Source organism: Saccostrea echinata, unplaced genomic scaffold, assembly GCF_033153115.1.
Source record: "Saccostrea echinata isolate AGI-Se365-2 ecotype Australia unplaced genomic scaffold, CSIRO_AGI_Sech_v1 ptg000028l, whole genome shotgun sequence".
NCBI lineage: Eukaryota > Metazoa > Mollusca > Bivalvia > Ostreida > Ostreidae > Saccostrea > Saccostrea echinata.
The window spans coordinates 9,828,800-9,894,325 of NW_026889777.1; the positions used below are offsets into that span (position 1 = coordinate 9,828,800).

Sequence of the window (65,526 nt, forward strand, 5' to 3'; positions counted from 1 at the left end):
ATGCCCAAACTGTTACTTCCAAACTTTTCATTTACAAACAAACCTTACAGTGCCTACCGGTAGATATTGAACATCTAAAACAAAATCCTCTTAGTGTTCTTGCTCTTCCTCTTCTTTCAATTATAGTCCCGCTGTACATGTCATTACTGGTGATGTTAATATAGTTGAAAATTCCGACCTAAAAACAATCATTTTAAAAGGTCCTAAATACAAATCGCCCCGATCTTTGAATTGGCGATAGAATTTCATTTCTTTTATAAATTCGTTCGAGCATTTTTCAGACGTTTTGGGAAATGTGAAGGGGGAGACCTGAACACTTTGTCAGACTGGATGAAGAGAGGGTTTTTTTTTTTTTTTTTTTTTTTTTGTTTTTTGTTTTTTTTTTTAACTAAAAACGTATTTATAAGTTAAAAGACAAAATGAGAACCATCCATCCTTTTTTTCAGCAATCAGAGGTGATAAAAATTAGAAATACTGCATTAATAATATGCTATGGTCTCAGCAGACAAGGCTTGCAACAATATCGCCTTTGTTTGTAATGCTCATTGTTATAGCTGAATTTTAGAAGATGGTTTTAATTCTACATGTGGAAATCCAGCTTATACTCACAGTTCACTTTCTAAGGACGAATGTTTTCAAAATAACATTTCAGTCTTTAATACTTTTAACATTCCAGTCAACCAATGTGAGTTCGATCTACCCTACTTCTAATGGATTCTTAACCTTCATAAAAATCCGTACAAAGATACATTGCTGTGTCCAGCAAATGCTCTACCGAGCCAATATTTTTACTCCTTATAAAAATATTAGCTGCTGCAAAGGAGAAACTTCAGACTTACTGTCATACAGCATATTCTAGAAGTGGTGTAAATCAAATGTGGACTCTTCAAAATTCCAAAGAACTTTCAAAAAAATTAAAAGCACATAATTTTCCAAAGTCAGTAAAATCAAAAACCTTCATTTTTTGACACTTTACGAAACTATACAACTATCCCTAATGACAATTTAAGATTAGTCTTTTTTGGTATTAAAGACAACTGCTTCTTCAATAAAAATGGATCTCGGGAATTTTCATATCTTGTGATAGGTCTTCTACAGACTTACTTTGTTAAATATCATTTTGTTTCTACATGCAAGTAGTCTGAGGTTGATATTAAAAGCTGGAGTTCCTCATTGACAATATCTATGTAGTATTCCAAAACAAGGTCTTCCAACAATCTGTTAGAATTTCATGTGCACTTAATGTGCTCATTTATTACACGACCTGTTTTTATATTCCTATGAAGCAGAATTTATTCAAAAACTTCTACAAGACGAAAGCTCTTGCTGTGTTTGTCAATTTGACATTTAGATATATCAATGAATTTTTGTCAATTTACAAAAGTCATTTCCATTCAAATGTCGACTCAATGTATCTAAGTGAACATGGCGAATTCAAAAAAAAAAATTAAAAAGACCACAGAGTCTGCCACATCTGTTTCATATTTGGATGTTTTACTGACAATAGAAGATAATGGCCAACTATCAACTAAGCTGTTTGACAAACGAGATGACTTAAACATTTCAAATGAAACGCTGAGGAGTATTCTTACTGGCTGCTTAATCTAGGACAATTCTGACTGTTTTACTTCGCACATTTAAACGTTAACCTTAAATGTACAATTCCATGTTTGTAGAATTGGAGAAACATGTTCCATAACCAGTGCAAGGAAGTAAGCCTTGTGTCTCCTGGAAATTAAAACAAATTAAGAAGCTTGAATTTGAGAAAAAAAAAACTTACGTGCACTGGTTATGGAAGATATATTTTGCAGTATTGCAACAGTTATATTCTGTACACAGTAATACATTAAACACTGCATTATATTTTTGGAAAAAAAAAACGTGTATTTCCAAATTAAACGAATGAATATTAAGAAGTTTAAGAAATGTAAAATACAATTTTTTTTACTGAAGTTGAATATGACAGTCCTTGGGTTCTTCAGCATTTTAGTCACAAAAACTTTATTTTAAAAACTCTGCTAATTAAAGATTTGTCTATTCATGCTATTTCAAGTAGATTTATATCTTTCAGCATGAAGGTCATGGGACATTCATTTGAACAATCTACTCAAGGCTATAAGTACATAGTTCGATATTACAGATTCTCTTCTACTGTCTAAAGCTATAAAGAATTTAAACCTTATCATGGAATAAGCTTTCGACTGTGATCTGAAATAATAATTATTTTTACTGATCTATATTCAGATAATTTAAAAGTGATAAGGTCCGTAATATTTGTAACTATGTGATAAATTGAAAATACATGTATAGTTAATGGGTTTTTTTTTTAAAAGAATAGCTATCAAGACAACTTTTATTAATTTCAGAAAATACAACATGAGTTAAACGAGCATCATCTCATGAATATTCATCACAATAACCATAATTAAAAGCTGAAACTTCCTGATGCATGAAACGTGTTTACTATTCTATTCATAGCCGAATTCATCTATGTAAAGCTCCTTCTGCTCACGCACCTGCTATGTTTTGGTCCGAGTTTTTTTTTTTTTTTTTTTTTGCTAAACTTAATTTGACGAGGTTAAACATAATTTTTATTGATTTATTCCCTTTACCTCCCTAGAGATCTGCGATATCAAATTTTGTTAGTATTGACAGAATTACCATAATTTTGGCAAACAAGAAAAAAACACCTCTTTTGTGTCTCGCTTTTTTTAAAAGTACTAGCATTGCATAAAATTAAACGGACCGTTTCGCTTAAATTACCCAGGGAAATATTTAACTTATTTAAATATATAGCTGGAAATTATGATTATTGCATAACAAATTTTTATCTTGGATTTATCAAGATAACTTGAATATATTTTGGCACTAGCAGTATGGCTTTAATAAATGTTCAATATTATTTTATATTAAAAAATTCAAACATTTTAAATAAGCAATAATAGGTTCATTTCTAGAATATTGTATATCTTATATTCAATAATTTCGAAAAATGGCTGAAGTGATCTTCTGTAATCACAACCTTCTCCTGGCAAATATCCAATATCTCAAATGATGTCCCCCAAAGACGTTGCCATATCGCTTTTATTTTCTTTTGTCAAAATATGTAAGAAAATGAAGATCTTTTCGACGATTCCTGTACCTTTACATCATCGATCATACTGTCATAAAAACTCGAGATTCTGTATCACCGTATGTGGTATTCTTAAGTTTAGTATTACTATACAAGTAACCTTTAATGGACACAACTGTTCAAACATGATTTCAGTTATGTATTAATACCTCCACATCTCCAGCTTCTTTGTTACAGGGTCATTCCAATACAGATTCAGTAATTCAGGTGATGTTTTTTCTATCAAGATAACGATTTTGACCGACATGTGGCCATCCATTTGTTATACATGTATATGATTTTATGTTCATACTGTCATACGGGTATATCTGGACCTTAACATATTTCAAGTTATGATGTCAACGATTATGACTTTGAAGTCACATAATATTATGTTAAGAACATTTCATTTGTCATTTACTGGAGATTTCCATATAAGAAGGGTATATCACTCTAAATGCATAAAATTACCTTGGAATTAGAGCTCTTTAGTGGGTAGTGTTTAAAGCTTCCTTAAACTAGTTTTCAGAGTTTGCTATTGAAATTTTCTTGATAAAACATGAAAAAGAGCTTCCGATGAACGGCAATGATCTTTTTAAAGGTACTATTCAGGGTTTTAGAAAAGAAATATTCTATGCGCTTTTTAATAAGAATGTGAAGGTTCAGCCGAAATTCACTTTATCGCTCTTTTCGTGAGAAAATCAAGTTAAAGAGTTATGGTGAACCTCACCATGTTATTTCTATATGAAATTCATGTGATTTTCTGGTTAGGCACCTTTATCTTAAACCCACAATTGTATATTCATATCACTTCATACGTCATCTGATTATGTAAAGTTACACATGTATCTATTATACACAACCCAAAATACTACAAAAAGGGGGATATACAAATGTATGACAAACAAAAATCAAAGTTGGCAAATATTAGAAAAGCGGGTAAAAGTTTGATATACTAAGTAATAACTGCAAAGCGTACCACTTTTCTGGTAAACACAGAGAACAGTCAGTAGGACCCCCTCCCCATCAACCTTTTTAAAAGAATATTTTTATGTAGTTTTATGTAAAATTTCAGTTGGAAGCTGCTGCTGTAAATACAATATTTGACTGACATGTTTCATACCAATTGATAAGCAATTGTTTAAGACGAGTTTTGACAACTGATTACTCTGTTTAATTGATAAGACAGAGCTCATGGCAGATGTGACTCGTCATCAAGGGGATGCTTACTTCCCCCAGGCACCTGATCCCACCTCTGGTATTTCTATGCAGAGGTCCATGTTTTCCCCTGTTTACGTGTGGTGCACATGATATCTTAGTATGAGATTGATATCTTCACCATCTCCAATTAAACAAAGTGAAATGTCACTCGATGTTTTTTCTCTTTCTCTATTGAATGTCATTATACTTCTCGGCAGAATTTTTCAATATAAAGGATTCCAAAGACCGATTGAAAGTAAATGACTAAACCTATGAGAAATATCATGTATTGATATAATTGTCTCCTTTTGTGAAGGAAGTATCCCGATATCTCTTTGAATTAAGGTAATATGAGCTGCAATGTTTATATCAGAGTTTTTGTTGTAAAAATGATATTTCCTTTTTTCAATGGCAGAAAAAAAAAATTAAGAGAGGGACAGGGTAACATAAAATTGATCTTTATACATCTATATGTTATAAATATTAAGCTATTGTCCGAAAATATGGTATAGTAAGATAGTACCAAGAAATGCAAAAATTGATTTTCAGATATTATTATATTTGAGGGCGCTCTTGTCCCGTAAAATATATTACAATCATCTGATATGGTACCAAGAATTGCAATAAAAGAATTTTTTCAGAATTCTAGAATATTCTTTCAAAAAAGTCATAAAAATTCAACTTTGGATCTAATCACATTGAAAGTCAACATTTCGCAAATTCTATGGTCGATACAAGGACCTTGTCAGCAGAAAAAAAAATCTAGTATCATGTTTACTTAAAAATTGTTAAACCATTATTTTCACACTGATTTGTTTACGGATTTTTCCGTTTGCCCGATCATTACAAGGAGCATACGGCGGGCGTGTCCGGTCGATAGGGGGTGCTTACTCCTGCATGGCACCTGATTCCACCTCTGAAGTTTTTAAGAGGTTAAGATGATTGCTCGGCTTCATATTTGTATTGTTTCATTGGACTTTGAACTTGATTACTGTTCGTTATCTTTATATCTAACGTTCACAGCTCTTAACAAAGTTTTGTACTGTCATTTTTATGCCCCCTATACTTGAAAACTAGGGGGTAAATAGTGATGGAGGGTGTCCGTCCGTCTTTTCGTCTGTATGTCTGTAACACTAGGGGGTAGCCATCCCATATCCGAAACTCCTCTTACATCACTGAATGCAATTTAATGAAACTTTCAGCAATTCTTATTACATAGTGCCATTGTGCACCTTTTATTTTACGTTTCGATAGGACAGATATATCTCAGCTCTTTCATAAAACATGGACACTGTCACTCTTTCTCTAATATTTGGGGTACCTATATTTCATATCCGCAACCCTATCTATACTACTGAATATAATTCAATGAGACTTTCATAGAATCTTTAATACATAATGCCATTGTGTTCCTCCTGTTTTATGTTCTGATTGGATAGATATTTGGGGTTTTCCCATAGCAGAACTTGTACTTAACCTTTATGCTCATGTAGTAGCGACCGGGGTATTTTATGAGTCTTAGTGTTCACAGACCTAGTACCTCTAGTTTATACATATTTATAGCCCCGCTTGAAAAGAATAGTGATGGGGGTGGCCGTCTGTTACGCTTTGGGGTACACATCTCCTATCCGCAACTCCTCATATACCACTGAATAATATTTATTGAGACTTTCACAGAATCTTTGTTATAAAGTGCCATTGTGCACCTCCTATTTTCCTTTTTGATCGGACATACAATTTGGGTTTCCAATAACAACACATAGATACATGTACTGCCATTATTCAATAATATTGAGGGGTACCCATCTCTTATCCGCAACTCCTATACCACTTAATAAAATTTTATGATATTTTCACAGAATCTTTGTTACATAGTGTCATTGTGCACTTCCTATTTTACTTTTTGATCGGACACATATTTCGGGTTTCCAATAGCACAACATGGAACACTGCCATTCTTTCTATAATATTAAGGGCTATCCATCTTTTATATGTATCCGCAACTCCTCCGATACCACTGAATAAGATTTAATGATACTTTACACAAAATCTTTATTACAAAGTGCCATTGTGACTTCCTATTTTACTCTTTGATCGGACACTTATTTCAGATCTCCCATTGCAAAAAAAATGGACCTGCCATTATAAACATATGGGAGTTTATAAGGTATCGGGAGGCGGGGGTATCATTTTGTGTTCCTCTAGTTTCTATTTGGTTTTATATATGGTAATTACAATTGCATGCAAAAGCAACTAACAACCCAAGGAAGGAAAGCCATGTTTGCATTAAAATCAAAAGTAAAAAGTATCTGTCTAAATACAAAAACCCTTTTGTCACTTTTGGACACCTGTGTATCAATTATTGTAAACTATACTTTAGTTGTGAAGTTTGGAGTAGACATAACGCTAGTGACTTTGAAAAGGTACAGTTGGAGTTTATAAAATCTGTTTTAGGCGTAAGGAAAAACACATACTCTGTTCAGTGTATTTAGAAACTGGAAGGCTACCTATGAAAATTACTCGATTGTTTAGAATGTTCAAATTCTGGTTTAAGGTATTATGTCGTGAAAAATGTATAATAAAAAATGTTATGGTGAATTGTGTAGCTGCAACAGAATGAAAAACAGTAAGAAATATTAGGCCTTTTGTATTTAAGGGAAATTGTATGATATTGGGTTAGGACATAATTGGTGTGAACAAGATAGAGCTAGTTGTAAATTTTTTCCCCATTTATAAAACAAAGATTGACTGAAATTTGTAAAATCTAATGGTAGAAATCAATGGTTCATCAAAATGTTTTATTTACAAACATGTTATAGATCATTTTTCTTTACAATATTATCTTTGTAAGCCCATACCTTTTATGTGCATAAAGCATATTAGTCGAATTAGGCTGTCCTCTCATAATCTGGAAATTGAGACAGGATGACATAATAAAATACTTAAGGAAAATAGAATATGTAGAATATGTAAAAGTGAAATAGAAAATGAATATCATTTTGTTTTAATTTGCCCTCGTTTTGAAAAGCTTCTTAAAAACATATTAAGAAGTATTAATGGCAGAAGCCATCTGTTTTCAGATTTGTACAATTATTAAGTTCTCACAACATCCAGGATCTCTGTTATTATGGGATTTTTTTCATTATGCTTTTGATTTGTGAGAAAATTTTCTCTTATATGGTAATTCTCCATGAAATCATTATTATTATATTGTATTATATATATTTTTTATCTATAAAAACCGCCATACAATGCCATTATGTAATATTCTGTATTATATGCAAATTTTGCTGAAATGCGATAAGATGCATGTCTTAAGCAATAATTAAATGATAATAATATTTATAAATAAACATGTGCATTATGAAAAGTATATAGCCATGCATAACGTAGACTTTTATTGATAGATAGAAAATGTCAAAAGGACAGTACGTGCATTATTTATGTTAGTACCAAACATTTACTATTAATTAATTTTGAAAAATATTTCTTGATTTAATTTTCGTATTGTCTTTATAATTCACCCCTCAAACAGACAGCTATACTAACTGTAACACAATAACATGTTTTAAAGTTTAAAAAAAAACTATTATATACGAATATTATACATTCGATCGGGATGTATCCCACGCTATAGAAATTACAGTAGAATAAAGTGATCTCTTAAGAGGCGGAAAAAAATCGAAATATATTTTTGGGATTATTGTGACGCAGGTGGCGTTTGTGGCGTTTTCAGAATTTCCAGCAATTCTTGAGATAAAAATATGCAATTAGTAAGAGAAAAACTGAACTTATTATAAGTGCACATATAAGATAATACGCATTTGTTCAATTAGCGATATAAATATAATATCCGTTATCAAGAATAAATGTTAGAATTTTTTTTTTTTTTTTTTTTTTTTTTTTTTTTTTTGGTAATGGTGGAGTTGAAGAGTATATTATTTTTCTGTAAATACAAGCATCATAATAATGAGTTTAAAATCCCAATTAAAGTAATAGCATGCATGGTTTTGCTTGTCATACATGTAGATACAGAATGCACACTTATTTCTCTAAAATCGATTTACGAAGTATAACATCGCTCGATACCGACATATAATCATTAATGTTGTATTGTGTAATTTGTGTAATCACTCTAGATTAAAGATCTTTGTAATTACCATTAGAACACGGACAATCAAATAAGATGCGCCATTCAATTACTTTAAGGCATTTTCATGTAAACCATCTCCTTGAGCAATGGAAGGATTTAATCAAAGGATCTTAAATGTTTAGATAAAAGTAATCGATGTCATTTTGTGCGTCTGGATTTCTCTTCTTTAAACCCAAAATCAATACACAATTCCTTGCAAAATTGCAGACGATGACAAGGGTTGATTGAGTGCTATTTCTGAAAATCCTCTGTAACTATGAATAGTTTATGCTACATTTAACTTCTATAAAGAGGTTGAATATTATTTCAGAATTGGATCATCAAATCTGCGCACTTTAGGATCTTTTAAAAAGAGATATTATCGATAATATGTTGTAAGAATATTATGTATATGTAAATTTTTACAGCGGAAAAATTACTCATGCTTGAAATTAATTTTGACCAAAGTTATCCTTTTAAAAAGGTTAAATCTATGACCTTTTTGAAATGTTGGGAAATTAGGAAAAAATACCTAAGTTGCAATTGCTGTTTAATCCAGTAGGTTGGTCTAAAAATATCATTTGAAATACAATCGCTTTTTCAGTTAGGAGTCCACAAAATAAAAATTTAATCCATGAATTGAAGCGAATAAAATATCGCAGTACGTAAATACGTTGTATACTAGTGTAGAAAAAATGACAGTCGTGTCTTTATTTCCTTTAATAAACACGGAAAAGCAAAAAAAAAAAAAAAAAAAAAAGTTGAAAGAGAAAGAGAGAGGGGTAACATTTGTGAAATCATTACCGTCTTTGCCAGCGGTTTCTAATCAGCTCCACTGTTTGTACGGAATGGAGCGGATCAGAAACACTCAACTGGCTAGAGAAGATAAAGTATTACTGGGAAAAAAATTACTAAACATGCAGTTGTATTCAACATCTGTTAATAACAACGAATGCTGTATATCAAAGTGATAATAACAGGTGTTCGTTTAGATCTTTCAGTAACTAAAAGTCTAAAATTGCGGGAGACGATAAGAACCTTTTTTTATTATAACTATAACTTCTGACAATTTAAATTTTACCCTGCAGTTCATAATTTCAAATAATTAATAATTCATTGAAATATTTAAACAAATCCTCTTTATAAAAAAAAAAAACGCCAATTTCTCTCATTACATAGTATTTAATGAAGCGGCACAACAAAATTAGAAAGTTCCACTCGAAATATTTTTATCACCATTTTTTTTTATTTGTAATTATTGCAAAAAATTGTACTGATCTTGCACCTAGTGCTTATTCCCCTTTGACCATTCACCTCTCATATCGCGCTTCGCAAGTTTTGCCTTTCATCTCAGGACTGTTTTATCTTGAAAAGTTACTTTATATTCAAAATCTTTATAGTATCTTATGATTCAAGGTTGGAAAAAAAAGTTATATTTAACTCTTACATTAAAACTTATTATCATTGTTTTATAACACTTGAACAAATGTTATAAATCTGATATACAGTAAAACACACTTATTACGAAGCGCAAGGGATGTTTTAATGAATAATTTAATTTTGATTGTTGGATTTTGATTCTCCCATTAACAAGGTGGGATTATTTTCTGCAGGGATTTAAATTGACAGTAAATTATGCATAAAACAATTGTGGTGTATACCACTTTTAATTTGAATCCACTTTATAACAGGTCCGGATTCCAGATCCAAGAGACGTTTTAACACTCAGATCTATTTCCCTGCCCATATCTTATCACTTGTTACGAGTCCCACCTTTGGTAAATATGTCTATAAAAATCACGTAACTTTTTTTTTTGTTATCCTGCTAACTAACGATCAAAAATAAACATTCAAGATAAAATTCTTGATGGATAAAATCACAGGTAAAATATGAAATTGAATTGATTTGCATGGCATTCAAGTTCCCCCTTTTAAACCAAAGTTGGCGCGATTCTGAAAATTGTAACAAAATATCAGTGTTCCAAAAAACAAACAAACAAACAAACAAAAAAAAAAACGAAAAAAAAGAAATCAAGTAAATTAAAATAACGATTGGTGACCTTGTCACTTATTGAGCATGCATATTGTAGGGTTACTAGATAAGAGAACTCCTTAGCTTGTTCTCCATTACTTTCATGTATTATCTATATATTTATACAATAAAATATTTTCAAACCAATTATTCAATATAAGTGCAAACACAATAATGTTTAAGCATTGAATTGTTGTTTTTTGAAAGACATATAGTTTCAGAACTACAGAATAAGCACTTTAAACTAAAAAGATTCTTGTAAAAGGGTCCAAAATTCAGTTAACAAAATAAAAAAAAAATCATGCGATATCAAATCATTAAGACAAAATAAAAACATATTTGGAAGAAATGATAAGTCTTATTATATGATTGAATAATTCCCAGCTTTCTGATTGGCTGAGATCCAACATTGTACAAAAAACAAAAAAAATACTACTTTATATTTACTTGCAAGTGGCCTTCCAGGTAAATATAAGATTTTTTTTATCTATATTAATTGAAATCATGTGCATGTGTACGATTTTAATATCAATTCATTACGAAAATGTATAAAAATCCACCATCTTACTTTTCTTCTGGGAAACATTCATACTAAGCTAAGATATTACTGTGCACGTGCAGTGAACTATGATTTATATAAATGCAATGTTATAAATTAAGTCCTTTGTGTTCATGTGGAAAACACGGAAATGTGTTCCATTTCTTTTAATTTGCATGCAAAAATCATTCTATAATTATATAGCTAGAACTTAATTAGCTTTTCAGTAGCTTGTTTATGCTGGAATTGGTCACTATTGAGGTAAGTCTATTATTACGGGTGATATGAATTTGCGTTCACAGATAAATAACAATATCTTTGCTGCTGTTCATAGATTTATTTATGAAACCCAGATTCTCTTTGTTGGTGTTATATAACCCGGTTTTAACATATCATGTGTATCATTTTCTTTTAATTGCATCACAGGCCCGTAGAACGCGGGGGCACTTTTTTCTGAGTATAGTATTTTGCTATAATAAATTTTCTTCTAGATGATTGTTGCCCCCCCCCCCCCCCCCCACACACACACTTTTGAAAACTGCTGCTACGGGCCTGTATCAGGAGAGGAACTAGTAAGTTATAGAACTTGTTTCCAATCGAAACAAAAATAATGCAACAGTATGTGTAAACAAACTGAGTAACGTGACTTATGTGTGATGTGTAGATCTATCTCTTAAAATTATCTAAATTTTCTTTTTATTTTTCCTTTTCTTATGAAAGTAAAAAAGTAAAAGTAAATATATTCATTTCTACTTAACCACACAGTCAACAACATGTGTCGTAGTGTGAAAAAGTATTCAAAATATTTTAGATATTATATACACTCACAGGTGCTTGGGGACTTCCCCCTCCGTGTTCCGTACCCCAAGGGTTCTCCGATTTTTTTTATATAAAATATTTTTCTATGACACTTTCACAAAGTATTACAGTTGAAAAATCCAAAATATAACCTAAAACTAATCTTTTATAAAAATTCACACTCTCTGGGTGGACGCTGGCTAAATGAACCAAGAGAAACTAGATTACGTAAGAAATGTCATTTGAATGAAATAGGCGCTGAATTCCATTACATATTAAACTGTACGTCAGTGATACACGAAAGAAATAAATGTTTATCGCAAAAACAATTACGGTTTAAAAATACAATTACATTCAGAAAAATAATGAAATCAGAAAAACATTTTTTTAAGTAAACTGTACATTAATTAGAAAAATTACTAAAACGTGCTCCCCGAATTAGTAAAGATCTATATCTATAATTGTACTATTTGTCTATCCTCATACTCACGCATGCTAAAATTTGTTTTTATTTGTCACCATACATTGTTTATACATTTATATCTCTGTATACAGTTGTAAAATTGTGAAGAGATTAATAAATTCAGTTCAGTTCAGATATACTAAAAGTTCTCCCTTTAAAATATTTTATATAAAAAAGTCGGAGAACCCTTGGGGTACGGAACGCAAGGGGGGGGGGGGTTCCCGTCCCCAAGTACCTGTGTATACACTGTACATGTAACACGAAAACTTAGCATAAGTTTGCGTCAAAAAAATTTCAATCGAGATTAACAGAAACTGACAAAATGTAGAATGAAAATTCAAATAATCTACTCATTTGTATGGTCTACCAATTATAGATACTTTCTTTAAATGACCTGATACAGCCGTTTTAAAATTCCTTTAAAACCTGTGTGTGCAGTAAAACACGAACATGTCTGGGTGAGTGGGATGGGTCATGCCCAGTCTGATTTATATATTTGAGGAACATTTTCTTTTATATGTATCTGCATAAATCCACAAAGAGAAACAAAAATTACATCACTTGTAATAAAGTTTTATTAAAAGACATTACAGTGAAAACTGTCTAATCCGACACACTGTGAATTCCGACGTTAAAATTTGTTCCCATTTAACTATATTCCATGTATTTTTACACTGTGCAATCCAATACCCCGTCTAATCCGACACAAAATCGGTCTCCCAGTGCATGTCGTATTAGACAGGTTTCACTGTATTTCCTATCAATTTTCAACAAATTATAGACACTATAGATGCTATAATAGTGTAAAACCAAATGTGAATTTGTTTATGATTACTTGCGAGACTGCATTAAGTCAATAGCTAAATAATTTGTAGTGACGTGAATCAAGGACAACCTGTGTCCTTCTTGCATGTTCTATTGATCTAGATGAAATATATAACAACATTAGAATTAAGTAATTATATTGACATTTCATTTAACTATTTACATAACAGAGTGGGATATCTATTCGATCTAGCCTGATTTAAAACATTTCATAAAACGTGAATTGAATGGAATGGGTAAAACTCTTTTTTCTAGCATACAGATCATTTTATGTGTTAGAAATTTTGTTAAAATAAACTACTGTGTTACAGCGCCTTTCAAGTTTTGTAATTTGTTGCTATCATTAAACTGCTAGTCTTGGGCGCAAAGGAAATTATGACGTTTGACGTTCGTCGATCTCTGCAAAATCACGCGTGACAACGGATAATTATTGCATTTTGAATCGTTATCCTTGCAATTGTTTCATTGGGGCCCATGAAAAAATTCGTGTCTACCAGGATATCGTTGTGTTTATGTGAAAATTTGGATTGTTGATAAACTATTTTTTTATTTAGATTATTTTACTTTAACCTTTCAAAATTCTAAATATACCGTATTCAAAATATAAGTATATATTTTATAATCCAGTACAGTTACAGGTTAGTTAAAAGCAAAATCAAGTGGCAGTTGCTTTATTTCTTTGATTTGTTGATAAGTATTGTTTGATTTAGTTTATTTTATTTAACCTTTCAAAATTCTTAATAAACGTATACAAAATATAAGTATATTTGATAGTCAAGTTTTCGCCTTATTCGTAAAGTTATACAAGTTACTTAAAGGTAAAATCACGTGGCAGTTGTTTTATCACTTTGTAGTTAAGAAATTAATGCACATAGATTAAAGTGAGGAAAAAACTAATCATTTATCGTATTTTATTTCACATTATTATCTGGGAGTTTCTGGAAAGGTATACATAACAAATATCATAGGGGCTTCAACTTAGTCAATTCATTACGTAATTGAAGCATGAAGAAATCCGATTTATGATAGAAACATTATGCTTTTAACACTTAAATTTAATAACATAACTACTGCAAAATCAAATCATAAAAAAGTTAGAAGAATTGACTAAGTCTAAACACAAAGAACATTGACCTTTGACTATGATTGCTTTCATCTATTAACCTATTTTTCATCTGTTCCATTTTACTTTCACCCTGTAAATGTCATGTTTGTTCCCTGTTTGATTATTTTTTCTCTGTTTCTAGACAACACAGGCATTTTTGGTGAATGATGTGGCTTTTGTGAATGTTATAAGACCCATGCAGACGTGAGATTCAAGCAATAGACGTGAATGAATATACAGATTTGGCTTAGATGTTAAAATCAGACAGACCTAGAAATTTAGTTACCTTCCCCCCTCCCTCCCTCCCTCTCCGACACACTGTCATGAACTCGGATTTCGACTTGGGGTTGGAGATGTAATATTTCTTAAGTTGTCAAGGTATTTAATTAATCCCCCCTCTCTCTCGACACACCCTTCTAATCCCATCTTTGTGCCTCCTTAATTCTCTAATGTTAAAATGCTTTCAATACCTGTTTGGATTATCGTTGGTTTTATAAGATACCATGTTCACGAAAAACCCTATACGCTAAACTGTAAAACTAAATGTACGAGTTTTGTAATATGACGTCTATAATGTTAAAATCCCACATTTTCTCTGATTGCTAAACATAGCTCTGTCAAATATACTCGGTAATAATTTAAATTCTTTTACTAAGATTAGGCATGCATTGCTATTGCAACAGATTTCTTTTTCTCGATTTTTGCTTTCATTTATTATAGTACAATAATTGATATATTGTCAAACTTGTATTCTATTTTTTTCTTTCTTTTTTTTTAAACATTTGAATTCACTGATCGTGGTTAGAGATAAATTCAGAATTGAATTGCTATTTTTTTTATCCCTCGAGTGTCGTAAATTTTGTTTTTACTCCACCATATAAGTTCAAAATTCACAACAGGATAATATCGTATATTGTCACTATCTTTATATTATCATGCCGATTCATTCTTTATTTATGATAAAGTAAAATATTGTTACTATCTCTTTTATTATCCTGCAGATTCATTTTTTTTTATTATTTGACGTGTAATAAAATAGTTTAATTTAAAATATTTATATATATTTATGATGAATTCTTTCAAATTCAAAAAAATGGTGGAAAGTCAAGCAGTGCATGAATTTTAATTAAGTGAACGATTTTTAAATTTTATTATTATTCCTACAATGTTATATCGTAAATTGGATTTAAACTTTCTTCATTTTATGTACATACATTTTTCTAAATCATTTCCAATTTTGCAGCGGTGTGCGTGCATTCAACTGTGTAGTTTTGCATGAACTCTTTTATATATACAAAACATAATTAATATAAATTGTATACATGCGTGTACAAACATAACGATTTACAGCATTTGAACACTTTAGATATGATAAATAAATTCTGGAATAATGGTCTGATTTTTTTTATTACTGTTATTAACTAGAGCTAAACTTTCTATTGAACAGGGGATTTTCACATATTTAGTATCTGAGTCGACTTTGATAAACAATTTCCCCTAAGTGCATGACCAGGTTAAATTAACACGCTTCTTATTCACTGCACGAAATAATTGATTTACTAAGAAATTCTTGATTTTTTTTTTTTTTGGGGGGGGGGGGGTTTGTTTTGTTGTTTATTTAAATCATATTCGGTTCACAAATTTGCGATTTTTTTTTTTTTTTTTTTTTTTTTTTTTTTTTTTTTTTTTTTTTTGCTTGTGTTTTGAGATCGTCATATCATTATGTAATAGGTATAGTTTTAATTATATTGATTCAGGTTAAAAAAAATATATTATTATATTATTTTTATTTTATTATTATTATTATTATTTTGCTACCAGTTCACATGTCAAAAAAAGATTTAAAGCTAATATCTAAAAAGCTAAAATTTAGTGTAAATTTAACGTATAATTTTTCACTGGCCTGTCTGAAAATTTGCAACAATTTAAGTTTTCTCTTTTATAATTCACTTAATTTTCAAAGAATGAATCAGAATTATTTTTATATGTAAAACGTTTAATCTTTTTTTAAAAAATCTTTTTTTAATTTATCTGTGTAAAAGTTTAATCTTTTTTAAAAGACAAATTCATAGACATATATACAATGCAAACAATTGTCTGATAAAATCTTCATAATTTTTTTTATGGTTTTAATTATAAACTATAAATCTGTCATGTAAATTTTATCTAAAAATTATTTGATTTACTGGATAAAAATTACAAAAAATGTGTGGTTAATTCAAATCCAAATATTTCATGTTACACTTCGCCAGTCACTATGATCATGTGACCTGATGAAATGAGCATGTATACAAATATCGACCCGGCAAACGACGTCTGCTAAACCAAATGCTGTAGGCCCCAGATTTTGGTGTACATCCGTAAACTGTTGGCGTGAATAAATTTTATTTTTGGTAAGTATACATTATTTTAAGCTTGATTATAGTTTTTGATGTGTTACGTGTCCACATATTGTCCATTAAGACGCATTTTTGCGGTCGAGAGGTCCGCGCTTTAACGTTGTGTTGTGGTTTTAAGTCAACAAATATGGCCGCGCTCTACGTGTGTAGTCTGCTATACAAAAGTGTGAATTTATTACGAAGCTTCCCTCCTAGCCTTGATCCTGTGGTGTGCATGAAAATGCAAGCTATATTCTGCAAGTTTAATGGTTTGTCATTGTTTTCAAATGGATCAAGGTTATTGAATTCCATGCGGCCAAAAATTTGCACAGCAAAGAGAGGATATGTGGACCCATTTGCATGTGAACGTGTGATTGCATGATTTACTGTATAGTGTGTACCCCTAAATGGTTACGTGTAACTGTTATTTATTTCTTTAAATAAATATTAAATATTGTGATAGGTAAAGTTGTTAAAGCACTCTACGAGCGGCATCACACAAGGAAATAATTTTTGGGATAATTTCAAAGTGTAAATTGAAATATCCCCTAATCAATTTAAGGTATTTGTTAAATTGAAAATGCAGTAATAAAAGCAAGGAAATAATTAAGGACTGAATATTGAATTATAAACTAATTAAAGTTTGTCGTTAATAAATCTGATAAAGTTGGGTTTTTTCTTATATACAGTATACCACAATATGTAGGGGTTTCTACGTAATATCAATATCATTTAAAAATAAAAATGATTAAAAAAAAATATTTAAAAAAAATGAAAAAAAATAAGTGAAATATATATACATTGTAGATCTACATATTAATGAATATTGAAGAGTGACAACAAGATTTCTAACATTGTAATAGAAACTCACTGTAGCATCTAAAGCATCGATCTACGATCACGAGAGACATATGAACGGCCACGTGCCTTAATCATTGTTTTTTATGCTCAATCAAACTTCTTTCAACAAGTTCCCGCGCACTTTTTTTTTTATCTTACGGGGAATCTTGTGGTGAAAAACGAAGAAGTTAAGTGTGTCACTCGCTAAAGAATTAAAAAGGACCTAGTTTTACTGTAACTACATGTAGGTTATAAATATCTTAAAAATACACTTGTCAATGATATAAATAATTTAAAGTCTTCCTTGTTTTGAAATATTTCGAGTGATTCTTTAAATTCGTGTCCTTGTATTTACTTTCAGGAGCAAATAATGTAAGGTCGACATCTGGTTAAAAATGTTGACAAATGATACGTGATATTTTCTTTAGCCATTAAATTTTAAAATGTCAGCACTTAAGAATGAAGATCATATTTGAAAGTCATTTCAGCATAGATTTAGTCACATGATAGTGCTCAAGGAATTGAAAAAGATAATTATGAGCATCATACAAATATATAGATACTTCGATGTGCATCCATCTAAGTTCAAGGCAATATCTGTGTGTACATAAAAAGTGAAAATCGATCTGAAGTAATACAAGGAACAAGACAAGTGAAGCCTCATACAGCCACGAAACAGCTGATTAAATGTTACATTTTCATTCTCTAGTTCCTATCTTTCCGTTATTTTATTACTTTTTATGCAAATTTTGCGCTACCAATTTGTATTTATTTATTAGATTTGTATTGATGGCAAGTGAAAAGTCAGCAATTCAATGAACTGGGACCCAATTCATTTATATTCATTCATTTTCTCGAGGCCTCTCTCTTGCAATTAGTTCCGTATTCTTGACGGCAAATGGTCTGCTCGAAATGCAATATCATATAAAAACGGAAAAACAAAATAGCCATGAAGACTTGTTTAGGTATACATTTATAGGACACCGAAGACATGTGAAAAGTATGTGATTAAATCGGGGTTTAAGTACAGAAATCACTAAATATTAAATAAAACCTGCTAGGAGCAACCAAGATCTTTTGTTGAGATAGAGCGAAAGCAGTAAGCTCCGGGGACAAATGCACCTGAGCCAACGAGAGAGAGAGAGAGAGTTGATATTTTATAAGAGAGATTCAAAACTGTCTTTTAAGATATTTATCCTATATGTGAAGTAGAACTGTGAAGTTCATTAATGCGTAATTTCCTGAAAGTCTTAGAAATTCACCCCCTGTGTTGGCCTATATTGATACGATGTTGATTGTTGTATGGGGAATAATTAGAGAGCCAAGTTCATTTAGCTTCACATTAAAACCATATTATGCCGCAGAGTTTTACTCCCGATTTTACTCCTTTCTTTAATTAGTCCTGGAAGGCGGGAGAAGTATGTCCGTCACATTTATGGATGGATCTCCGCCGCGTTTTGGACAGGGAGATAAGGGGTAAATTCGATTTAATTTAGGGCTGATTCTAACTCGCAGAGATGCGGCGTTGGTTCATTATCCCCCTAAATGGATGATGACTTGTGGTTCAGGAGATTTTGATGACGGTTTTTATCGAAGTAGCAGCTGAGCTAATCTCATCTTTATCTACTGCAGCTCAAACTCTGACAAATTGTTTCCCGCCTTTTTGGAAAAAAAAAATCGATCTTCCATTTCTACTTGGTGGATTTTTCGGACGTTCCTATAATTACCTTTTATCTTTTATGGACTAAATCACTTTATGCCATTATGAGGCCATTACTTTTGCCTGATTGGCTTTGTTTGAATTGCCGGATTACGAGGTAATTGTACGATACGATTTCATGCCATTTTGGATTTTCTTTCCAGTCGCCATGATGAAAAGTGCCCGGATGCCAGTGCACGAGCTGAATCCGTATCTGACGTGCATGCTGTGTGGGGGATACCTGATTGATGCCACCACGATAATTGAGTGTCTTCACTCGTGTGAGTTCTACATTAAATATGAATGATAGCTAATTTTATGAGTCTTAAATTGCTTTCATAATTTAATAAACCATATAATAGTTTTGATTGCTTTTGCGGAGGAAAAAAAGAATGCAGCTGATCAATTTTTCATTACGAAAAATTATTTTAACGATTTACTTCTCATCATAAATTTTTTGCCGCCTTCAAAACGGGGGATTTAATTAATGTTTCAAAGTAGTTTTATTTTTATCAAAGAAATTGATAATACGTCCAGGTTTTAAGGAACTTAAGTGAGACACACACAAAAAGAAAAAAAGAAAAGAAAATTAAAACACGAACAAGATGATGAATATATGTTTTAATTTTTTCCCCTTTTCACTAGTTTGCCGGACGTGCATTGTACATTATCTACATACCAGCAACTACTGTCCTGTTTGCGAATGTTTGGTTCACAAAAAGTACCCACATCAAAACCTAAGGTATGTTATTAGATATACTTACTGCATGCACAGGTTATTGCTGACAGACCCCCACCTCCACCCCACCCCACCCTCCGAAAAAAAAAAAAATATATATATATATATTTGAATAATTGTAATAAAAATTGTATGTTTCGGTTTTATAATTTTTGGTTATTAAAATGTTTGTTGAAAGTTGTTTTTAGGATTTTTCAGATTAAGCAAATTAAAAACGTGTGTTAGAAAAACAAATGATCAAAAAAAAGATAATTCCCCAAGGTGTACGTGTAACTGTTCCGAGATAGGATAAGGGGTCCTGTCCATAACCACCAGTGTTTGCAAACAATATTTTCTTTAGTAAAATAAAGAGGTTCTAAGACTAGAGTCATCTCCAGGTTTGTCAACGACGTGCAAATGTCCAGCTATCAGTAAAATTGTTGTTAATGACGTAGCCTTTTCTGTATGTTGCAACTAAAAGCTCTGATATTTTCACTTTCTAAGATAAAATTGTCAGAGAGGCGGATCGAACTATTTAGCTAACAGAGGTGGTGTATTGGTAGGTTAATGTATAAAATCAAGTTATTTTATAAAACAAATTGAATTACTTTGGTAATTTTATTTTGAAATGCAATAAAATCAGGCGAGGGATTGATAGTTTTGTTGGATATTTTTTTTTAGGAAAATCTTAAATAACTGGAATATAAAAATGAAGAAAAAAGGTATTTGGAGTACCTGTAGTTTTCAAGTAGTGATTCTGGGTTTACCAGTTTTAAAGGCGTAAAGGGAGTATTTACGGACATAGATAATCAATCACTGCAAGACATTGACCCTAAGGGGAAGTTCAAATGGCGTAAATGTAAATATTTTTTATCAAACGAAGAAAAACAGATTTTTCATCTACTGTAAAATATTTCCCTTGGAATCTGAAACGTATTAATTAAGTGTATAGTGTGAATTTAATTGTTAAAAAAAAATGAAAATAAAATAAGCAATCAGACGAATAAAGCCCTCCTTGAGGAGAAAAATCTAAGGACACGAAAGGTAAAATATATTTGTCGACGAAATCATTATTTAGTAATGGGAATTTAAGAGATTATTGAGACTGATTAGATTGGAAAACAAACTTGACAACCAATTTTATTGTAATCATTGTCTGACTGTGTTAGACTTAACAATATCAATAAGCGCCCCGATATTGTCTACCAACCGACCGACCAGTAACTCTATCCTATAACTGCGTAATTGGGGGGAGAGGTTAACGGTCATGCCATTCGATATATTCCTTATTTTAACGTGTTTATTTGTGGAAGGGATGGAGTGGTATACTTTAACATTGTTTGTGTACGTGTTTTATTAAAGAAATAAGGTATCGTTTTAAAACTTATCGGTGTAAATAAGAAGGACTTTATGGTAGATTACCCGTATTAACATCCTGATAAAGTTTTAGAATGATTCCTTATTTCTTAATTATGTACATTTGTAACTGATTTTCAACAAATATTTGGGTACTTTTAGTTTTTTTTTCAAACCTCAAAGGGGTAGAACACGTCGATCACTTATGACGTCACTATGAAATTACGTCAATCGTTTGTGACTAAACAATGAATTTATGGTCAGGTGACGAACCTGTTTATATACAAAAAGTGCGCCTTGCTCAAAAAATGTTACATATTAAAGGGAAAACATTTGCTAAATGTAAATATTAAGAAATAATTTACATTAAAGTGACACTGGTTTAATTGAACGACTTAATTTATTTCCAACTGCGGATTGAAAAATTTAACAAATGGATTAATGAAACTTGCATTTTTAGCTCATAAGGTGTCCAAAAAGATGAGGAAAGTATTTTTGACCCATTTCTCGATGAATGATGAAGTTATTATTTCAGTAGTTTATATATAGCAGCGTAATTTGGTTGATGACAAATGTACTTGTATACTGATATATATGTATTCCTATTTCATAATTTATAGTTTGATAAAGTATTTCAAAGGAAATCACAAGAGTAAATAGTGTTCGAACCGTTTCTATAACATTTATACTACAAAATATGTTCAAATCAAATCAGCTTTTCTAAATGATAATATCATTTAGTGAATAACCATATTTAAAATGTGTGATGAAATTGAAAAAAAAAAAGGAAAAAAGTTACAAAATTCTGTGATGAAATATAAAAAGGTTACAAAATTCTAAATCGATAGAATATGAAATGGAAACTTTCTGGTGCTGTCCAAAAAGAAAACGTAGGGTTAATTAGGAGTTTTATCTTTGTAGGGTGAATCTGGCTTAAATCTTTATCATTAATCTGTCATCGAAAAGACATCGGCCGCCCAGATCGTTCCACCATTAAACAGTCAATGGCCTCATTATGATCAAGGGGCATATTTATTTTAGTTATACTCGGCATTCTTTTCAATATAACAAAATATATTTTGTAGGAAAATGTACCATCTAATCTTGAAATTGAGAAAAAATGTTATGGTGGTATGTTTAACTTTAAACATGTTTATTCAAATTGTACCATTAAATTACTTTTTTACATTTTTGAATTATTCACGTAAAAAAAAACAAACAAAGAAAGGTGTTTACTAGTATCAAAGACTTTTATATCCCCGTTTGAAAAGCGTGTGATGGGGGGAGGGGGGGGGGGGGGAGTCGGTCCGTGCGTCCTTCCGAAAATTTAAGAAGACTTTCGCAGAATCTTTATTACTTAGTGGATTTTTGCATTTCCATCGGACAGATATGTTTGGTCTCCCATGGTAAAACATGGATGCTGCCATTTTTTCTATAGTATTCAGGGTACCCATCTCTTGTCCTCGACTATCCCAATACCACTAATAAAATTTTGTGAGTTTTTTCACAGAAGCTTTATTACACACTGCCATTGAGCCACTCCTATTTTTGTTTCGATTGGATATAAATATTTGGGGTTTCCCATAGCAAAACATGGACACTGCCATCCTTTCTATTATAATGCGGATACCCGTTTGTTATCTGCAAATCCGCCTATACAAATGAATAGAATTTAATTTTTTGACTTTTACAGAATCTTTATTGCATTTTGCCATCGTGTACCTTTTATTTTTATTTTCTTACATTTTCATCGTACATGCAGATATTTAGAGTTCCTTGTAGCAAAACATGGACACTGTCATTATGTTCATATGGAAGCGGGGGTATATATAATTTGTGAGCTCAGTGTTCATAGAATCTCTAGTTTTCTCTGGCCTTTTGATGCGAAGCCTCATAATCTGGTATTTTAGATTTATACGAAGCCTAGCTCCATCAAAATACCCCTCCCTCCTTTTCCTACCAGAACCAAGATATAAACACTGTCTTGGTACTTGTTGCTTTGTTTTGCCGTGTCGAAAATAGTATATATATATATATATATATATATATATATATATATATATATATATATATATATATATATATATATATATATATATATATATATATATATTTTAAAAACATTGCACACACTGAAAGTCGAATTTAAAACAAATACAAAATGTATGTTGGTAACCCTGGCTGTTAGCAAAAGAAAAAAGTCAAGTCTTTGGTTACTATAAATGGTAGATTATAATTTTTGACTTGATATTTCATATGAATGCACTTAAGTAAATCTTGTACGACTTGCTAGGAATTTTAATCTCACAATTTTCAGGCCAGACAAAACTCTTCAGGACGTGGTTTATAAAGTCGTCCCTGGTCTATTTATGGGTAAGTACAGGTGCACTAGAAAGTTATGTAAAAAAAAATGTTTATATTTTATTCTTCCTGATCGGGGTTCTTATGATAAACTCTTTCTTCCTGATCGAAATTACTGTGACATTGCGATATGATATACGGAAATACTATGTACAAAAAAATTCTCGTCTTTTTTTTTTTCTTAAATGAAAATTGTTTGCATTTTGATATTTTAATTATTTGCTATAAAAATGGAAGAAAAGGGTTTTTAAAAAGTTAATATTTGAGGCGTAGATGCATACAAATACATACAGTTACCATTTACCACTATTGGAGCTAATTCTGATCTTTTCTTCTTCTTTTTTTAAATGATAAATAAATGTTATTTGTAATACATCGTATAATGGTTGTCGTTTTAAATTTTGTAAACACACTTTATAATATTAGTATATAATTCAATGTTACAACATTTATCAAGTTGTATAGTTGTGCGTGCGTAATGCTATCTGCGAGTAAAGTATGTGCCGAGGGAAAAGGATTGCAATCATGCAGTTCAACAGCTGTCAGCTCTATGTCAGATGGGATTACAGTAATACACAGTGTACATGTCGAACGTTTTAGATGTATTGAAGAACAAATTCGAACTGGTAAATAATTTGGGGGCAATACGTAGATTTATGACCCTCTGTTTACTATGATTATATTTTATTTACAGAAGAGATGAGAAGACGTAGAAAATATTACAGCGACCAAACAGATGGTATGTATCAAAACACGAAACTGTCTGTATCATTTAACATCGGGCTCGTGTTGATGGAGTTTGGTCAGAACGTGTGGTCGAAAATTGAAACAGATTTACAGCTGCATTTGTAGATCATGGGATATTTAATATTTAATTATTAGAATGTATTAAGCTACAAAGTTCGGAATGGAACGGGATGGTGGTGTTAAATCATACTATCTAAACATTTTGAATTTCAGAATTCCGACGACTTTACAAGTTTAACTGGTTTAAGGAGGCTGGGGGGTCAACAAATTAACCACCAGATTTAACTTAATTTTTTAGATATGATATCTTAAGCTGTCAACTATCATTTGGCAAAGAAAAATTTCAAAAATTTTAGTTTTAAAATTTGATCATTTTCTATATCTTCATATGGAGCTCTTCTAAAGGAGATCAATATAGTCTAAAAATGGCCACAACTACATCAATTCCGATGATGGGTTTAAATTAAGATCACGGGAAAATTTTGGTGCTAGGGAAGGAAGGTTTTATGTTTTATGAAATTAAAATAGAAATTAAAAACTTTGAAATTAAAAATCTAGATAAGTATATTACCATTTTACAAATTTTATTTTAAACGCATACTGTCATCGTCAAGATTCGAGAATATTAAAAAATATGCTGCTGTGGTGTATGTGTTCAACAAGCAACGAAAAGCATTGAACTAAAACTGTAGCATGACCCGGCCTGAATGAGAATAATGATTTTCTGGTTTCAAATTCTGTTCTTTGTTGATATCAGTATTACTTACTAGAGGCAACTTTGTTATGTAGTCTTGTTATATTAAAGTAAAAAGCTTAAGATATTGATATTTTTTAACAACCTTGATTATTTTATTATATTGAAAATATAGTAAGAATACTTTAATTACACATTAACATGATTAACTTTTTGAAGATCGTTTAGAACATGTCAATATTTTAATTCGTGGATTTGAGCATAAAAAAATCATTCTACATGTATTTCATTAAATTCATGTATTTTGAAAAATTGCTAAAACGCTTTAAAAAAAATTACGCAGTGTAATACTATTAAGTTAGAATCTGCAATTTGGATATAATTTGAAGTTCAATGGTATTAAACATGTGATAAAAAATACCATTGTATGCATTATTTGTATTTGATAACCGACCATATAAAAATCAATACATTATCATTTAAGGTAAATGTTCCGTAGATATGAATATGGTATGTGTATCAACTGATGCTTATTATGCAAGTGTTTATTCTTATATTTGTTCACATCCTCGACTTTTTGCATATAAATATTTAAAGGTATATAGGCATAACGACTTATGTTCAATATGCGCAGTAAGACAAGAAAACGTATATTTTTTTAAATGTCAATTTAGATTAGTGACCGGATTGTGCAACCTGAGTTAGCCTCCGTAAGCATTAAAAAAGGTGTAAAGTATACGCGCCATTTATCATTAATTGCTACCACATTTCCCGACTTCAATTACATAGTTACACCTTTTTGTGGCAATTTCTCTCACCGTCTTTTTCATTAATATTCTCTCTTGAGTAATATTGAATATTGCATTTCTATCTTATTTTTTTTTTTTTTATCAGAGGCTGAGAATATTAATATAACAACCTTGAGCTATATGAATCTCGACAATAATGATTAAAAAAGATTAATGAATTTCAATAAATCACCAGTTCCTTTGTTTAGAATAAAGAGAACAAGCTTTGCTTAGTGAGTTGTATGTGTGTGTGTTATCTGTATACCGATTTTCTTTGAATATTTCAGAATTACAGAACAGGCCGGGGCGGATTATTTTCTCACCAGATGAGAAGATAAGTTTATGTATGAGGTTATGCACCATGTAAGTTCAATATAAATTAAAATCTGAAGCTAAAACAATTTACTGTAATACTCTAATATAGTCTATTATATTCTTTGCAATTGGGGCATTTATAGTTCTCAATCTGATCATGATTTTATGTATTTGATGCAAAAGTAAAAATTGCACTTTTCTTTGGCTTGATTTGTGATTACAGCTAATGAATGAATATACAAAATACGATATCAAGATTTATAGACATGTATTATGTATAGAGGCCCCGTTTACCGAGAATTTTCACTGTACAATGTATAACCTTTTAACTAAATCCTGTTCCAAACTGAAATACATTACAGCCATGCTGTATTGCTTATTGTATCTTAAGTTAATGAATTCTCTACTTGTATGTAGTTCGTGAGTACGCGTAGAAAATTTTAAGAGTGCATTTGTAGAAATATCTTTATTGTGTAACATCGCCTTCTATCCTAGAAATAACCTCTACAATTTCAATTCCATTAAAATGAAATCTTTGATCTGCTCATTTAATTCCTTTCTGTAGCGATTTACGTATGCAAAACAAAGATCGAATTTGAATTAGATTGCTTATTATAGTCGTGTATACAGTTTCTAAAGCCAATTCGTGGGCGGTAAGACGTCACAATACAAATTGTTGCTCAAATCTAAACCATCTGATAGATATAATTACTGGTTCTAAAGCTCCCATTTCGCACTTGATATTTTGTTTAATCGTCCCATTTTTAATCGACCCTTTTTGTCTCTTTTGATATCAGAAATATATGTGTATTAATTACTGAAGTTAATTTCACTGCTGTGGTAATCCGTGCCAATGACTGCCGTGCAAACACAGAAAAAAGCTGTACACAGCAGTCCAAAGTCCTTCCATTTTAAAAAAAATATCATGCAGACAAGAAATTGACGTCTTGGAGGTGTATATCTGTGTCAATAAAACGATATGTGAATAAATATATATCATTTATATAATTTCCTATAGTTTTACCTGTAAGTACGTAAATGCGCATGTATATATGTTTTAACATATTGATTTTGCAGGAAATTAGATGAAAGAAGTTCAGAAGATTATGAGGTATTTATGTGTGACTGAAATGTGTTTTAAACTATCCAATACCCAGAAGGTACATAGAAAATACGTTTACGAGAGAGATGAAGGACGTTGTGCTTAATTTCGTACGAAACCTTTATATTTGTTCGTCACACGATGCGTCTCGAAACTCGACTTGTTTGTAATGAGATTTTGTTAATGTTATTTGAAGGAATCAAGTAAGATGTTACGTAATCTTAAAGAGATTAGGGGGAAAACAGCCGTTTTGTAAGAAGGAAAAAAAAGCACAGGAAGAAGCGGGCTTGACCTGTCAATTAGGAACACAGTTATATTAGATTAAGGGGCCATCCAGATGATAAATTAGAGGTGTAGGAAGCAAATCCAATGTAATTTGTCACAAGTATTAAACATAACTCTGGATTTAATGTCTTCTACTATCGTTAGTATATCCTGTGTTTGTGAGCATTCACGTATCACATTGTCGAGAAAGTCATAAAATAGGGAAAGAAATATTTGTAGATTATGAATGACGATAAAAGAAAATTAATCTGAGTGTTATTTATGTTGTAAATCTTGAATGGCAGTACTTCCATCCGGTAAATTCAAAATTTACAACATGACAGTGATATAAAAAATTGAATTTGACCATTATGCTGTTGAACTTTGACCTTCTGACCTTCTTAGTTTCAGGACAAGAGGTACCTGCTGTGTCCCGCCAGGATGAGCGTTTACCACCTGAAGAAGTTTCTGCGACTAAAATACTCCCTGTCAGATAGGTTAGAGGTGAGACCGGTTATACTGATACACCGACGGGGGGAGGGGACGGGGGGGGGGTAAGTTTACACTAGTGAGGTAAGTGCAAAAATTAAAAACGCTCCAGCCACCAAGGTGAAATAAATAAAATGAACCATCGGAGAATTTTTTTTTAAATTTGAATCTTAATTCACAAAAAAAAAAAAAAAAAACGGGGGGGGGGGGGGGAGAAATTGTAGTATAACCGGGTTGGTCCTCTAATTATATATAGATTATTGTCACAGGTAATGTTTCACACCAAGATAAAAAAAAATCACCATGATAAAGTATTCTAGAATATTTTTTTTTTTGATATTCAGGTTAACATTCTTGGTATTTTGTTATTGAAGTAATCACATATCAATAATTTTATTTCATTATTGGTTACTTCATACAAAATCAATATTTTTATATTTGATCAGAACCGAAAAAGGGAAGAAAACATTTAATAAGGGCACATTTTTTCATACATCTGGATTTAGAAAGACCAGGAAACTAATATGAATGAACAAACTTTAAAAATCACGACCCCACGTTTTTTGATGTTGGATTTTAATTTTGTGTTATCGACAGCTTTCAACCTTGTAATCTCATATCCGTCATAAAATAATTCCTTATATATGATAGCGCGTTATGTAATAATACACGTGTGATCCACTTTAAGTTTGAAGTGAAGGAAATTTGTTTACATAGTTAAATGTTCATAAGAGGTTTTTTTTTGTTCCTCATTGAATTTTATTCACTAAATCCAAAGACGTAATTTTGAACAGTGGATTTAGAGTGCTCGCCCGAAAACCACGTGATAACACCTAAATAATGGAAAACCTTTCAAAATACTGTCTTCCCACCAAATATTCTATTTTAATAAAAATTTGTGGGAAGACAATATTTATAGACAGTGAATCCTTAATAACCATACTGAAAAAAAAATTAAAGTAAACATTGCTGTTTAGAAAATAAACATGAATGAAATGCTGTTTACAACTAAAGTTTTGTCTAAGCACTGTTAAGTATATGAATTCGGTTAATTATCTATTAGTTGGATAAAGAAGGCAAATTCTACTCTAGGTTGAGATGTTTCACATGGACGAGGTGCTGAAAGATGAGTACAGTTTAGTAGACGTTAGCTATATCACTGGATGGAAAAGGGTAGGTAGTGATTAATGGACCATTCACTGACTATTCTAATACCTCATTGTTTTTCCCTACAACATAGTATAGGGTTATATATTTCATTGACTAAGTGTTCTTTTTTTAAAATCAGGAAAAGGTGATGGTGCTAAATTATGCATTCTACGAGAACACAAATAAGAAATTTAAGAGGAGTATATCTACGGGTGCTGTATCGCCTGGTAACGATGACTCGGGGATCGAAGACGAGACTTCAAATCAAGACGAAAATAACCCGGATCAGACCCACGTGACCTCGCAAAGTTTTCAAGCTTCCATGGCGAATGACAATCAGCAACTTTCCCAAGGTGACGAAAAACCGTCCGACTCGTCACAGGCGGCAGACTCTGTACAGTTGGCGGAAAGCACTGCCGACGTGGTTGAAAACACTGCCAGCGTAGTTGTAAACACTGCTGAAGTGGTTGAAAACACTTCCAACATGGTTGAAAACACTTCCGATGTGGTTGAAAACACTTCCGATGATGTTGAAAACAATGATGCAGTTGAAAGCAAGACCAATGCAGTTGAAAACACTGCCGACCTGGTTGAAAACACGACTGACATGGTTGAAAACACGACTGACATGGTTGAAAACACTGTCGACATCGTGGTGTGCAATGCCGAAAAAGATGTCACTATTGATGTTAATCCAGATAAAGAACAAGTGGAAGAGAAAATAGAAGCAGATGAAGATGTTGGAAAGCCAAAGAATGAAACAGAGAATGAGGAGAAAAATTATGTACAAGAGAAGATCCAAAAGAAAGAGGACGTTGTTGTGTCGTTAGAAATCAATGAAAGGGATTCTGACAGTCAAAGAGAATCAGTTGTTCCTGAATTAGACAATCCGTCTGAAACTAAAGAAAAAGAAGAATCGAATTTCGTTCGAGAATGTCCAAGCCCTGAGAACAATAGCATTACTATTGAAGATGAAGAGGGGGCATTACAAATTGTTATCGAGGACTCAAAATCCGAGAAAAGTTCCGATGATTCTGGAATACAGATATATGAGAGTAGCCCAAACGAAAATGACAGTGTTTGTTCCAATGATAGTCGGCCATCGTCAGCGACAATCAAAATTCCTCAGCCAGACATGTTCAGACTTTTGCCGCCCATCTCATATCGTAACAGTACTCATCGTTCAAAGTCCCCCAAAACATCTACTCCATTCCATTCCTTAAATAGTTCTAGATATCCCAGATATCCCGACTCCATAGGTTTTAGTGATTCCAGCTTTCTATCATACAGTCCTTTTAATAATTCCATTGCACACACATCTTCTTGTCCCCAAACGGACTTCGACACGGATGAAATATGGACAGATGGAGTAATGGATCTGTCCAAACCGAAACCCAAAACAACAGAGACTGGGTGCTACCAGGAGATTAAGTCTTCTGTTGTTCAGAATGTAGAGGAAGAGGAAGTTGTGGAGAAATACACATACGTTGTGGATGGTTTGGAAGAGAGCGAGGAGAGCATGGAAGTAGACTCGGGTTATGCAAATGAAAACAATACCCCAGAAAGATACTCACTATTGTCTCCCGACCAGAATGAGGTCACTTCCACTCGAGTGGAGCATGTACCCTTCCGCAGTCCAGTCATGATAGAAAATCCCCCACTTTGTATGCCAAAACTATCGGTGGTTTCAAGTTCGATATGGAAAAGGGAGAAAGTCAGCGATGTATCGAAGAAATCTTCGAGTGGAAAACACCATAAAAGGAGAAAGTCTTCCGACAGTTCCAAGCATAAAGGAGTTTTTTCAAATGGACATTCAAAATGCACCGATATATGTAATGGACATACGGTAGTACCTCGTCCTGAAAGTTCGTCTTATAAAAAGCATCAGGGCGAGAAGTTGATTCTGAATCAGCCTCGTTGTGAAAAACTGATCATTAGTCAGTCTCGTTGTGAAAAGGCGCCAAAGAATAAGCCTCGTTGTGAAAAATTGGTTGTCAAGCTCAGTAAGGAAAGAAACTCTGAACACTATACCGCAACGATGTCATAACTTTACGAACCAATGCGTGTGCTGTTATAAATATTCCACTGCCATAAAAACACCAAGGCTCTTGGTGGTATTCAGTGTTGTTGTTCATTCATCTTATACCGTGTTAATACTCTGTGCTTTGGGCAAATTATCAAGAATATTAAGAAGAAAATCGCATTACAACATGGTAGCCATATAACTCATAGGGATATTGCTCTTCGGAAAAAAGTTTCTGTGGAAAGGAAAATTAGCGTGAAATGGTGTTGTTATTCCCCTATCAGACCTCACATTATTAAAGTTCACTTGGACATGAAGTGTTGTGAAATACATACTGGTACATGTATGTATATGTATAGTGATGTGAAGCTTTTCTATTGAGTAATAGAGCTTAGCATCATCTTTAAAATACCGGCTTCATATTGGAGATACCGTCATCCATAATTTGGTGCTGCATAAATAGAAGTATAATCAAATTTATTTATATTTACGCACCTGTTTGATAAATGTCGATTTATGTTCTTGAATCAGTCCTACATATATCTGTATTTTTGGAACCATTTTTATTTTCCTTCAATGACTTGAACATATTTATCATGTTATAAATATATAAAGTAATTTGACAAAAAATTCGTCATCTTAATCACATGGTACATCCTTTTGTAAAGCTTCATTAATATATCATCAATCAGTTGTAGATACAGCTAAAATTCTATCATACGTATTTTACTCCAATGCGATAATTTCTGACAAACGTTTGTTCATCATTCTCTGTCTTTTATTCTGTGCACTTTTTAGACCGTTTGATACACATCTTCTGTATACATGTACAAAGCTATACATCTTACACTGATCGTTTTTTAAAGAATTTAAAATGCTTAAAAGAAAGCATTAAAATATCCAAAATCCACCACAATCCCGTCAGCAGTAGCATTGATATTCCTGTAACGTGCCCCTGTTAATGATGAAGAAATGTGTCCGATTAAAATGAATGTTATCGAATTAATTTTTTATTAAGGGTTTACACTTTTATGTCAATTAAATGTATTTACTGTATTTCCCACCACTGATGGATAGCGTTTGATGCCAGTGTCCTCTGACATGTATAATAAGTCTGAATTACTCCAAGTAGTCATGAGATGTATAGAAATAGACATTTGGAGGCTACAAAAGTAACTGTGAATAATTTGTCCTTCCATATATCTTTATAAAACTGACACACTTCGGAATTACACACTGAGATTACGGCTGAACAAGTCAGAGACATATTCTAATATTATTTGGACTCCTCGTGGATATTTTTTTTTTTGCAATGTGTAAAATCACCACTTGTATAGCCCCCTCCCTTTCTCTCTCCTGTTTTTCAATTGAAATCGTGTATACATATTAGAACAGTAAAGATACGAGATTTAGCATTAGTTGTTATAGTAAGATAACTATTGACAAAGTTATTTAGTGTTTCATTTTCTGTTGTTGGTGTTCAATATAAATGTTTATATCACATATAGTTTTTTCCCTTAGAAAACTTTGTTAAAATTACAGATTTTGAATAAAACCTTTTCTTGTTTTGATATTTGTTGAGTTTGTGTAATTATTGAACAACAAAAGAAAGCATTTCTGCCCAAACTGTATAAAACAAACAGACGAATTCACTAAATCACATATTTTCGAAATTACTAGAATTTCATGATTTATTTATACTTATATAAAGTGTAGAAGTACGAGAGGGGAAATTGACGTGTACATACATTCACATACATGAACATGTGTTTATATCTGGAAAAAAATGTACCTTTAATTGTATTAAAATGGTTTTCTTCATTTTGCATCCACTACAAAATAAACACGGGTGTATGTATTTTATTTACTAACTTCCAGTGAATTATAATTGAAATACTGTTCAAGAACTTCTAGTCTTAGTAGTTGAATTATATTTCGTTTTATACAGGTATCAAAACAATACAGCACCTCTTTTAGATTAATGAAATATTCAGACGTGAACAGAAAACTCCGACAGAGAACAATGTCCGGAACAGGATAATATACTAGCAAATAAGTAAGGTCACCGACAAAAAAAAACTTCTTTAAGTACAAAAGGTGAATGAAATTAGTTGGCAAAGATGGGGCATGCATTGACTTTTCTCAATTCAGGACAAAATTGTAGTGAATTCTAGAGTCACTGAATCGGTGTCCGACACCTTTACATAGAAAAGAAGGAATTATTCCCCTTTTTACGTAAACAGCTATAAAGTTGAATTTGCCGTGTAAACTTACTTGATAATTGGCAAGTTCATATAAAAAGTCGATAACAAAAAAAGTATTGAACTACATGCAATAACAATGAAGTGTCTATGTAAATGCACTAGCGACTAATAATCCTTCCTTCAATGCACGATTTAGTCGGTGAACTCGTATCCGGGAAAGTGACTTCCGTTCATCATTGTTTGCTCTTTTCCCACCTTCTTAATGTTCGATTCCTTGTGTTTTTTCAGTGTTTTCTTGGTCATATCTATTGGGGAATCAGGACCAATATCCGGATGAAGTGCTGCTTTACGTTTGTAGAAATTGGAAGAGAAAAATTTACCACCCTGTTCATGGAGAGATTTCTGTATTGTTTTCTTTCCAGACAATATATTTTTCACACAGTCTTTTTCAGTTAGTTTTGGCTTGTTCGTTGACGGTTTAAAACTTTTGCTTCCTGACAATGTTTGTTCATCGACATCATTATCCTCGACCTTGTCCACCTTTTCCTCAATTTTATCCTTGCACTCTCTCTCTGTCTCCTTTGTTTTTAATTCGTTTTTATCCGGAGATGAATTTTCGTCCACAAGTGGTCTATCCGGGGAAGCGCTTTCGCGATTTTCGGTAGGCTTGCTTTCTTTGAGTTTCATGGAGTCTTTTTCCTTTAATTTTGGCTGTTTTTGTGTTTGACCCACGTCTTCTTCATTCGAGTTTCTCCGTTTTTTCGTGCGCTGTTCGTAAACAGTATACAGAAGCCTCAGCGGTGCTGTCTAAAAATAAGAACTCAATCGTCAAGTAACGAAACACTATAAATATAATCAAAAGAGATTATTTTACCAGTGGAAAAACTTACCCTTCTCCACGTGTATATATAAGCAATATCCATTAATGTGAAGAAATCCTTGAGTGGTTCATCCGAATGATAGATATCGATCTACAAAACAAAGTAATACATAAATACATTGTAAATCAGACTATGAGTAGAGATGTAAAGGCTGTTCTAAAAACAAAATTTAGCACTGCTAAATTGAATCCATACACGTTTCAATATATATCGCACTAGTTTATATGTCATTGGATTTTTTTCTGTTTAAAAACTATATTTCTATCAATTATTGTCACTTTCTAATCCTCATCGTGGTCCCACCTTAGCCTTACGAATCATGATTTGAACAAACAGCACATCGATGAGGAAGCTTGCACATCAGTATGACTAATTATTACAGTAGGCCTGCTGTTTTTGAAATCGATCATATATCAAACGCTGACCTCCTGTCGTAGCCATATATTAATCTCGGGGGTCATGGCTTGAACAAATTTGAATCACCAGTGTAAGGAAGATTTCATAAAGGTTTTTCTAACCCGATGGTTCATGAGCCAAAAAAAATTTTAAATGTCTATTTAAAGAGTGGGAAACTCTTCATTGGAACAGTTATAAACTTGAATCCGCTTCAATCATTAAGCTTGTGGTAAGTTAAGATGGATACAAATAAGTGGTTCTGGATAAGTTTATAATGTGAAAAACTTATAGATATTTAAACTTATATAAAAACAGGTTCGTCGCATGACAGTAAATTCATTGTTATGTCATAAAAGATCGACGTAATTTCACAGTGACGTCATAAGCCAACACATTCAAATTATATGATGTTTGAAAAAATATATCATGGATAATGATATGATGGGTTTAACAAAGTTCTAAAATACACAATATTTGTGACAAATAAATCACAAATATGAGTGATAAGGTAACGTTTTAAAATATTTATTATTTATTATAATTATTTTTTCCTGGCTTTATGGAATTTTGTCACGTGACCAACCCGTATTAATATCCCCATAAATGTTTAAAAACGATGCGTTATCTCATAAATAATGAAAATATCAACTTATCTAGTGATGTTTGTATTTTATATTGAAGAAAACCTAGTGACACTAAAATCAGATCTTGACTTCATTTTGGGAATACTATTGAAAAAAAAAATCAATATCTAACGCCAAAGTACGTTTAAACTATGCAAAAAACTTAATACGACAGAAAGGAATTCAATATCTAACGCAAATTAAAACTAAAAACTAACGAAACCAAAATTCAATTGATTGCAAATACCATTAACGTTTGTAGAAAAAAAAAAAACATTACTAGGATGTTACTAACCATGTATTTTGGCGGTAGGTCAAACTTCATGCGGATGAATTTCTTTAGATGTGCTACGGCCACCGCCGCGGGGCACTGTAAATACCGGATGTCTTGCTGCTAAAAAAAACAAAACAAAATAGTACAAGGAACCTTTCTAACTTTAAAGTAAATTACTAGTATTTCCCGTTTGATGGACATTGTTTTGGTTGTGTTTATTGTTGTATTACCTGTAATCTATTAGGATTATCCGGATCTTTTTTAGTGCACTCTGGGACGCTGAATATAAAAGAAGAATTTTTACAAACATAAACTTCTAGGTACATATCAAAAAAAAAAATGAATGGGTAATGCTACATGTTTAAGTCTACAAAGTCGTTCTCGTTTCAGTAAAAACTTGAAGAAAAGAAAGAAAGAAATAGAAAAAGAAAGAAGGTCACGATCCATAATATTTGATGACAAACATTAATTAATATCAAAAGAAACAATGTTGGCATATTTATTTATGAAAATCTCAGAAAACTCTGCTGAATTCAATAATACACATTCTATACTTTATAGATTAAGCACTACATGTACAGCGATCTATAATAACAGCTACATTAAAACTCCATGTACGCGTCTGTCTGTCAGTTTGCATACAGCAAAAGCTATAAAAGACTTATCCATTTGTTTACGCCGTCTTAAATGCCATGCAATTTACTATTATTGAATATGATTTAGCCAATAAACAAAATGACGTGGGTTAACATTTGGAATACAAGTTCAAACAATGACATAAATCACATTTTTGTTGATTAGATGCGTATTTAAGGATATTTTAAACTGCGTCATTTGAAAGTCAAACAGATGTAAGATTTACATCCAGTAAAATTTCATTATTGTGGGAAAATTCTAAAATGATCTATTATCATCGCTACATATTTCAATGGAAATAAATTAAAAGGTCTTACTCTGAGAAAAGTTCCAGAGCGAGGCTGATTTTCTCATCCTCCGTGTAAATGAGCCTGTCTTTGTCTTCATATCCCCGAGCTTCACTGGGTCGCGGGGGGTCAGAATTGTCTGCTAAAGAGAAATAAATGAACAATTGGATAATTGTCACAGAATGGAGGCCACATTCTCTTAGATAAAAAATCTTAAATCTACATTCACAGATCCATGAAAATATATCCCTGGAAACAATAAGATTTTACATGTACAAGATCAATTGCATATATACTTCTCTATTTCTTAAAACTAAGAAAACCTAAGTCCCAAAAGGGCCGATCTACCTTGCGTGGAGCACCTCATAAAATTTGAATGGTGTATCGTTAAAGAAATGTATTTAGACTTGTTTAATATTGAATATTTTTCAAATGCACGAAGCTATAAAACTATTGTGGTTCGTTCTTTCTAAATATTTCTGATACCGATGCAATTTTGACGACTTGGAGTACCTAAAGAACTTTGCATCATAAAGCAAGTGACGGAGATATTGAGATATAGGCAGCATTTCAGATCAGATGGCCTGGCAAAATCAACAACCCCGAACTGTGTCAGAGAACAAACCAAGCCCCAGTGGAAGAGGAGATGATGTAGTGACTGGGGAGATAGATAACGCACAATCTACGCAAGTCTCGTACTTACATCACTGACCTGGCACCCCCAAGGAAAACGCAAGAGGGGTAGGCCAGGCAACACCGGGAAGACCTAGAGCCCGATACCAAAAGAATAGGAATAAAAGATCTGGAAAACACTGCACAGGATAGGGGGCCCAGGACATGGAGAAATCTTGTGGGTGGCCAATGTCTCAGAAGGCGCGGTGGACGTAAGTACGATATTTTCTTGAATTACAACACAAAACGATGAAAATGACAGAAAGTTAACATGTGCATGTGTCCTTCCAGATATACTTTATTTTGACAAATAAAATATACAACATGTTAGATAGTCATGTTGTATATTTTCTTTGTTAAAATAAAGTATATCAGGAAGGACTAACTGACATTCATACATACAATTAACAGTTGGTTATAAATCTAGGTTATAGTGTACTTTAAATTAGTTAGAGGTTGACTGCAAATAAACTGGATTTTGTCTTTAAATGCTTGTTCGAAATAAGTTCAATTTTCCCCCCTTTTAAAGAAGAATATTTCTGTGTAATATTGAGGGTTTTTCACTCATCAGTTCATACAAAATAACAATTGCTAAGCGAGGAATTTTGTATTGCAAAGAAACGTATTGGTCTCAACTCTCCGTTCCTGAAAAATACTGGAACACTTAAAAGAGTGACGAGACAGGTAGATTTTTAATTCAAACTTACATGAATTTATAAAATTTGTTGACATATAAATCCGTTTATCATAACAATGGATACCTGATCCGGGTTTACAACGCGAACAGGGCACACGTGCATGGACAGAAATTTTCCAGTTAAATAATGACATGCTTATATTAATCTGTCCTAATGATTGATGTGTACACTGAGTGTTGTCCGTGTGACAGCTGTTACAAGCTTCCCACAGGTCTCAACAACTTTGTGCATGAAGGCCCTTACTACAGAATTTTCCCAGGTGGAGAAGAAAGGGGGGAGGGGTACTCAAATAAGATTATATAGCACTCAGAGTGTCTGTGACTGGGTGCTGTTGTACCAGAATATGATGGGGAAAGGGGGGTGTAACTAAACAGTGATGTCATGCCTGTCACACATGATGAAAAGACAATCTTTATTATAACCAAAAGTTTTTAGCTGTGCTTCATTTTTTAAATACCTGCATTGTTTTTTTTTTGTTTTTTTTTGTCTATTTAATGCGTTTTGAGGTGTTTTTTAAAATGTTATATTTAAAAGCAATATTTAGTTTTCTTCCAAAACAGGTGGTCATTACAAAGAAGATGGGCGAACAAGGCGTTCAAAATGCCTAAAGCTCTAAATGTATTAAAATCGTATGAAATTTGTGAATTTAGTATTAAGAGTAAAGATCTTTTCATTGAAAGGTATGGAAATATGGCGAACGAAACTTTTCTGCGGAAAAAAAACGTGGTATTCTTGTGGTTCGAACCCAAGCAATAAAAATCATGTATATCAATATCCTCTAAGAAACTAACAAGCTATACCGCTCATAAGAAAAACTGTAATAATGTTTGCGATATGATCCTTGACTAAATGGACTCCAATTATTGAATGTTGTGTCATAAAAGTGTCATAAAAGTGTATTTTCAAGGTATAGTGGGTCTTTTCTCCATGGTTTTGCTAACCGAAGAATTCATATTTTTCGCATACTTTGAGTATAATCTTTCAAAAAAATAGAGCAAAGGTCCATTCATATGGAAAATTTGTATTTTAATATGAAAAATTTATCATTTTTGCTCACTTTGGTGTATGTATGCGATTTCATAGATTTGCGATTTGTGGAGTTTTTACATAAAGTATAAATGTTAAAGTTAAATGAGATATCGAAGAAAATTTTGAACTAATTGAGATTTAATTTTTCACTTTTTGATTGTCGCACAATAGGCATTTTGCTCGCCTTTTTCGCCCATCTTCTTTAATGATGTTTAATCCAATATTACAATTTCATTTTTCAACAACCATGATTATCATTAAGAGTGTCGAATCCCTGCTATTGTATCTCTACCCTTGAGTACTTCATTAGACATATAATTTTACAAATGATAAGTTAATATATTTTCTTTAAGTCATCTTTTTTTTTTCTCGTAACACCATGTATAACATGTTGGAAAATTCTACCTGCCAAGGTGTTTTCCCTCTTTGTATCAATTTTAAACTATCCAAGTTTCTGTATCTACATTATTGTACATTATACAAGATATCGCATATTATACTCGATACCATACATTGAACACGATACCGTACATTAAACCGGATATCGAGTATTGTATCGGATATCGTAAACATTTTATCGGTATCATTATTTGACATCTCTCAATCAAAATGTTTTAAATAATTTCTAAATAATTGCAATAAAAATAACAAATGTAAGAATTAAAATATTTTTACCACTAAATTAGAAAAAAGTCGATTCAATGTTGAACTGTTAAAAATCTGTACATTCTCTGACAAGAAATGACATTAAATCTATATATTAAGTTTTTTTTTGCCACCTTAGAAAGCCGAAATCGAAGCAGAGAATTTATGTAAGCGTATTGACTTACCTTCAAGATGGCTGGAATAGAATTCTCTTCGTCGCTTCATTTCGTCTGGAAAAGAAAGTTCTTAAGAAAAACACACAAAAGAAGAGGATATGTTAGACCCCTTGTTTAATTAAGTTATTAAGTATCTGAATATTGTAAATGAAAAAGCATATGCTTTATTGTGTTGTTAATTTCCTCGTGTTTTCTTTCTGAATGATTTTCACTATATATATATATATATATATATATATATATATATATATATATATATATATATATATATATATATATATATATATATATATATATATATATATATACCCTTGTAAAGTCCCGGAACAAGTTTATACACCAAGTCCTGCAGATTTTTGTCTGATCTGAAAGAAAAATATTTTTCATTAAAGAATTTCTATTTCAACATCTTCTTTATTAATTAAAAACTTATCCTGTTCAGTATGGATGTCACTTTATTAATTAGAAATGAGAGATAAACACCTGCTCTACAGAAATTCTGCTCAGGATTGTAAAGAAGGATCCAAATTTCACACCTGATACAATTAAAAATAAGACTAACGCCGGCACAAATTAAGTCGTTCTGTGCTTTATTTTCACTTGCTTGCTTATTTCAACCTTTGCATTTTGCTGAGCTTTTAAAAAGGTGCAGACCAGTTCGAACTTCGAAGCTGGACAGTTAGAATTATAACTCTGAATAAATGGGCAAACAAACTTCTACAAAGTATAATACAAATGAAATTACACGATTTTAATATAATTTTATTTTTAAAGAAAAACTTTAAAATATTATATATTTACCAACTTATAAAAAAAAATTCACAAGAGGTCACAAGTATACAATTTATTTCAAAGTGGATTTATATTGGTAATAGGAGAAGTAATGTTCTTACTGATTAAAAACCTGAAGTTTTTAATTTCCAGGTGAAGTTACTGAAGTACTGCGTGTACGACCAGAGCACAGGAAATTCATATCATGTACTTATCACCATATGATTATGTTTCATATGAAAACTCAAATATCGTGCATGATCTAAGGTACAGGTATCACCACATGATTATGATCCATATGAAAACTCAGTGTATCACATGATTTAAGGTACAGGTGCCCCTCAAGTTTTTTCAAGACTTAGCATTATTACCAAGCAGTTTTGCAATGAATCTGTAACTAACCTGATTTCTACTTTACTTTTGAGGCCTCATAAAAATACAACTGTGACATAGATTGACTTACTTGACGTATTGAAGTGGCTTCGTTTTATGAACCATGACGTCACATATTGGACAATATTTGGTTGTCTCAAGGTATTTGATGATGCATGTCCTACAAACTAAAATGAGAGACAAAAGCAGATAATTATTAATCTGTCAATCACAACTACATATATGCAATGCAGGGTATACTTTATCATATTTATATAGAAATTTATATTCTTCGTTTGGGAATCAAAACTCACAAGAATGTAAGCATTCCCTGATGGTAGAGGCGTCGATATAATACCCGCCACACAACACGCAGATCAGGTGGGGATTCAGCTCCGTGATCTTTATACGGACCGTCCCCGGCATCTAGAAAAACACATACAACAGTGCGACATTTAACTCCGGACACGACATTTGTCCGGACTTTCGCCAACCACTTTTATAAAGATACATGTCAACCATTTATGTCATCTGATGGGATTTTTTAAAACTAAACACATGAACCAAAATTTACACCTGATTATCTTCTAGGTAAAAAGATATTATACCTGTAATCAGGAAATCCCATGGGATAATGGTGGGATTTCTTCTCCTAACCAATATCCCACCATTATCCTATGGGAGAAAAGGTATCCTGTGGGATTTTTTCTCCCATAGAAGTTTGAAAATCCCATTAATTCTTTATAATGGAACAAAATCTCCCATATACTTAAATATAGGAGATCATCTCCCATCTCTTTATAAATATGGGATTTATCCCATATTCATAAAAAAAATGGTCAAATTTTCTCCCATGGGATAAAGAAACAACAGTTTTAACCCAAATAAAGAAACAAGTCATTTAGTGAACAGTTTAACCATCATTTATTTTGATTAAAGTTTTGTGTTTCCTAAACCATTTTTTTTATTTCTTAAATTTAAACAATTTGGGGTAATGTTTAAAAAAAAAATTCAATATAATTAAAGATTATAATAGCACTAAAAATCAAAAGTTCTATTATGATAATTCTCTCTGACACTGAGTTTTCAAGTAAAAAAATTTCCTCTGTATCAAGTCTACATTACCATGATTACCTTATTTTGTTAAATACCACAAATTTAAATGGGAAAGTAGAAAGTATGTAAGAAAGAAGAAATTACTGCTTTGTTTATCCTCCCCTTCTAAACATTTACGTAAGATAGGTTAATTCATTGCATACCGGGTAAATGTCATTTGTCAAGTTTCACAACACGATCAAATCCATGCACGTTGTTCTACTTTGCTACACTAAATTATAAGCTGAAAAATCACATGGCATTGGATTGTATCAGTTACTCAGAGTTTCTAAGAAAGTATAAAAACTTATTCAATTGCACAAGCTGTAATAATTTACCACATTTTCACTTTTAATTTTCTTTGTGACATGACTTGCTCCGATGACAGCTGGAAATTATTTTATACACAACGAACCCGATCAAATGAACAGAAAATAATGTTGATAAAAATCTAACCGTCTTCATTATGCACATTTACTCGTAGTTTGCATTAAAAAAAAATATTTGACACCTTTTTAACTAATTTCTTAACTGTTTATATTAATGTTACAATCAAAAGAATTTTGAACAGTGTATTGAACCCTTTCAAAAATAAACATGATGAAAGGGCATGGATCCAGAAATATTTGTGGTGGTACTCTACTCACTGTTTCATATCACACAGTAGAAACCAAGTTTTCCTTGGTTGTGTTACTTCTTAAATAATAGTACATGTAGCTGCTGATCTTTTTTTTTTCTTTGGTACTATAATACAATACCTAGATGCACCATTAGTCCATTACTGACATGAATTCAACTGATTGTAGGCAATTCATCTTCAGGCTATTGAAAGTTTGTTCTATGTTTAGCATCAGCATGCACCTTGGTTTTGAACACCCCGTAACACATAAAATAAGAGGTCCACTGTGAGTCAATGCTCACTGGTAATACCCTCGCTCTGATGCAAATATATCCGAATGATCCTAATTGGTACCAAATTAACTTATAGTTCAGTGGCTTTATCCAGTTACTTCTTTCTGGAAGATTTTCAAATTTTTTTTGTCAGAAATGCATATTGATATTAAATCATAATGATTATCATTTATAACTGTTACATTTATTAAGCCACGTTACATGTATTCCCTCATTGAATAAAGGTACACATTCATTCATTTTATATTTAAATGTCTGTTTATGTCAAAGAAAATAAATTATGGAACTTGTTTTAATTAAAAAAATGAAAAAAAAATCTTTATTTAAACCTTTATTTTTGAATTAGGAAATTTGACACATGAATAAAAAGAATAATTAACAATGCATAATTACTTAATTCTCTTGGTTTTAATTCTTAGATATTCTGAATCAATGTCAACACTCTTTACAAAAATGTTGTCCTTAAAGTTTTCCATGGATCCACAGATCATGAGATGATTTCTCCTTTTATGAATATGTATCTGTGAACTGAAAAAAAGAGGACAGTTGCTGTGTGAGGAAAAGGATTAAAAAATTTCAAATTTAATTTTTTTTTTTTTTAAGGTTAAAGATATAAAACTGCAAAATTCAATTGTAAATGGTTTGTTGGGTACTAATCAATCAAAGTAGTTTTTGTTGACTTAAGTATGGTTTGTAAAATTTTATTATTCAGTCTCTCTATTCTGACGAAGAATTAATTACCTTTGCATTTCTTGTTTTTACAAGGGGGATAAATCTTCAAATGATACATGTACTTTATGTCAGCTACTTTGCCTTTATTTTCTGTGAAAGAAAAAAAAAAATGGAATAAATCATTCAATAATACCATATAACAAAGCATGGATTAAATTTTTCACTAAAATAAGAGAATGAATTGAATATCGATCACTCAAGATTTCTGATCCAGTCAAAATGACTGACTAAAATTCACCCCTAAAGAGGTCAATGTATAAAAGACTTAAAAGTATTATTTTTCGTCTATCAATATACATGTACCATAAATGAAACTTTGTGTATATTCTGCATACATTTACCGGTACATGTATCTGTTTTGAAGTAAATTTATGTCTTTCGGAATTTGTCATGATGTCAGATGATGTCATAATAATGGATTTGTTAATCCAATTGCTAGTACTAGTATTCATGTGCCTTACTATTTAAAATTAATAATCACTCTAAATCCTAGCTGTTACAGTACACATTTAATATTGTTAAGAGAACTGAATCAATTCTCATATTCATCTGAAAAACATTTTAACTGTATATTATAAATTAAGTACCTACGTATTTGATGCTTTCCTTTCACCTAAATCAACTTGATCGCCAAAAATTACAGCCAATTTCCAGTCGGTGAGGATATGTGGTGAAAATTGGTTATGTCTTGATGGCTGACTTTTCTTAAACATTGATCAGCATGAAACTCCAGGCCCTCCTGTTCTCCCAACTCTAAAAAAAAAAAAAAAAAAAAAAATTACAAGAAGTCGAAAGGCAACAATTAATGCTCAGCTGAGTCATCTTTGCAGTGCTATTAATCAAAACATTAATTTTGACTCCATATGGTAGCCTCACCCTATTAGCTGAAATAAGCTCAGTGGTTCTTGAGAAGATGTTAAAAATGTACAGACTGATGGTCAGTGGACAAACTAATTCAAGAAAATCTAACTTGAACCTTTGGTTCATGTGAGTTAAATGGCACTATATACAATTATGAAATGTTTAGAATGAAGACTTCACAAATTATGAGGTCTAAGTAGGGTTGTCTCCCTCTGACACTTGTGCTCAAGGGTGACAACCCTACTTAAACTTCATGATTTGTGACTTCTCACTTCAACCCTACCCAGACCTTTGTGATTTTTTTCCTTCTAAATAACCCATAATAGTTTCATTATCCTGAAAATTTCAAAATTAAAAAAGTAGAGTGAAAAATATATATATCAGTCAAACCTCCTGTGTTCGACCATCTGCTCTGATTCCATATATGTTATCTTTCAACATATGTTAACATACAGACAATTTTGAGTTATCTTGATTAAATACAACATTTTATTTTCATCTAAGGGAGAGAACACATATCTGTTGTTAACCATGCACATTCACTTGCATTATTTCATTGTCATCTGAAGGCAGACAACACAGTCTTCTCACTGCATGTGAAGAAGTCACCATAATTGTCTCCCTGTACATTTTATCAAAATCAAACAAGTGGTTTTATGTTTGTTTATTTGTATGTTGTTTAATGTCCCTCAAGAGAATTTTCACTCATATGGGAATGCCACTTGCCGGTGGAGATCTGCAAATGTTGTCCTATACTCGGCACTTACAGCCATTGAGCAGTGAGGGATCTTTTTCATGTCAGCACCTACTGCGACATGGGACCTTGGTTTATAATCCCTACAGTGGGATTCGAACCCACGATGTACGTGTAAGGATCAACTCCTTACTCCGCGACTCTAGAGCAGACCCTCTAACCACTATGCCATGCGGGCGACAACAAGTGGTTTTAAAGAAAAAATCAAAAATGTGAAAAGTTTACAGATGGAAGATTAGCTATACAGACAGACATACAAAAAAACCAATAGATGTCTGATTGGATGATGAACAAGGGTGATCAAAAAAGTTTTCTTGAGCTTTCAGTTTAGGTAAGCTTTCTAATGCTCACATACACAGATTGTCATATACACACAAACTTACATAAAGAAATTAATACTGCAATGCTTTCCATGTAGTTTTATCATTGATTTATTAAAATTAACCTGTAGCTAAAAAAAATGGCTACAGACCATAAATTATACAAAAAAGGAAGAAGAAATAATTATTTCAGAAATTCAAACACTGATGAATTGTCATGAACAACTTTAAGACAAAATAAAACCATTGTTACAGTAATTTTTTTTTACCTTGGAGGCTAAGAGCTCTGTCTGTTGATTCCACTAATACATTTCCCATAAGTAATGGTTACAGTGTTAACACTATCAGATAACATTAAATTCTCAAAAACTTCTCTCCCAGTCACTGTAAAATCCTTATTGAATGCCACAAAAAATCTAAAAATGAAATAAAATGTAAGGAGTTTCCCATTTTTATGGTATGCATACATTTCAATTCCTAATCTCCTTTCAAAGATTATGTAAATTAGCATATTCAGCTCAGGTGACCCATTTCTTACATAATATATATTACATTGTACTCCTGAAACATCAGGATCTATCTGATTTTACAGTACACTGTACTTAATTAAACTACTCCCATCCCATATCCTATCAATTAATTCTAATAAAAATTCATATTATTAGCAATTAAGCTAGAACTTATTTGAAAACAATTTGAAAAATATCTTTTATTACAAATAAATATGTAAAGTCCTCCAGCAGTTTTGCCTTTTGGAATTTAGTTATACAATTGTAAGAACATGTAGATACATTTTTTTTTCTTGAAAGTCATGAAAACGCAACTAAATCGATATTCCAGAGTATATGATTGTATTCATGGTAAAATAAATGAGTTAAGCCTCATAAAGATTGATTTTCACTCAAAGTTTTTTATACTGTCCTCAAAGATTAAAAAAAAAAAGCATTGATATAATTATATGACCTAGACTTCAGAGGATCAACCAATTTTCATACATAGATATTTTAAATGTATAGTAATTTGATGTTTGCATGGTTACTTCCAACCAATACAAGTAGATAAAATTTTCAGGCATTGCCTTTTGGGTTTGTTACATGTAGTAGGGTTCCTCATACTATAAGCATTGATCCCCATATCTCATTATCTTGGCAGCAAAAAATTAGTACTTGCTCTATATATCTATACTATATAAGTATATGTTTGTAAAACCACTTTTAACCATGTCTGAGAGATGATTTTTTTTCCGGTCAGTGATGACATGCTGATGACTACGATAAAGATACTTATGAACTGTAACTTGTAAGTTACAGAAAATTTAAGACATGACAGTGTTTCAAATAAGTACAATCACCAACTAATGTTCACATTGAGGAAATTCGAACGAAAGAACACTACACGTTCTTATTGAGGAAATATTCCTTTGCGTACAATTGTTCGTTGATTGTTTACATTGATAACTAGTATAATGTACTACAGAATATCCCAGTCAGCTGCTAGCTCTGCAAACAGTGACGACAAGTTCATAACAGTTGAACACATGGTGGCTGTCTAATCATGATCTAGATATTAATCTTAAACTTGTTTTAAAAAAAAAAGAAAAGAAAAAGATATGAAATAGGCCAATAATTTTATGCATTTCCAAACTTTTAATGAAATAAATAACAAATGAAATCATTCTAGATCTACTTACAATAGGACATGTCTTTGTCATGTAATTTGTTTACAAATATTCCTGTCGCCGGTTTTGGTATTGGGTAATTCTAGGAATATATGCATCCTATAGAGAATATTTTATAGGCCTAAAGAAATGAATCCACATGTACAATGTATGATAGAATATTGCTGGTTCTTTTTTTTATTGGCTGATCCTTTTTTAAATTGAAATAAAGCACACTCCACAAGAAAATGAAGAAATGAATTAAATTATGTGGCCTATTTTTTTTTTTTTTTTTTTTTTTTTTTTTTTGTAAATTAGGGAAATACTGCCATGGGTAATAATGGTAATATGATTGCGTTTATGTGCGATACCAAATATTATAACGTGTTCATCTCAATATGAAAATAGGACATGAGAACATAAGAAGGAGGAGAAGCGGAGGGGGGGGGGGGGGTAGTCACTATGTATCTCTTGAATAAATTGTTTTCCCTGACAAGCAGGCACTTAGCAACAGCCCCCCCCCCCCTTAACTTTTTTCCAAACTTATATACTATTGAACATGTTCATTGAAAGGCCGGTCGCCCCACTTTTTTGTTCGGTAAAGTGAAAGAAAGGTAATGTAGTATTTTATGAAGAAAATTTGGTACTGAAAGAAGTTGGACCCTACTACCCCCCACTCCACCCCCACCCCCACGAAATAGGATTTTCGAGTTCGGGCAATTTCCTTTTTTTTTTTTTTGGCTTGTCAAGTTTTTTCAGTTAAGTTGAAATTTTTTTCTCTGGCTGCCCCCCCCCCCTTTCAAAAACGATGCTACGTCACTGACAAGTCAAGTAAATTTTATTTGTAGTCAGCGTATATACTGTACAAAACAACAGATAAAAGTGCTGTCAGTGGCCTCAATAAAACCCTTTTTTCTTTTCTTTTTTTTTACGACATTGTGATTAAGGGGGAAAATATATAATTATATATTAATTGGTTGAGAATTCCTATCAGTTATGAATGCTTGGATTTAATTTCAAAACTAAAAAAGAAACAATTATAACTTGATCAGAATGCTGAGTATTTGCATGGAAATTGCCATCCATTTCATGAATTTCTATTGTAGATTCAGTTGTTAAATAGACTTGCTCCTTTGTGTTTGTTTTGTTAGTTCTATGCAAATTGAGACAGTTTTGATACCAGGGAGAAACAAAAGACTCTTGTCTCTATAGGTATATACATATCATACCCTATCTCGATCTGTGTGTGTAGATTGGTTTCTCGAAAGTTAGCAAAAGGGGGGGGGGGTTAGGTTTAACACCAGATTTAAGTTGCCTTATTATTATTCAAACATAATGCAAGATTATGAAAACGAGATAATATGAAAAAGTTGGCAAATTTTCTGTGATATCAAACTCAGATGAAAAATAACACAGTTAAGTTCATATTGAGCTAAACTGAGGACACCCCCGGCCCAAAATATGGTCTCGTCCAAACCTAAAACGTTAAGAAGTCAACATGGTCAAATGTCGAAGAACGTTTACGAAGATGCCCTGTTAAAAGTTGTTATTTACTAAAAAAAAAATATTAATAATAGCTTTAATTTTGCGCTTTCAAAATATCTCATGTGCGATCTTGTTACTACTGAGAACACTACATGCATAATACCATCCTCTTTACAGAGTTATGTCCCTTACTAGGATCTAAGATAAAGATTTAACACACATAGGTTCTAATTGTTTACCGAAAATTGTTTTTTCATCTAAACAATAATAGCCATTATATTTTTTATTTTAACATAGTTTGGACGAGAAATATTTTCTTTGAAAGATTAATAAAAAAGGACAATTTATATATCCTTGATTTAAATTATCTAAAGTAATCAAAGCTGTCTCCGGAGAACTGTAGGTATATAAAGAAAGTAAAACATTAACTATAGTATATGACCAAGATTCGGTTTTACTGTTGTACACCAAGGTTACTTTTCTTACATGGCCATTAAATCTTATAACCCACAACCCTCTCTAAACAAAGTTCTAAAAAGAACTTGACTATCTGATAGATGAATATTATGTGACTTCAATATTTGTGATGTTGAAATTTCAAGTCTCAAGCTATGAAGTGTACACAGAAAAACAACAAACGGGTGCTATACAAACCAACTAATGCTGTGTATTTGAAAGGCAACATTTGAAGCACAATCGTGATGGACATATTTGTCGCTGAGGCCACTGTGGTTAAGATTGAAGTCTCTTCCAAATGTTTTTTTTTTCCTCCTATTAAATCTTAAGAATTGTACAAAGCTAACTCAGCTATGTAAATCAACACCATTACAGATGAAGAAAGGAAAGAAAAATATTTCTTATACATTTTTTCGTTTTTCGGTAAACAAAAAAAAAAAAATGTTACCCCCACATTTAAACGTCTCTTTTACGCTACGAATATCATGTAACAAAATTATAAAAGTAATATGCTAGCTTGTATAAAACCTTCATCAGTCGAGCCCACCACCTTACATGTATCCCCCCCCCCCCTAAAAAACAACTGAAATTGCTTCCGAAGGCCTGACTTTTTGTACTTTTTCTTTCATTTATCCCAAGCTTTCCTCGAGTGTTGATACAAAATTAACAGAAGATTAAAAGACATGTATGTTATCTTCCTAGCACCATAAAAAATTATGACATGCAATGTACATGATTATCATAATTTATTTGCAGGAGTGTTGAAATTTGAAAAACAGTCTCAATATACTAAAACCCCTCCTATTAGACAGAGTTGTCATGAAATTTCAAAGAGATGATCTGCAGATTTATTTTCAAGAGATCTAAAGAAATTTCTTGATTCTGAAAAAAAAGTCGTCTTCATAATTGTTTATAATGTTGTAAAGAAACGATCAGATTGAAATCATTGGATGGATACCGATTTCACACCTTTGAAAATATATTGGAAAATTTAGCCTGAGGGAATGTTTTCACACCTTTCAGAATTTCAGTCTGAACGATGATATACACATATATTGAACAATTCACCTCCACACCGACTGATCATGACACGCGCCATTTCCTGTTTATTATCCATTTGTGTATACCTTGTTTTGGAGTACTACTCTTAAAAATTATTTTAAAAAGTTTTCCAAGTAAAAAGCATATTTCAAAGTGTCGATTGATGAACATACAAAAAATATGTACTTTTTACTGCATAACAACTTAGATGATAAGTCCTAACAATTACTACAGTTACCCTTGTTTAGCTGTTAAGGACATACGCAACGTAGTTTGAACTTTGTCTTTTTCCCTGGAGTTGAAGAGTTCCAATACTTAAAGGAACTGTGTGCTACATTTTAATGTCTATATAAGTTGTTGTACACTTCTTCTAAAACTAGTTTCGATAAACAAAATATCTAGAATATATGTTTAGTAATTTTTGTATATTTTTCTTTTAATTATACAAGAATTTTCTTCAATTGATATCTTTTCAAAACCCCTGGTAATGCATGCTGATTTTTTGTCTACGAACATCTGATGGCACTATAATCTTAAATTAAGAATATCTTAAAAAATTATCAGTAGGTAAGGTACGTTGCGTATGTCCTTAATTAGGAGTTAGGTTACAAACTGTTGGGCTAATTATTGTGTTATTACCAAATGAAAACAGTCATTGATATTTGTTCAAAAGAAAATTTCAAAATATAGGAATATAAGGCTTCATGGTTGCTCATTCGAATATAATATTAATAGGACCTTTCCTTTTACATGACTTAAGTACTGTCTTTTGGGTGAGTGGTGTATCATTCCAATTGGCATTGGTGTGTTCTCTTAATTGACCATAACTTTTCTACTTAAGTAACTTTTGAATTAAATTTGGCAAATTTGGTGTTGTTTTTCTTGCAATAGCATGAACTTTCTCTAAAACAATACACTGTAAAAAGACCTAAATTTTCATAAGGAGAATCCATCATCATGTTATACTCAGTCAATTGGCATTGGTGTGCTCTCTTAAATGACCATAGCTTCTATACTTTTCAGTGAAATTTAGCAAATTTGGTTTTATTTTTCTTGCAATAGCATGTACTTTCTAAATCTAAAATGATAAATTGTAAAAAGACTTAAATTTTTTTATAAGGAGAATCCATCATCTTGTTAAACTCAGTAAATTGAAATTGGTGTGTTCTCTTAAATGACCATAACTTTTTTACTTTTCAATGAAATTTTGCAAATTTGGTTTTGTTTTTCTTGTAATAGCATGTACTTTCTAAATCTAAAGTGATAAATTGAAAAAAGACTTAAATTTTCATAGGGAGAATCCATCATCATGTTATACTCAGTCAATCCGCATTGGTTTGTTCTCTTAAATGACTATAAATTTTTTATTTTTCAATGAAATTTGGCAAGTTTGGTGTTGTTTTTCTTGTAATAGCATGTACTTTCTAAATCTAAAATGATAAATTGTAAAAAGATTTAAATTTTCATAGGGAGAATCCATCATCATGTTATACTCAGTCAATCCACATTTGTGTGTTCTCTTAAATGACTATAAATTTTTTATTTTTCAATGAAATTTGGCAAGTTTGGTGTTGTTTTTCTTGTAATAGCATGTACTTTCTAAATCTAAAATGATAAATTGTAAAAAGACTTGAATTTTCATAGGGAGAATCCATCATCATGTTATACACTGTACTCAGTCAATCGTACTGATGTGTTCTTTTACATGACCATAGCTTCTTTACTTTTCAGTGAAATTTAGCAAATTTGGTATAGATTTTCTTGTGTTAGCATGTTCTTTGTAAATCTAAACTGATATTTGAATTTGTTTATAAATATATTTTCGAAATGTTTAAGGAAACGAGAGACTTTTTTCTACTCAAGGCCAGCTAGCTGTCTTAAAAATTTAAAATTATTGAAAAAAGGAGGAGCTTGTGAATCAAGTGTTCTTGAGCTGCATTATAAATACCCGGTACACAGTCATAATAATTTATATTCAAAAATAAATATTAGGTTTAATATAGCTAGATACCTGCATGAATTTTGTTGGTATTTATTAGACCCCTTGATTGGTGAAATCTAAGGTCAATATAGGTGTCATCCTTGTCTGACAGTCCATCTCTCCCTCTATCTGTTTGTTAGCTAGTCTTTCCCACTTGTTTTACTTTTTTTTTTAATTATAGATAATGGAATACTCTCAGAATGGCTTGTTTTAGGGATAATGTTTGCTTTATATAAGATATAAATGTCCCATCTGCATTTACCGGTAAACTGGGAAAAAAAAAACCATTGCTCATGCATATAAACCTAATGAATTCCCCCAAAAGTTCCTGTCTCATCATACTTTCCACTGCATGGTCCCACACTGGTGTTGATATATTGCCTGGTCCATGTTAAGGTGCATGTTCAAAAGTATCATAGGAGATATTGATCAATTTTGAATTATTTTAAACTAGTTAAATATTTATGATTGCATTAGATAGTTAAAGTGAATTAAATCAAATTTATATATCTTATAGTATATTAGAAGCTGCATGGCCATTTTGCATCTTAAGGAGGCTGGGGGGTCAACAAATTAACCATCAGATATAACTTATTTTTTTAGATATGATATCTTAAGCTGTCAACTATCATTTGGAAAAGAAAAAATTCAGATATTTTAAATTCAAAATTTGATCATTTTTGTATATCTTTATCTTCTTCTAAAGGAGATCAATAGAATCTAAAAATGGCCAAGACCACCCAGCCCTCTTAAACGTTTTTGAAAAGTTATCTGCTCTTGTTAAAAAGAAGAAAATTCCAATTTTACTTTTGGAAAAACTCTGTGGTCCTGGAAGATGATTCATTTTATTTCACGTTTTAATAAAGAGAGAGTTTATGCAAATTTTACGAAGGGATGTTTATGAAATACAAAGTCCTTTTTTTCTGAAGGATAATGATGAGAAAAAAACAAAACAAAAACAGCATACCTGTCCTTATTTCTTCATCTTAATAAAACATATGCTGATAAAGATTTCAGTGTAAAATTCAAAGTGTAATTAATTGGAATTGGACGATTAATTTGTAAATTCCTTTGGTTGAGTACTTTTCTTCGATAACACCTTCAAAATGCTACCATGATTGTAGAATATAGGAACAACACATTCATTTATAAAGTACAAAATATAATCGTTATACACTGAATACTCTATTTCATTGGTGTCACCACATTGTCACTGCATGCAAGACTCCCCCCCCCCCCCCCTTCGAAAAAAAGATGCACATACACACACGCGCGCGCGCGCACACATCTCATGCTATGACACCTAATGACAATTGTAAGAGGAGTATGCTTTTTGAGGCAAAACCACTCCAATATTATATATCCTTTCTTCAACTAGGGACCTATATACTAACCTGCAATAAAAATGGGACGAAACTTCTGGAGTGAATCCACACAGTCGGGACGAATCCACCCATTACCGATCAAGGTCTCCATTACGCTTTATATTCGTAGTAAAAAATATACGTTCTGCAAATGCATTGTTGCAACAGAGATGCAGGAACTCGGAAAGAAGAGTGGAAGGCTGATCTTTGTTTGAAAGGATTAATTCACGTACATTTAAATCAATTTAGTCTCGTTTATATTCATTTTATTGAGATATTGGTTTAATATGCTTGAATTAGTCCATAATCACCTCAACGCAAATCTAAGCGCGTGAGTAATGGTAAAGCAATTAATCAACAGGTAGAGTCTAGAGATAGCAACACAGGTGTAAATAAAAAAAAAGAAGAAGTGCATTTTGTTTTTCAGTATGATCGTGTGTTGGACAGAAACAAGTGTTAAGAATTCTATGACAAATATAAGTCAGACAGTAACGCAATAAGTACACGATTGTATTTAAATCATAAAATAGGCCTATAGGCTTGCATTTTGATAACAACTAGGCCTATAAACAAGTTTTACAACTGTGAATTTGACACCACTGTAATTTAAAGACATAATAAGAATTTAACAAAACATTGCCAAAATCATGAAGTTGATATCAAAATCTTGGATTCATTAAAATACTCATGTTAGTAGTAGTCATTTTAAACAAAATCATGGTAATAAATAATTCATAGAAGTGAAAGAAAAACATTGTAAAAAATTCTTGAGTATTTTTTGGTATTAGACCTGTACAAAGGTGTAAAAAAAAAAAAAAAAAAAAAAAAAAAAAGACAGCTTTACTTTGCCATTTTGACTATCCAATGCTAATTACTAATTAATTGAAGACAATTTCTATGTTATATCTAAATTAATTTCCATGGGATAAAAATATTCTATAAAGTATTAGATATGGGACTTTTATTCCTGTATATGTGAAAAATGGAATATTTTCTCCTAATTCTTCTTATATGGGACAAAATATCCCATATCAGTTCAAAAATGGGACTAAAAATTCTGTGGGAGAGAAAATTCTATGGGATTTTATATATCCTATAGGATTATGGTGGGATATCAAGTAGGATAAGAAATCCCACCAAAATCCTATGGGATTTTTGTTTTTCAGGTGTTATATCTCCCACAATATACAAAATACAGGTGTCATAATTGGTAAATATAATGAGAGTACAAAATCCCACCGTACAATATTAAAAGTTATATAATATCTTTAAAAAAGTGGTTGGCGAAAGTCCGGACAAATGTCGTGTCCGGAGTTAAATGTCGCACTGTTATACACATATATAAACATACATGAAACGAAATAATATTGTACGTCGCGAGAGATAGAGAGAAAGAGAGAGGGAAAGAGAGAGAGAGAGAATTCTTCATTGACATTTCTCTACCGATATTTTTGATTCTAACAGTGATATAGGATATTATTCGCTGTTCATATCAGAGTATCAATATCCTATACTGTATTTTTTTAAGGTCTTTTTGTCTGTCGACACCAATGTATTGACACCTGATTTTTTTTTTTTTAGTTATAGATATTTGTTTGCAAAATTGGAGAGGATTTTGAGTAAAATAACAGCAAATTTAGTTCATGATAAATGGCTAAAAAAGGAAAATAAACAAGTATACTTATGTGTAATACATAAAGAACTATTCACTTAAAAAAAATCTTTTAGAAATACATGAAATTACAAAATAAAACAATAGAAAACCCGTAAAATCTGAAAATGAAACCTATCTTTTTTTCTGTTTTATGTATAAACAATTAATTTAATTATGAAAATAAATTAGTGAGGAAATTTTACTATATCTAATTTGCAAGGATAACTGGCCATCAAGTTCTTGCTACTGTTAAAAGAAAGGTCTTCGCGGCATACTGAGTGCAATTACATGTATAGAACAGAACAGAACAGAACAGAACATTTATTTTCTAATTTAGAGCCCATAACAGACAAGTATGAAATTATTACAATAATAAAGAAAAGATATGGCCAATGGATAGTATAGCAATTTGTAAATGACATTGCTCATTTCAACAATAATATTGTACTATTTCAGTGAAAGGGAATACTATATATAAAAGTGTATGGATACTACAACATGTTATCATTTATGAATTTGCCCACAGAATTAAGAGTTTCTTTGTCTTCAGTACTGAGTAACCATATATATGGTATTGTATATGAAATATAAATATTTCTTGATAATGCAATTTTCCTGTAAATTTCAGTAGCTCTATATAGTCCTGGCTGTCGCATTACAAATTATAATAAAAAAAAAAAACACTGTGAAATGAAATATTAACACTCATGTGAAAAAGTGAAAAAATGAAAATAGAAGCAGTGCTTTCAATCCGTCAAACTTGGTACTTATTGGGTATGGGAATTCGGTTGCGTTATGCAGCGATGTCGTAAACAAACTTTAACATTGTGTAGATTGGGGAGACTTCGTGTGGGGCTAACGATCGAGGCCGTCCCGGAATCGACGCCTGTCATCCTGCTCTTTATTTCCATTGATAAGTTAAAGCCAGTGATTAATTAGAAAAATTGAAGGACCCCCCCCCCCCCCCTCCACCCCAGGCACACACACACAAAAGCAAATTATTTCAAAATCAAATATCAACAGAAAGGCAATGCTTCATAAGGTCTAAATAATAGTAAAGTTAGATCCCGTTTAATTCCATATTCACGATTCTCGAAACTTGCATAACCTTTAGGTTAACTGTCTGCCTAGCATGCAATGCATGTATAAATGCAAATTTCTCTCTTATCATATCAATGTCTTAGATATGGAGTGCATTTATTTCTGAATTATTAATCACATAAAAACAGACTCATATACTCATTTTCTCCCAAAATAAACAATTAATTAATTACAGTAGTTATACATTTTCTACTTACAGCATTCGTTCATCTAATTATGGCGATCAACTTATGTACAGCAAGCTTAGTAAAGTATAATTCGTGCGATTTTTGTCTAGTTACAGATATATTGAATAACGATACAAAATAACTGAGTTCACCACACATATCAACCATTTCCTGTCTTTTTCAACAGTGTAACATTCATTGACCTACAAACTAAATAATCTGGGTCATTATAGACGAGGGCAAACCTAACCTTATATAAATGGGATGGAAGAATTTCAGTATTTCTATAAGTTAATGTCTGATTTAACTGGAATATATACCGTCTTTTGTTTTTCTGCAGATTCGAGATATCTCTTCGCCTTGTTTTTGAATTTATGCGCAGCGGCGGAAGAATTTATCGTGACGCGGCTCAATTCTGAGCCCCCACTTTTTATACGTGGTTTACGTCTTTTAATCTGATTTTTTGGTCATCCTGCACTTTTTTTAAAAAATGTTTCTACAGAAATTAACAAAGCCTCAACGCCCTCTATGTACTTTTTCACGACTTCAGTCCAATACACATCAAAGAGTAATATTTATATAATTTGTAATAAAACTTATTAATAAATACATCTTTGACAATACACATCTAAAAAAAAAAAAAAAAAAGTGGCTATCTTAGAAGTAAAACGAAAATTTTTATCTTTCCACGGAAAAATTATCATGCATTACACATTTTGATAATATATCTTAAAAGAGGTATATACATTTACTGTAATCATTGATAAAATAGCTCTGAAATAAATATCTCTCAATTTATTACTTAAAGAGATCACACACCAACACAAAAGATAGCACACAAAAGGCGTCCTAAAGGTCATTAAATCATATGTGATAAAAAATGTAAACACAATCTCCTGAATTTTTTTCTGGAATTGTTGACGTTTCTTTTTTTTATTTTTATTCATTTTATAATTCAGTTTCTGAGGTTATTTTTTTGGCAATTTTACACATAATATATTTCTTTCGGATTCTACATGCATAATATTCTTCAGAACAATTTTTTTTTTTAAAAAAATCAAAATAAATTCTCTTGATTAAAAACAAGGATTTTTCCTTCACTTTTACTCTTTTTCTACTTTCCTAGAGATTGCTAATTTTGACAGAGATTCATTTTCAGACTTGTGTCATTTACATTCGCACCGTTTTGACGCGTGATTGATGAATGTATACACAGACCTCTATTGTAAGGGGCGAAAGTCTGTTCAGCGCCACCGCGGGGGGTCATCCCCCTATCGCCAAAACACCTGCTCCTTCTGAACTCTGACCCTAGTCTGCAACTCACGATAAAATCCACACGCACTCGTCCATCAATATTAGAAGCCCTCTAATGATTTGCAAACATCAATTCATATAAATCTATGCATTTTTCCTTTTAGGCCAACCTTTTAATTTTTAATAAGCTGCTGTCTTTCATTTGGTAATTAAAACAATCTTTAAAAAAATACTGCAACTATAGGGAACGCACTATTTCTACTGTATAATATTCTGACGAAATTGTTAAACGTAGACAAAATAGTAATCCGCCATCCGCCCTCATGAACTCTACAACAATACATGCACGCAGTGCTGAGGGGAATATGTCTAATTTCCAGTAATCCTTGATCAATACTGATTAAGACGCTTTGAAACAACCGGTTCAATCGCCTGTCACACCGCTAGATTTTATCGCAACAAAGGAAATGGGATAAATATCGCGTATTGACCGTCGCCATTTTGTTTGGTATTTTTAGATCGTGCGTGGGGTCACTGTTTTAATTCTGGCCAAATATCTCGACCGTCTTCCAGTATATAGACTTCTGTTTACGAACTTAAGATCTCCGATAGATTGTGATTGAAACTGACGTACCTCTTATGTCCAATTTTAGGTGAAATCTTCTATATTTCTTGTTGAAATAGCCCAGCAAATTTCTACATAATTTCCTAGCGTTCCTAGCTTTCATCACGTGACCTGTCAATCGTTTCAAAAGCCGATCTCCATTGTTTGATAAAAATAGACACACAGTCCACCTAACCAATCAGAATGTAGCTTCAGTTTTCTTTAGAAAAAGAGAACATCTGCCGTAAGATGTGATTTTTAAGACCATTTATTTGTCTAAAAAACGAGACTGTGGTCATTATGCTTGAATATTATTGGTACTTAATTTTTTTTCTGAACGCAGTTCAATAGTATCTGTGTCTTAGATCACAAAAATTTAAAGAAAGTTAACAAAACTTAAAGTTTATGAATTATGAAATTATGAATTAACAAGCTATTTCTTTACATTTGTTAATTGAACGAACTGGATATACCATATTTTTACGGTTTCAAAATTATTTCTTGCTATATCAGCAAAAGTTAAACGTATCTAAAAGAGTGTCGTTATCTTTAATACTGAATAATGTTTATTTTTTAAAATTTAAGATTTACCATCGCGCATTTAACATTAATTAAATATTTGTGATTGAAAATATTTTTCTTTTTGTAAATATGTATTTATTTGCGCTCTTTTTCTATACATTAAAAAAAAAAGATTATATATATATATATATATATATATATATATATATATATATATATATATATATATATATATATATATATATATATATATATATATATATACATGTATATATATAGAGCACTAAAAATGACCAACGACACGAACAATAAAAATTAATTGTCAAATTTTCGGGACGACCTGTCCCTTCCTCAGGACAAAGAAAAAAAAAGTTAAGAAGTCATAAAAACAAAGGAAATAGAGAAACAAAAACAACTAGCACTACTACTAAACTACTAAACACTAAATATTTACAGTGTTACATATTTAATTTGAAGTTTATAGACAGTTGTGAACAAACAAATCCGGAGCGCTATGAATTGCGTCCGTTCTATCGGGTGTACTCTGGTGAGCAGTTATATATATATAATACAGTTTAATTTTTACTGGGATAAATAAAAATAATAATATAAATAATAAATAATAAATAAATAATAATATAAAACATACATGTACATTGCTAAAAGGATTTCTAAAAATTTGTAACAACTTGCCTAAATTATAAATGTACATTTGACTGTTATATGACAGGAATAGTGGTTATTATATGTTTATTTTTCAATGAAGTAATAAATGAACTAAAAGTAAAACAGATTTTTTTTTACACAAGTATATAACCTAGATACGTTGGTATGACGGTATCTAATCTGTTATTTTAAAATTGAATTTGAGATTGAGATAAGTAAATAAACTATATTGATAGAGACTAAAACTGCCAATTTCTTCCAAAATTATGTGGCTAAAATTCATGTTAAATACAATGTTTTCAATCTCACAAATGCTAAGCTATGGCGTCTCAACTGCTCAACTATGACGTCACAGCCTATGACACTGTGTTAAGAAAAGAAAGAGGCAACGGAAAAATCAAAGAAAATGTAATAAACAGAAAATTCAATGTTTTGTAGTTGGATATAGAATTTATTTCACTCGTGAGACAGGATTTTTTTTTCCACTCGTGCTTTGCACTCGTGAAAATATAAAAACAAATCCTGTCCCACTCGTGAAATAAATTCCATATCCAACTACAAAACATTGAATATCCTCTATTTATAATGTGTTGAATAAGATTTAGATGACGTCAACATTTGTGAGCATTAGATGATTTTTTAAATGTATGATATGCACTTTTAATTTGAAAAATGTCATAAAAAGCATAAAAATATTTATTGTTGTCAGTAAAACGTAATCCTAGATTATAAACGATTTTTTTTTTTAGAGATTAAGATCTTGTTATTGTTCAACTTTTGAAGAAAAATAAAAAACAAAAATAAATGTACCTTATAATTTTTATGAGACAGATACTATTTTTTTCATTCCCTTCCTTTGCACGTCTTCAATATATAGTCCTGAAAAAGATTTAACTTTTTGTTCTGGCTTCACGTTCACCTTCAATACTTCACTGACCAATGTGTGGAAAGGTAGATATTTTGTATCACAAATTGATCATCTTGTTAAAATGCATATCCCCCCCCCCCCCCATGGCTCTTAACTGGCAAATAAACATGGATTTGACCTTGAACAGGAAAAATAGGTAGGTAAGAAACAGTTTTATATAATTCAAACTTTAATATTTTAGAGTAGATACAGTTCTGATCAGAAAAAAAATAGAATTCTTTCATACTACATTTCTTACTTATTCAAAACAGATCTCTCCAAATAATTTTTATTTTATCAATTTCTCATAATCCCCCCTCCCTCCCCCGTCGCCAAGCACAAAAGATCCTCGAAACAATTGTATACTGTTTTACAGTAAATGCATGTTTCTTGCTAGATTAAAATAAAGTCTGGAAAAGTTTTAAATAAAATTCCTTATTACCATGGAAAATGAATTGCGTTTTTTGTTCACTCCATTTCTTTATTAAAACAGACCTTCAATATTTCTTCAAATTACTAACGGTATAATATTGTGTCCACGATTGACCACAATGGGTTGTTTATTAAATTCATACATGTGTATATTAAAAAATGCATGGTAAAACTTGCTAACTAATCAACAGAAGACATTCATAAAATCATAATTAAAAACGAGAAGAGAATTCAATTTCATTCAATGATGGTATTTTTTTTTTAGAAATAAAAATGCAGTTAATTGCTAAAGTATTTTGTATTTTGAATCATATATGAACGCAGTTCTACAATATCGTATGGTAATTTTGATGATGAGGAGACCTGCAATTTTAAAAAATTTCCCAAAAAATTTTCCAACCAGAAAAAAACTACATCAGCCAATAGAAAAATAATATCCGCTCAGGTAAGTCGTTTATTTGTGTGACACTCGCCTGATTGGACAATTTGTATTTTTTTCTTACGTACCAAAAAGAAATTGACAGCATGACAACGCCCAACCTGAGCCGGAAGGATCACGTGATCGAGGGTGGCAGACGACAAAATAATGTCGGTCGATATCAACTGAAATAAATCATACACAGCACGCAATTACATTTACAGCGCCGAACAATTCCCACATTGATTAACTGTTAGGTGAAGGTCAAACTAAAATGGAAGGGTTGTTTTTAAGGTCACCAAGAGGATGTTTGAGTGAATACAAGAGTATTGTTCATTTTGCGCATCTATTAAAAAGAAAAGGTCACATGTACATTTTCGATGCATTTTTTTTCGATCATTAAAATTCCTAGACTAGTAAATATACTAAAGCGATGTCACCTGTCAAGCGTACATTTTTATACATGCTTATTCATACATATGCATATATATGCTCATCAGGGCCCTGCTTTGAAATGATAAATATACTTTATACCACACAACTTTCTTGTACCATATACATTGTATATGCAAATTGTTGTAGATAATGTGGTTGCCTTTTCCAATATTATATATTAATTTTAGGATATATCAAAATTGAAAAGGTAGAATATTTTTTAATAAATTCATGAAAAGGGAAAACGAAGAGAAAAGGTTTTTAAAAATATAGCGGAATAAAGTGAGACGTATATATGAATCACGCAAGGAAACCATTAAAAAAAAAATCTCCTTGCCCCCATTAAATCTTCGCGATATGGAGATAAATATAAATCAAATGGTGGATTTCCGTAACGGATTCTGAATACGAGATGTATAATTATTAAAGAGTCGCACGAATCGATTCAGTATTAGGAAAGTTTTTTTTAGAACTTTTTTTTTCATCTTTTCCTAGAATGCAGAAAATTACACATACTCATAAATCTCTATTGTTGAGGGAAAACAATGCACCGAAAACACTGTATATTTAATTGATGCATTTTGAGATAAATTACAATTCGCTGGATTTCAATATCAAAGATTACCGCTATTGAACAAAATAATCCGACCCCCCCCCCCCCCACACACACACTGTTGTAAATAAAACAGCCTAAAATATTTTCCGTGGCAGTGTGGGTTTAACGTAACTTCGTGGAATGCATTACTCCGTGCACTGAAGATATAATGGAGGCATTAATAGCACTCTGACGTCATATACCTCTTCAATCTCACGATTAAGGACCATTTTATACCAAAATACATACTCAAATGACGATAGCAAGTGTGTGAAATCCTCAGTTCCGTAATTAGTTTTCAAATTGACGGAGGTTGAATTACAAAGGCACATACTTTCTATTAATACAACCAGAGAGAGAGAGAGAGAGAGAGAGAGAGAGAGAGAGATGAAACAACATCGATAATTCATCAGTGAATATTCTTCTAGATATGTGCGTGACCGAATCAAACAAAACATCCATAAAATCGAAACCTTATCGTGAGAGGGCAATATTGAGTTCAGTAAGAATTTTAACATATTTAGGTAACCTGCCCAAGGCTGTGTCATGTTGTAAATTTTGTATTTACTGCCACCCGGTAAATTCCAAATTTACAACATGACAGCTGCCAAACTTATCTGTGACTCAAAGTGAAAAAAAGTAACTTGTGCATGTACTTTAAGCATCGCGCTCGGACAATACGATTGACGTTACATGGAATACTTTCGGACATAAATTGACACTTTATACTTTGATTTTGATTTTACTACCTCTAAAACAGCAGAATGTGTATCACCACAATGTCCTATAATTTGATGGTTTAAAATCATTTCTGCTGAGAATCATGACAAACCGTTTACAAGCGATTCTGTTAAAATATTTGATCGATGATACAAAAAAAATTACAAGAGCATTTTCTAAAGCAAGATGATACAAAAAAATTACAAGAGCATTTTCTAAAGCAAGTTATCTTGGAACCAATATAGATCAAATTTCTTTTCAGGTTAACGGAAATAATATTCGTGATTTTTTGGAATATTTATATTTTCATTCCTCTATTTTTTATTTCAGCAAAATGACAACTGGATGCATTTAGGACAAAGAAAATTAAATCGAGACCAAGAAAAGCATGGAAAAGGTTCTATTTGATGTTTGTTATAGTTATTCAATGCTATAAGATGTATGTCTTGGGCAAAAAAGATTATATATATTCGCTTCAAGCACTGTTATCAAATATAGTCAGAAAGATGATTCCGATTCTCGGGAGGTTGGTAAAGAAAACCTATAAATGAACGTCTTTCTGAAAGGAAATAAGAATAATAGATAAACGATGTTTTAGTCTCTCTCTCTCTCTCTCTCTCTCTCTCTCTCTCTCTCTCTATATATATATATACTAGTATATATTGAAAGTACTTGTTAATGGGTCAGTCACGCACAGGTATAGTATAGTTAATCGGGTCATTGCCAGCAAGCCGACAATTGGTCAAATGTAAAATATCAGTAAAATTAATTACTTTCCTACTACAGAAAGTGTTTTTGCATATGATAAAAGTTCAAATGTACTTTAAGTGCAATTAAATTAGTATTTGCTTATTAATGTAATGTTGTAAGTTACAGCAAAATAAATACAGTACACCACGTCTGGGTCAGTTTTAATATTCGTGTAAAACAACTGAGGGACATGAATATGAAAAGCATCTACCCTTACGTTTTCAGTAATTCGGAAATGACTAAAAATTAGACAGATTACATGATCAATATGAACTAGATCCAGCTACCAAAGCAGCTAACATCAGAGTCTTTGTAAGGCTCATTATTACAAGTGCATTTTAAAGGAGCTTGGATTTAATTCTACATGTGGTAATCCAACTTACACTCATACTCCCCTCTCTATGGAAGAATTTCTTCAAAAATCATGTCAGTTTTAAATATTTTCAATATTCCCAACACCAAACTGATTTTTGACTTATACCATACCTATAATGGATTCCAAACCTTCATAAAAATCAAAAGTAATAGCGGAATCTAGCAAGCGTTATACCAAGAGAATCTTAAGCATTACTGTGAAACAACGTATTAGAGAAGTGGTGTTAATCAATTTGGATAGTAAAATATTGTAAGTAAGTTAGTAAGTACGCTTAATCTAACATGACTGCCCTAAGTGAAGAAATATTAATATAGAAAGCACAAAGAAATCCACTGATTTATATGGATACCCACTTCCGCCCCAACCCGGGGTTGAACTCTCGACCTACGGAATCTGCATGTCTCCTAGCAGCGCGCTAGACCGCTCGGCTATCTAGGCAAGTCAAAAAACTTGCTTTCGATGCCGATGGAATTTACTCGGCGCTGTCCTACACTACACGGTCATTGAGAATGGAAGAGAGATGCAGTTATTTGGACATTAGTTTTATTAGAGGATCGTTACCGATACACATTGTAATGAATTAATTTTATTTATACAGCACATTTTACAACAACGCTTATACTAACATAACTGCCCTAAATGAAGAAATAATGAAGAAATATTAATATAGAAAGCACAAAGAAATTCACTGGTACCCACTTCCTCCCCAACCCGAGATTGAACTCTCGAACAACGGAATCTATCTGCTAGCAGCACAGGAACAGCGTGCTAGACCGCTCGGCCATCTAGGTAAGTCAAAAAACTTGCTTTCGATGTCGACGGAACTTTTTTGACTTGCCTAGATGGCCGAGTGGTCCAGCGTGCTGTACCTGTACTGCTAGGAGACAGATTCCGTAGGTCGAGAGTTCACCCCGGGTTGGGGCGGAAATGGGTATCCATATATAAGTGAATTTCTTTGTGCTTTATATATATATATCTGGTCTTTAGCAACATATTTGGTAAGAAATTGGCAGTTTTGGCCTCTATCAAGATGGTTTCGTTACTATATCTTATGACAGGCCAGATATTATGTTTTACTTACTTTAATATCCTGTACTGTGACAGAATATCACTTTGGTATCCTTTCACACTGTGACAGAATATCACTTTTATTCAGTAAATAAATCACAATATAATATTTGGTATTGGAATTGGTTCCCCACGATAGCGATCAGTCTCGATATACAATGGGCAAAACGCCACACCGGAATTGCGCCATTGGAGACCTAACTGATTTTGACAAGTCCATCGCAACGTATTGTTCATTGTAAAGAACTAGACGAAAATTTGAAATCACAAAAAATTTACCAAAATTAATAGCATAAAAACATGTGACTTCTCAAAACTTTAAACAACCATTCCCCACTATAGATTAAAGAAAATCCTTTTTAATATCATAAACAACTGCTTCTTAAATAAAAATTGAACTCGTAAAT

General features: G+C 31.8%; 2 protein-coding genes across 3 annotated transcripts; one reads left to right on the plus strand and one right to left on the minus strand.

The window, feature by feature from the left end:
• The first annotated feature begins 16,489 nt into the window (after positions 1-16,489).
• On the plus strand, positions 16,490-32,699 carry LOC133194108 (uncharacterized). The gene is made up of 10 exons (XM_061330078.1): positions 16,490-16,598; positions 19,287-19,403; positions 19,768-19,864; positions 23,514-23,569; positions 24,252-24,296; positions 26,074-26,149; positions 27,179-27,212; positions 27,873-27,971; positions 29,049-29,129; positions 29,245-32,699. The coding sequence occupies exons 2-10, from the start codon at positions 19,292-19,294 to the stop codon at positions 31,150-31,152; spliced, it is 2,508 nt and encodes an 835-aa protein (XP_061186062.1). The 5' UTR covers positions 16,490-16,598; positions 19,287-19,291; the 3' UTR covers positions 31,153-32,699.
• An 89-nt stretch (positions 32,700-32,788) lies between these two features.
• Positions 32,789-58,375, minus strand: LOC133194109 (polycomb complex protein BMI-1-A-like). 2 transcript variants are annotated; one of them, XM_061330081.1, is made up of 10 exons: positions 58,261-58,375; positions 41,107-41,218; positions 40,884-40,980; positions 39,959-40,014; positions 39,659-39,703; positions 36,460-36,568; positions 35,737-35,785; positions 35,528-35,626; positions 34,223-34,303; positions 32,789-34,139 (listed from the first exon to the last, which is right to left on the minus strand). In XM_061330081.1, exons 2-10 carry the CDS (start codon positions 41,216-41,218, stop codon positions 33,525-33,527), a joined length of 1,263 nt encoding a protein of 420 aa, XP_061186065.1. In that variant the 5' UTR covers positions 58,261-58,375; the 3' UTR covers positions 32,789-33,524. The 2 variants fall into 2 exon arrangements, with proteins under 2 accessions (XP_061186065.1, XP_061186064.1); XM_061330080.1 differs by having other exon boundaries at positions 36,460-36,571.
• Between the last annotated feature and the right edge of the window lie 7,151 nt (positions 58,376-65,526).

Coding starts and splice junctions, on each gene's coding strand:
- LOC133194108 (XM_061330078.1), top strand. CDS start 19,292: ATGATGAAAAGTGCCCGGATGCCAGTGCACGAGCTGAATCCGTATCTG. Junction 23,570..24,251: donor CGTCCCTGGTCTATTTATGG/GTAAGTACAGGT, acceptor TTTTATTTACAG/AAGAGATGAGAAGACGTAGA. Junction 27,213..27,872: donor GAAGTTCAGAAGATTATGAG/GTATTTATGTGT, acceptor TGACCTTCTTAG/TTTCAGGACAAGAGGTACCT.
- LOC133194109 (XM_061330080.1), bottom strand. CDS start 41,218: ATGCCGGGGACGGTCCGTATAAAGATCACGGAGCTGAATCCCCACCTG. Junction 40,981..41,106: donor CAGGGAATGCTTACATTCTT/GTGAGTTTTGAT, acceptor CTCTCATTTTAG/TTTGTAGGACATGCATCATC. Junction 40,015..40,883: donor AAGCCACTTCAATACGTCAA/GTAAGTCAATCT, acceptor TTTTTCTTTCAG/ATCAGACAAAAATCTGCAGG.